Here is a 66,954-nt window from a genome sequence, read left to right on the forward strand (position 1 = left end):
AAATTCAAGAAAACAAACGGACAGAGTCCGGCCATAAAATGGACTTTCCAACGGGGAGTTTTCGACTCACCCGACCTGTAAACACAATATATAGTCAATTGGGGAGCTCAGATCACCCTCCACATACTCATCAACATAAAATAAATGGGAGCTCAGCTCCCTCATCCAATCCATCAAACATGCATAGCACATTTAAGTTTACAGGTCCAAAAATAATAATTTAGTTTACAGACCCAAATCAAATAAACATTTCTAACACATGCGGAAATTCTAAGATTTAACAAGTTTATACAAAGAGTAATCGACTGCGAGGGAGAAAGCGAGTTAACCTCAAAAATATCCTCCTGTGGTAAAAATTTTTGAGCAGAGTGAGCGTTCGACTCGAGTAAAATATCAATTTTAACCATAATCTCTATAACTATCTCAGTAACTAATGCACCTGTAGCGTGAAATGCAACATCAACATCATATTCACATCATAGCATCAAAAGGTAATTTGGAGCACTCACGCACTCGTAGCATCAATCATAATATATTGGGAGCCGATCCCTATACTGACTCTCTTAGATCCAACGTGCGTGAAGAACTCAAGCGGACTTTCGCAATAAACCAAATCGAGGGTCCCGAAGAACTCAAGCCGTGACTACCCCTCGAAGGAACGGGTCCCAGCGAAGAACTCAAGCCGTGACTACCCCGTCCTATCCATAGTCCACACCACATCACACGCACGCCAACGCACGCACACTGCTCCAAATTACCACAACAACACTCATGGCACATTAACAGTTATGAATGCAACATAAATCGTGCCTAGAGTTTAACTACATAAATATATGCATATAAGTGATGCATGGGCATGCTGAACATATAATAATATCGAAATTATAATTAAAATTAATATTTTACTCACGCACTTGACGACAATCACGGAGGAAGAAGGCTCACGACAATTACATTACATTTATTTAACACAAATGACTCAATACAAATAAAGAAAAGACCAAATCGTCCTAAGTCATGCAAAATCCGTCTCCCCTATACCTAGGACCTACCCAACCTGCAAAAGGGCTCAAAACACACTTCTATATCCACAATCCATATATCCACAACTCAATCACATCACACAGCCCATCCTGGGCCCATCAAATCAATCATTCATCACAATATGGAAAAATTTCAATTTAGTCCTTATAATTGATCATTTTTGCAAAAATTGCCCAAACAAGCTCTAAAAATTATAAAACTTTGCCCCGCGGTCCTTAGTAATATTACTAAGCTATTGCAAAAAGAATCGTAATTTTCTAAGCTACCACGAATATTTTATGAATTTTTAATCCTATTTAAGCACTAGAAAATTACGAAAAAGCAAGGTTGGTTTACCTTTGCCGATTCTCGACTTGAACGCGCTGATGCTCGACAATGATGGGGTAGCCAAAACCTCGATCCAATTCGAGACTTTTCCGATAGAAATACACAGTCCGACAAAATTGAGGATACCTACACGAACCCCAATAATAATATATAAAAAATCAGGGGTGTTACAATGGTGGTCCAACAGAACTCGATGGGGTGTGTTTTGGGACAACATGATGATACCGGCCGAAAGGAGAGGGCTATTTATTACTTGAGCAAGAAGTTCAATGATTGTGAGTCAAGATACTCTTTCTTAGAAAAGACTTGCTGCGCATTAGCCTGGACAGCGAATCGCCTCAAGCACTACATGCTGAATCACAAGACACGGCTCATCTCCAGGATGGATCCTATCAAATATGTATTCGAAAGCCCATTCGTGCCAGGTAGGATAGCCAAGTGGCAGGTCATACTCTCCCAATATGACATAGTCTATATGACCCGGAAGGCAGTGAAAGGTAGCGTGATCGCTGACCTCCTACCAGAAAATCCTATCCAGGATTATGAAGCTCTGGATTTTGAATTCCCTGATGAGCATATTAATGAAGTAGACTGCGAAGAAGAGGTACCAGCCGATGTATGGGAAATGTATTTCGACGGAGCTGTCAATTTGTCCGCTAATGGAATTGGAGCTGTATTGATATCCCCAGATGGAAAGCACTTTCCGATAGAAGTTGAGATTTGATTGCACCAACAACGTCGCGGAATACGAAGCTTGTGTGATGGGACTACAGGCTGCCATCGAAATGAAAATCAGGAAGTTGGAAGTATATGGAGACTCAGCCCTGATTATTTATCAAGTCAAAGGAGAATGGCAAACCAAGGATCTCAAGCTAATCCCATATCAGAAGTACTTACTGGAGCTGATTAAGAAATTCGAAGAGATCTCTTTCACTCATCTTAGTAGAGACAAGAATCAATTTGCTGATGCCTTGGCTACTCTAGCTGTTATGGCCCAAATGGAAGAAGGGCAGGCAACTCAAGCATTGAGGATTAAAGCAAGGGATGAGCCAGCTTACTGCTTCATGATTGAAGAAGAGCCCGATGGTAAGCCTTGGTATCATGACATCCTGGCCTACTGCAGAACTAGAGAATTCCCTTTGGGAACAAGCAAAAACGAAAAGAGGATGATTCGGAGGTTAGTGCTGGGATACTTTCCCAGTGGAGAAACCCTATACAAGAGAGGATCCAACGGTGAACTGTTGAGATGTGTGGATGCAGAAGAGACAAAGAAAATCCTTTTCGAGACTCATGAGGGAAACTGTGCAACCCATGCCAATGGGCACATGATGGCTAAGCAAATCATGCGACGGGGATATTTTTGGACTACAATGGAAAAGGATTGCATCGAGTATTTCCGAAAATGCCATAAGTGTCAAATCTATGCAGATCCGATAAATGTGCCGCCTCACAAATTGTTCAACCTCGCCTCACCATGGCCTTTCGCAATGTGGGGCATAGATGTGATTGGTCCCATCAACCCTAAGGCATCCAATGAGCACAGATTTATCCTAGTAGCTATCGACTATTTTTCTAAGTGCGTCGAAGCCACGTCATACGCACATCACACAGAACACGTTTCTCAAATTCCTCAGAAACAATATCATCTGCCGGCATGGCCTCCCTAATGAAATCGTCATTGATAACGCTAAGAATCTGAATGGTCGAAGGATTCAGAAATTGTGTGATCAATACAAAATCTGACACCTCAATTCCTCCCCATACCGTCCCCAGATGAATGGAGCGGTGGAAGCTGCAAACAAAAACCTAAAGAGGATAATCCGGAAAATGACAGTCACGTATAGGGATTGGCATGATATGCTTCCTTACGCTCTCCACGCATACCGGACTTCTGTAAGAACCTCAACCGGGGCAACTCCATACTCACTGGTTTTCGGGATGGAAGCGGTATCACCTATTGAAGTTGAAATCCATTCCCTAAGGATTACAAGGAATCGAGGATTCATGAGTCAGAATGGATCCAGTCAAGGTTGGATCAGTTAAACTTGCTAGACGAGAAAAGGTTAGCAGCAGCATGTCATGGGCAGTTATACCAGATGAGGATGGCTAGAGCATTTGATAAAAGAGTTCGCCCACGCGAATTCCAACCTGGGGACCTAATTCTGAAGAAAGTGCTGCCAAATCAAAACGATCCCCGGGGCAAATGGTCACCAACCTACGAGGGACCCTATGTGGTTAAAAAGGCATTTTCTGGAGGAGCCTTGATCTTGACCCACATGGACGGTGAAGAGTTTAATGCCAGAAATACTATGCCTAAAAAAAAAAAAAAAAAAAAAAAAAGGGGAGCGAAAACCCGAAAGGGCACTTCTAGTAAAATGTGTGAAAGAGGGTGAAAACCCGAGAGGGCGCCTTCTGCAAAATGAGTGAAGGATGAAAACCCGAAAGGGCATCCTGAAAAAGTAAGTTCTCCTAAAAAAAAAAAAAACTAGGGGTGAAAACCCGAAAGGGCATCCCGAGAACAAAAAGGGAGAAATAAGGAATCGGGGGCATGAATTCAGGATGAAGAGGAAACTGTCACGGCATAAGGCTTCAGAGAACTCGAAATAATGGCAGTTAAGGAATTTCAAAATCAGCCACAGGGAATATGTGAGATCTATCCTTGTACCCTTCTTCTTTGAAACTTCTTCTTTGTTTATATTAAACCGTAATAAAATCACACTTCATTCTCCATGTTTCTATCTTTCCCTTATATTTCTGCAATCTTGTTATTTAATGCGCTATTTAGATCAGTTAAAATTATTGCCATAAAATTAAGATTTGACAATTGATAACCTCACGTACTTTACTATGAGATTTGTAGGGAATGACCTAAAAAAAAAAAAAAAAAAAAAAAAACTAGAGGTGAAAACCTGGAAGGGCGCTTCTAGTCATATAGACGAAGGGGAAGTGAAAACCCGCAAGGGTGCTTTTCGGGAGAAAGTCAAAAAACAGAAATGGGGCGTTTGAAGAAATGAGGCCATAGGTCAAGTCTTGCAACTCGTCCTCCATTTATCATTGGCCTTCGGGATTCTGTTAAGTACACTTCATTGGGGAAGAACTTATTGTGTCGAGATTAGGCTTGCTTTGTAAGTGCAATTTAAATTTCCTGTTATCAACCTCTGGTTCCTTGATCTAAGTTGATTTTAATTTCCTGCAATTTACATTTCCTGTTATCAACCTCTGGTTCCTTGATCTAAGTTGATTTTAATTTCCTGCAATTTACATTTCCTGTTATCAACCTCTGGTTCCTTGATCTAAGTTGATTTTAATTTCCTGCAATTTAAATTTCCTGTTATCAACCTCTGGTTCCTTGATCTAAGTTGATTTTAATTTCCTGCAATTTTAAATTTCCAGTTATCAACCTCTGGTTCCTTGATCTAAGTTGATTTTAATTTCCTGCAATTTAAATTTCCTGTCATCAACCTCTGGTTCCTTGATCTAAGTTGATTTTAATTTCCTGCAATTTACATTTCCTGTTATCAACCTCTGGTTCCTTGATCTAAGTTGATTTTAATTTCCTGCAATTTTAATTTCCTGCAATTTTAAATTTCCTGCAATTTAAATTTCCAGTTATCAACCTCTGGTTCCTTGATCTAAGTTGATTTTAATTTCCTGCAATTTAAATTTCCTGTCATCAACCTCTGGTTCCTTGATCTAAGTTGATTTTAATTTCACGCTATCAACCTCTGGTTCCTTGATCTAAGTTGATTTTAATTTCCTGCAATTTAAATTTTCTCTTATCAACCTCTGGTTCCTTGATCTAAGTTGATTTTACTTTCCTGCAATTTAAATTTCCTGTTATCAACCTCTGGTTCCTTGATCTAAGTTGATTTTACTTTCCTGCAATTTAAATTTCCTGTTATCAACCTCTGGTTCCTTGATCTAAGTTGATTTTAATTTCCTGCAATTTAAATTTCCTGTTATCAACCTCTGGTTCCTTGATCTAAGTTGATTTTACTTTCCTGCAATTTAAATTTCCTGTTATCAACCTCTGATTCCTTGATCTAAGTTGATTTTAATTTCCTGCAATTTACATTTCCTGTTATCAACCCTTGATCCAAGTTGATTTTCTAATGTTTTAACTTCTGTTGCCGATCTCTAGGTCACTAACTTAGGTATGCCTTAGTTCCCTAACTTCGAACACCTAATCGTCCAAAATATGGGTCTGAATCTTTACATAATTTCTACACGGGAAATTTTCCCTTTAATAGAAATTATGTAAAGAGGGGTAGCTATCGACACCATATTTTGGCTGATCCCCAGAATTAATAAACTCTGAAACCGATCCCCAGTACTAAATCTCTTTGTGCTAGATAACCACATTTCCGATCTCTCCTCACAAAGAATTGAATCAATGCTAAGTCCTCAAATCAGTCAGAGCCTTACCAGTCTATTAAATCGCTCACCGATCTCTCCGACCCGTTGTAGTATAAACGAAGTGAACTAGATCTTTTCTTAGCAGTTTTATTGCCGATCTCCCTTTCAAAAGTTTAAGAGCTAAGGTTTTGGTCCGGTTTAATGAGGATTCCGATCTTAAGTGTCCAAGTCTAATTTCCAATTTTAATCAAGTCCCGTTCAGCATTTCTTCCTTACCGATCTCATGCTCATTGTGTTTTCCGATATCTCACACTTAGGTTAATAATCATCTTCAGTTATTTCAACATACTCAGACAATCAAGTGTTTAATAAATGAGAAATTTTCCGATCATAACCATTCATCGAACAAAAAGGGCATTCCACTTCATTTCATTTCAAAAAATTTGTACAAGTCATTCGGCTGGGGGATCACCCCCAGTCTGATCTACATTTTGCTCATTTTCTCTCTCACCCTCGGCCTCCTCTTCGCTTTCTTCCTCGCCTTCGGGAGCCAGGTCGACCATCCAAGAGAAGTCCTCCTCTGGGTAACGCTTCTGGAGCTCGGCCAAGAGATCCTTGTGAGCGTTCACATAGGCACCGGCTATTCCTGTCACCATCTCTTCATCTTTTGCCTTAAGCTCCTCAGCAAGATGAGCGACCTGAGCAGCTTCGTTGGCCCGGAGTGCCTAGACTTCTCTAAGGGCATGATCCCTTTCAGCCAGAACATGAGTCTGTTCGGCCATCTTATCCTCATAGTACTTCATCCGCCCCTCAATTCGAGATATGTAATCACGAGCGGATGAGAGTTGGGATCGGAGGATGCCACCTCTTGACTCTTCTTCTCGACCTCCTTACCCAGTGGGTCGCCTTTTCCCGAACTATGTCTTTGGTTCACGGTGCACTCTACATTCAGACTCATGGAGCGGGTTAAGATGTCGTCAAGATTGTCCAGAGACAATCTGTCCCGATCCTCCCGAAGGCAGATGGAAGACCCCAAGACTTTGGCAAAATCAGGGTTCTCCCGAACAGTCCGGTTGTTCTCCAGAGAAGCGATCAACACTTGGGCGCCATGAGAAGGGGGCCTCGTAGGAGGTCGAGAACGACCCCCTTCTGTGCTTGGAACAGCTGAAGGAGGTGGAAGCGGCTCTTCCTGTTGAGGAGGAGATCGGACAGCTTGATGATCGGCAAGGTTGGGCGGGCCTCCTTGCGTCTCCCCAGGTTCATGGCCGGGTGTTTGAAGTAGTGCCGAACGCTTCATCTCCTTTATTTTCCGGGAAATCTCTCTCTCCTTCTTCCACTTCCTGGAACCTTCACCACCTGCCATACCTACACAAAAAAGAGGTCAGTGAGATCGCTAAGGTTCAAAGATCTGAGAAATAGAAAATACCGATGCCAAGATCAGAGAGCTGAAGCCCGCGACTTTCGCCCATGATCAACTCCATCGTCCAATGATGCAGCTCGGCAGTTACCGCATCTAAACAGGAGTACTTTTGAGTGGCAGCTTGATTCTTCAGTTCCATCACTATTAGGTTTTCCTCCTTGTTCAGGGTAATACACTTCGGAATCAAGGGCCCCTGGTGCCACCAGCTACGGGGGAAGTCCTCAAAGCAGGTCGGATTTTTGCTCCTTAGAATGAAGAAGCGGTTCTTCCAATTCTTAAGGGAGGAGGGCAGATCGGTGAAGAGCCCACAATGAGGCTTCGCCTGAAAGAACCAATGCTCGTCGTCCTTTCGGCGAGTTAGCCTGTGCAGTTCAGTGAACACCTTAGTCGTAGGTCTGATTCCCTTAGCTCGGCACAGGCCTCGGAAGGCTACCAAGATCTGCCACGAGTTAGGGTGAATTTGGGCGATGCACACTCGGTGGAATTTTAGGACCTCCTTGAAGAAGTCGTCCAGAGGGAACCGAAGACCGGCCTTTAACTGTTCCTCGTATACCTTCACCATGTCATTTTCTTCAAAGGAGTGATCGGCTCGGTGATCGCCGTGACATCGGATAAGTTCATATGAATCGGGCTCAATGTTGTACTCCTGGCTAAACGACTGCAGATCGGTTTCTTGCAAGATTGATGGCAGCTCGTCCATAGGAAGATTCTCCCTCCCTGAGGAAGGTACAAGCCTTGATGGTGCGGTTCGCCCCAGAGCTGGAGCGGAGACCCTAGAAGGTTCTGGTCGTGAGCTTGGACCAACCACCTCTACTTCATCAGACGACCATGAAACATGGACGGAAGGTGGGCTTGCCGCTCTCTGACCTTCGGCGCTGCTCATTTTTAAGAAAAACAAAGAACTTAAAGCTAAAAGAAGGATTAAAACCCTTACCGGAGCTTGAACGGAGTCGGAAGAACTTGAGAAAACGAGAGAACTTTGAAGTTATGAGCAAGAGACTGGAAATGACATACAGGAGCAAATGGCTAACCCTTTGCCCCTATTTATACTCGTCCAAGCATTTAATGCTCACGATATCCTAGGCAATGCATCGGTTAACGGAATTCGTCAGCTGTTCTGACATGTCTCTCGAACACTCCAAATTCCATAAAGAGAACGGCTAATTAGAGATCGGCATATTAAGATAAATGTTTCGAATTATGGATCAGTTAAGGGTTGTTCAGTTAGGAACCAGATCGGATAAACACATCAGAGATCGAAAAATAATCAATGCAATAATAACAAGATGAGAATTGACTTTTATTTCCAAAAGATCGGATTAAATCATTTGGGCGATCTCTAGGGATCGGAATTATAGAGATCGGAAGATGGGGGATCAGCATGAGAGATCGGAATAGGAGCGTGAGAGGGATCGGAAGGCAAAAAGAATAAGACAAATCCCAAATAACCGCTGCCGTAATCGTGAGCCGAGGTAGTTAAAGCGTGGCAGACGAGATCTCCACCGCACGCCTAAGAATCGCCCGCAATGCTGACAGGTGCCAGGGTATGTCATGACAGTCCTGTACATCCCAATCTCCACCGTTGATTTCACTTGTAAGGACGAACCCGGAGCCCTTGGATCAAGAGAGGAGACGACAAGACCAGCGCCTTTCGCTCTTAGCCCTCAGATCGCTCCGGACGAGAGGATTTGAGACCGTCAGATTGAAAGAAGAAAAGGACAAATATTCTGAAGAATAATCTCAGCCGTTCATTTTAGTTCTCTTTAATTCTCAAGCATCCGATCATGTCCTTCAAAATCTTGACCCTCCATCTCCCTCAAAATAAATCCTGACCCTTCATGGGGAGCACCCGATTCCTATAAATACCTGCATGAAAAACTGTTCAAAGGACGGGCAAAAAAGAGAGGTAGTTATTATAGCGAAAGAACTCTGAAACTTCATTCAGTTTGTTATTCTGCTACTTAGAAGTGTTGATTAGAAAGACTTTTGAAACTAGTTTTCTGAAGTCTTTTTCTTGAAAAGGATTCTGAATACTGGAACTCTACATTTTCAGTTTGTTCATTATCTGGTTACACTCTCACTTTCAGCCCTTTATCATCTCTGTTTTCATTCCCATTGTCCAAGCTCAACTTCATTCCACTCGGTTTTTATCTTAATCTGATTGCATTTTAGCTAAGTACCTTTCAGTTCACGACGAACATCAGCCCTCAGGCTAATCAGTCCGCTGTCTTATCACTATTTGTCACCCCGTAGTTATTTCAATAGATTTGGCTCCTTACAAGTAAGAGCTCATATTGTTGTTTTATTAAGCGTTTACGTTTACTTTTCACGCTTTCTTTGTTCTTCTTACGTATGCGATTTTCTCCAAGTTCATTTTGTGCAAAAGAACCCCAAAGAACGTTACTCTCAAGTTATTTCTTTAGTGATCAGTCCATCATTTTATTAATCTTCGTCATTTCTGAATACAAGTTTTCTAGCTCCTAGTAGCGTGTAAGTGGTTGGGTAAAACATAGGTAACTGCAATTTAAGGGTCTCTTTTAAAAGAAAGAGCCTGAATAACACGTCAGGAAAATAGCCAAACTATTAGGCTGACGTAAACGGCAATTCGGCAAGATGCCATAAAGTGGAATAAAACCAAAGTAAACGAAACAGAATAGATCGAACATTAATAGGTATTGGTAAGATGACTACATGGAAGGTCGGTAAATCAAGTCTAGTATCCCCCGTTTAGTCATAAGGTATCAAGAAGCCTTATCCCCAGCATCTTTGAATGCCAGAATCCTTAGCTTTAGGCTCTTATGACATGTAGCTGAAATTAAAATTCGGGAGATCGGAAAAGTCCCTTTCAGGTTCCTGTTAATCTAAAAGAGATCGGAGGAGAGTTCCTATCCGGTCTCAACTCAAATTTTTAATAAATATCAAATAGAGATCGGAGGAGAGTTCTTATCCGGTCTCAACTCAAATTTTTAATAAATATCAAATAGAGATCGGAGGAGAGTTCTTATCCGGTCTCAACTCAAAATTTTAATAAACATTAAATAGAGATCGGAGGAGAGTTCTTATCCGGTCTCAACTCAAAATTTTTAAATATTAAATAGAGATCGGAGGAGAGATCTTATCCGGTCTCAACTCAGAATTTTAATAAATATTAAAGAGTTCGGAGAAGAGTTCTTATCCGATTCTTAAATTAAAATTTTAATAAAATATTCCTTTCAAATAAAATTAACATACAACAGCAACTCACTAAGGTTGTCTCATTTACTTATGTATCTGGGTGATCCAAATTTAGTGAAAAATCAAATGTTCCTTTAGTCAAAAGGATTAACATGTCCATTCAAGCCCTCCTAACTAATACAAAATTAAATCTACTTACCCTTATTAAGGGACGAGGTGGGGTGCCTAACACCTTCCCCACCCGTTTACGGACCCCGAACCTAGAATCTCTGCCTAGAAGTGGTTTCATTTCAATCTATTTTCACAAATGGTTTTCTTTAGTTTCCCTCAAAACTAAGGTGGCGACTCCTCACTTTTCCCACTTCGGTGAGGGTTTGTTCAGGCGACCGCAAAACCCCTTGCGACAATAATAATAAAATTTAAATTAAATTAACAATTTATACAATGAGATATTAAAGTATTTAAGGTATGCACCTCGAAAATCTCTAAAGGCGCAAGTAGTGACTGATTTCGTCACCAAACTCACACCATTGCTGGAAGAGGAGGCAAAGCAGAAAGCAACATGGAGCGTGTAGGTTGACAGAGTAGTAGGCACTAGTAGATCTAGAATTGGGATCGTTTTGGAGGCCTCCAAGCGCATAAAACTCAAGTACATTGCACAACTAAACTTCCAGGCTACGAACAATGTAGCTAAGTATGAGGCTCTGTTGATTACCCTATGCATAATCAAAGATGTAAGAACTTCTAATGTTACTATATATTCTAACTCTCAGTTAATAGTAAATAAGTGTTAGGGTAATTTCCAAGTGCGGAACCCAAACCTAGGAAAATACGAAGCAAGGATACAGCAGCTAATAGCCCAAATTCGATTGAACTCAGGAGAAGTCATGATCATACAAGTCCCCAAAGGAGAGAAATGTGATGCATATGCCCTAGCCAAGATGGTAGCAACAGGGGAGTAGCACCTATCTCAGCCGATCCACCTTAAGAAGATTAGTCAACCGATAATCAATCAAGAGAAGCTCCTCCCAGTCGACATCATTTCAACAAGGATGTCCCCAATCTTTATTTATCTTTAACATGGGACACTGCCTAATGAACCTTTAGAGGCAAAGAAGATTTTTCAAAAATCATCAAGTTACAGCATCCTCAATTGACAGCTTTACAGGAAGTCCTTCACTTAACCATGGCTAATATGTATATCACCCGAAGAAGGAGTTGTAGTTCTGATCAACATTTATGAAGGGCTATGTGGAAGCCACGAAGGAGCTCGGATAATTGCAAAGAAAGCATTCAGACAAGGGCACTTGTAGCCTACAGTAGTAGATGATGACAAGAAACTAGTCTAGCAATGCAAGAAGTGCCAGGAGCACGATTTCATCCCCTGAACTCCCATAAAAAAAAACTGATAGCCATCGGAAGCCCTTAGCCTTTCTACCAGTGGGGAATTGATGTACTGAGACCATTCCCAAAAGCATCTGGATCTAGACAGTACGTCATCATTGCCATAAACCACTTCATCAAATGGTTAGAGGCAGAAGCAACACAACTCATCACTGCCAATAAAGCTATCTCTTTCATCAAGAAAAATATATTTTATCGTAGTGGTATCACCAAAATCATCATCATAAATGATGGAACTCTATTCGAAGGGCATAAATTCAGAGGATTCTATACAGAATGGGGAATTGATCTTAGATTCACATCAATATATCACCCACAGTCTAACGGCATCACTGAAGTCACCAATCGAACCATCCTATGCGAACAAAAAAGAAAACTAGACAAAGCAAGGAGAAGATGGCCAGAAGAGCTCCCATTTGTATTATGGGCATTTTGAACCACTCCCAGATCAGCAATAAGAGAAACTCCTTTTTCCTTAGCATACGGATCAGAAGCAGTCATCCCTGCAGAGATCAACATCTTAAGTTTGTGAATAGAAAATCCAGAAGCAGTAATGGACAATGAAGACCTCAGATTCAATCTTGATCTAGCAGAGACAACTAGAGACCAAGCTTTCATCAAGATGGCTGAATATCATTAGAAAATGGCTAGCATGTACAACTAGAAGGTAAAACATAGATCCTTTATCATTGGCAATCTAGTTATGAAGAGACTGGATATTTTAGCGAGCACAGCAGGAGCAGAAAAACTAGGTAGTAACTGGGAAGGACTATATGTAATTTTGAAAGTCATCCGCTTGGGAGCTTATAAAGTTGCTTGCCCTGGTGGAAATGAACTACCACGGGCATGGAATATTTTCAAATTCAAAAAATATTATCAATAAATAATTTTAGATTTAGTGTTTTATCAAATAGACGGTCTTAAAAGAGACCCGATCCACATACATAATTATCAATCTCTAAAAAGATTAGAGACACAAAGACCTCTTTTGAGGCACAAAGGCCTCATTTGAGGCACATAGACCCCTTCCGAGGCATAAAGACCTCATCCGAGGCATAAAGAACTCATATGAGGCACAAACACCTCTTTCGAGGCACAAACACCTCTTTCGAGGCACAAACACCTCATTTAAGGAACAAAAGACACTAAGTGAAGTGCAAACCTCAACTGAAGTACAATATCATATCGAAGGTGATCTCTCCCAAAGTCCCACTCAAAATTCTAAACTCTCAAAACATCTACCCTAATCAAAGTTTGGATCCCTATAAGATTTTCAGAGTATAAAAAAAAAATATGATCTCTCAAGATAAAAATAACGAGGTCAGTACACAACTGGCGAATAAAAAGAGAGAGTTCTCATATTTCATTAAATAAAAAATAGTACAGTATAATTATTCAGCAGGTGGATCCCCACTTGCCTGTACATCATTATCTATGCTCGCAAAACCCCTAGCTTCCTCAACCTCACTCTTATCTTCAGCTTCATCACAGAGGGCAAGCTTTTCAAGCTAAGCAAAATCTTTGTTCGGATAACACTTTAGTGGCTTGGCAAGAAGGTCACCATGAGCTTACACATAGGCACTAGCCTCTTTTTCAATTATCTCATTCTCTTTGGCTTTGAGTTCCTCCAAGAATTTAGACAAATCAGCAGCTCGGCTTGTTATGGCATTTTAAAGCTCCTTTTGTAACTAAGCAACGCGTTCCTCAGAAACTCAAACTTGCTCCTTCAAGTCATACACCCGGGCAGCTATTACGGTCAAGTTATTCTTATAAGATATGGCTTCACTGGCTGCCTTAGACACTTCATGCCTAAGGAAGTTCACCTTCTCCTTCACCATGTGTTAAGTGGCAACTGCCTCTAGGCTCAAGCTCATAGACTGATTCAGAACATCGTCAATACTCTTAGAACCCATATGAGCTCGAACTTGGGAAGGAATAGGCTCACTGCAGTTACGCTCGCCAAGTTTATGTTGCCCTTCACAGACTACTTCCTCTCAAGAGACTGTGATAGCACCTGAGCTCCCCTGGAGATCGATTGCCCAGAGGAACCACCCTTTGAAGTTGTGGGGATCGGCACCTGGCTCAAAGATCGGTAGGTTCTTCCTAAGCTTGACCCGGAGAGCTCATCTCCTCAGCTCAGACCCTCTACTACTGTTGGCCACTTACCCTAGTCATAGTAGCCTGCGCAGCAACTTACTTCTTTTGGAGAACTCTTTTGGCAAGCTCTCTCTTTCTCTTCTTAGCAGCTCTTTCAGCATCAGTCCCAGCCATATCTACATACAAAAAGTAGTTACTGAGTTCATACTCAGTAAGAGAACAAGTACAAGGGTTTTTACCCTTTTCAGGACTAAGATCGGGCAACTGAAGTGGAACGTTCTCCCCAGCCATGACATTAGCCAACCACCACTTCAGCTCAACACCTATAACATTGACAGTCAAATACTGAGGAGTGTTTGCTTGGCTCTTTTACTCCATAACAACTGCCTCTTCATCAAAGTTTAGGACGATATCTAACTAAGGTCTCTTGGCCAAGTAGTTCTAGCTCCTTGGAACACCCTCAAAGCCATGCAGATCCCTACTCTGGAGTATAAAGAACTTATCTTTCTAGTTTTTCAAAGAAGAAGAAAACTCAGTGAAGAGTCCACAGTTCGACTTTGTTTAAAAGAACCAGTACTCCTCATTTTTTTGCCTCTCGAGATGACGCAGATCAGTAAAAATCTTTATGGTCAGAGTCAAATTTTTAGCTCAGCACAGACCTCAAAAAGGTACCAAAGTTTGCTGCGAGTTTGGGTGAAGCTGAGCCATATAAATACGATGATAATTCAACACATCCTTGTAAAACTGTTCCAAGGGAAATCATAGATCGGCTCTTAACTGCTCTTCATACACCACGATCTCATCCCCCTCTTTAAAACTATGATCGATGCAAAAGTCCCCATCACACTTTATCAGCGCGAACATATCCCCTGAAAGATTCAATTTCTCACTTATTTTGTTTAGATCGAAAGACAGCATATCAATGGAACCTCATCCACCGAAAGCGACTCTCTCCTCGGCTTTTGAGCTTTTCTCTCGCTTGGACTGAAGATTTATTCGGGATTGGCTTGGCCTGCACTTCACCCACATCATTTCACTCGCCAGTCACCACATCCTCATCGAAACTCCATGAAAATTGAATGGATGGAGTACTCGCTGTCCTTTGGCTATTGGTGTCACCCATCTCCCCCCCCCCCCTCCTAAAAAAAAAAAAAAAACAACAGAAAAGATGAAGGTAGGAAAAGAGAGCACTACCTTACGCTGAGGAAATCAACTTCATCGGAATGACAAAGAGATGCAAAGTCGCCCGTGAGAGAAAATTCAAAGAACAACTAAAGAAGCAGATAAAGCAAAAAAAATCAAGGGTGCACCTATATATATAGCTGAAGTATTAATAATTGGAAATTTTGAAACGCCGCAAAAAACCATCATCTCGAAATGACAAATCATTTATGTCTTTGCAGCTTTTGAGAGACGCCATTAATACCAAAAGTTTTGAAAAGACATTTTCTCCTAAACCTAAGGATTCAAACTTGGTGGGGGATTAATGATATAAAAGGCTAGTAAAATCGACTAAGTTAGAGATCACTCACCTGAGTTTGAACCGGGCGTGCTGCCTATCCAAGCTCGGAGCCAGGCAGAGCTCGGTGCTTCCGATCTCAATGCCTAACACCCTAGGAGACCGAGCTCCAAGGAGAACTCTAAGATCATCCCACTCCATTCTAAAGAGATCAGACAGATTAGAGCTTGGCACTCTCATCGGGCCAAACAAAGATCATGCCATTGATCATGACTAATTTCTAGTATAATTTTAAGATAGTTATCGTTACAATTTAAATATAGAATCAGCGAAGATTTAGCGAAGATTTCATATAGTTACCATCTCAATCACTATATCAGGAAGGTTAAGTTTCAAAAATAGGTACGCAAACAAAAGTTTTCACTGTCATTATATTGATATTCAATCCACAATTAGATTACTAACTTGAGCGTCGAAGTGATTACTAACTTGAGCATCGAAGTGGTTACTAACCGCTATCAGCCCTCACCCTTCCTTTGGTTTTCAAGAGACCATCAATCCGGCTAAATCCAGTATTCAGGAATTCCAAGGCAATATCAATGCCAAATTAGAATCAACAATTTAGAAGACGCTAGATATATTACATCGTTTTTAAACTAAGACTAAAATTATTAAAAATAAAAATTAAAATCTAAATTAGACTAGACCGAAGCTGGTTAGGAATTGAAACTGTTGGAATTGTGGCTAATAGATTATACTCTAATTCACGTTAAGAGACTTTTAAACTCGACTCAAACGGTTAATTGTTTTTTTTTTTATCATTTTATAAGCGCTTCCCTCCACATCTTATATCCGAACCATATTCCCTCCTTCCTCCTCCATCTTCTGCTCACTTTCTCTCTCTCCCGCTTTTTTTTTTTTTAATTAATTTTCCATCTCTCCCCCAAACCAAACTCACATATCTCTCCTCCAATTCTCATCCAATTATTCTTCAATTCCACGAATCCTTTTCTTTCATTTCTTAAGCCCGCTCTTTCTATAGATCCTCCCTTTCTTCATAAAGTCGCCAAAAACCCTTGATAAATTTTCCAATTTTCTTCCTTTGTACTCTTTTTTTTTCCTGCCGATGCTGAATTCCCAACCGCCAAACCCATCGACAAGGCAGCTGCAGCAAAACACCATGCAGAATCCGTTGAAACGGCAACTTCCTTTCTCTTCTATGAAGCCACCCTTCTCGGCTCCCGGTGACTACCACCGGTTCAGCTCTGAACCCCGCCGAGTTGCCGATCATGAAGTTGAGGCCATCGTTGTTAAACCTCCTGTGAGTATATCGTCTCAGCGTTTCTTTTCCTTTTATAAAAATATTTTTACATTTTCTGTCTTTTTTTTTATTATTTTCCTCTCTATTTTGTGGAGATCTATTTGTTTTGTATTTTGATAACTTTTTGGCAGTTTTTTCCCTCGATATTAACGATTGGATTTGTTTTTTGTGTTGAAATTAAGTGGAGTTTAGTTTATTTTTTGTTGATTTTGTGTTATTTAAGATGTTTTCGTAGTGGGTTTCTTAAATTGTGGAGCACTCTATACTAGCGAGGTCTTTTCTAGTTGAATTGGTACATTTCACCTCACTTTAAGATATTCAATTTTAAAACTTTTTAACTTAACCATATGAATTATCTGTATTTTGTGTTTCTCATTGATTCTTAAGGAAATCTGCTGTGGTAATTGCGATTATACGACCCAATTACTGGTTCCGATTTCAGATATTTATGTATTTAAGGGTTAGACAAGATAAAAGCATTTCCTTTCAGGAAACTAGGTTGGCCTTTTGGGAGTTTGTTTGACTATGCTTGGGGTGCTTATTCCTCTGGGTGAATTTTGACCTTACAGTTTTGGCAATAAAGTTTCAGCAACCATTGTCCTGTATGTATGCCAATCATAATAATGAGATACTGAATTTGAGTCTTGTTAAAAATGGAACATCCCACATAATTACACCTACTGGGAAGCATTAAAATTCATGAACTTTTTCCATATATGTGCCTAGGGATGTATAGTTACTTACTTACTTACGTTTGCTTCCTTACCTTAACCATGTAATCCATATAACTGCATCAGGATATTTTGGGTACTTTGCCAAGCCCTCATCCATTTTTATGTTTTTGGTGATGCTATCCATGGTTTCAAATTGCGGTCGCGGTCGCGGGTAACGGAAACAGGTCTACAATGGCCATAACTTAACGGTAACGGCCTGGCGCTACGTAAATTTTTTTGAAAAATTTGCAAAGTTCATAAAATAACTATATATTGATAGATATAAGTAAAACTAAGATGCACAACTATATAGTAAGTATAAATACATCAAATAAAAACATTAAATTTATTATTTTTAAACATCATTAGCTTTAAACAATTTATAGGCTGAAATAATTATGTAGATAGTACAGAACTAGAATATAAAATTTTTATTTTATGTTATTTTGTAATTAATAATGTAAACCTTAAAAATAGTTCAAAATAATTAAAAAAAACACGTAAACCTATAGATCGGACAAACTAACCTTTCAAACTACTAACTTAAAAATAAATCAAACATTAATATTAATTTTCTTCAACAAATATGCAAAAAAACAAAAAAAAATAAAAAAATAACACATAATGAAAATAAATTGTATAAAACAATAAATAACTCACTTCTTTTAGTATTTCTGCAAGAATTAGCTTTGGAAAATAGAGTAATCTACTAATCTTAGCCAAGATTCTTAGAAAACAATAAAGGAGAGATGTTTAAAGAAAGGAGGAAACTTTGAGTGAAAATTTGAGAAAAATTGAAGCCAAACAGCAGCTACTAAAGTGCTGTATGCAGAGACAAGAAAAAAGGCACCAAAATACTGTGCACATGTGAAACAGTGGCAGAAAAATCTTCAAAGTAACGGTTGTTACCGTTATTTAACAGCCGTTACCGTTAACGTTATGTAATGGCGTAACGGCCGTTATAGTTGCAACTCCTTGTTTGCTTGTAAATAACAATCTCACGGGTAACGACACCTTTCAAAACCTGTAAATAATGGCCATTACCTTAAATAACGGCCGTTGTTTGAAACCATGATGCTATCCATGGTGTCTTTACCAACCTTTATTATTATTTTAAGTTTTTAATTTTTGTGCTTAAGATCAACCCTTATCCCACTCAACCTTTTACCTCTAAATGCTTAGGTGCCCATATCTATATTATTTCTTAGATATTGCTTCATTTGTGGCATCTGATGGTTTGGTATGGGTAATAGAAGAAACTATGATGTCCTTGTTTGGATGAGTCGTAGTATCCAAATTGTTGTCAATTTCTTTGGTGCTTTAGTGGTTTAATTCCATTTTTTGCTCAAATGAAATGTCATTTTCCATGTGTGATAGGGTGAAGGGGGGAGAGGGAAAGGGTGAAAATTTTAATTTTGGTTCACTGCTTAGATCATGAGGAGACACTAGTGTAGTGGTATTTGGATGATATTTAGACGATATCTTTTTTTCTTTCCACTTTCTGTCATTTATATATGAATTATGTACCAGTTTGATTTTAGTTGTTACCAACTTGACATCTGATAAACATCTCTACTAGGGGCGTTGTATCTCTTGAAAATTCAAGTTATATTTTTCTTTCTAATGTGACATACTTTATGCATTTGTAAGTTAGAAAGAGGCAAATGAGTTTTTATTCAAGGTTCATTGATTGAAATCACAAATATGTGATTGAAGTTTGTACAAGATTTTTTCATGGTACCTATCAATTCTTGTACTTTATAGCTATGAGGATTCAGCTTCAATTTTTATTTTATATGATATTTTTATATATAGCTAATATCTTGGCAATTTGTAGAAGTAAAATCTCTTGCGGAGGCTCAAGTGAACTTGATTGCAAACTTTTTTATGTCATTGACAAACTGGGAACTGATTTTTTTTGCCAAAAAAAGAAATTGATAGTATAATTCCATATACACGGTCCCCTTCCCCCTCCCCCAACACTTCTCTTTTTATGGCACCATATGTCACGACCCGGCCAGAGTTAGTAACCAGTGCTAGGGAACAGGTTAGTTTAAGGCTATCGGAACTCATAGTAAGCTTAAAACTTAAAACTTTGACCTTCTAAGGCCTACATAACTGTTTCGGAAATTTCCTTAAAGTCTAAAGGTGGTTTTTTCCTTTTTAAGACTTAGATTTAACAGAAAGAGCTTAAAACATTTAGTGTATTATGCGAAAATTTCTTTTTTTGATTTGGGTTTTTTTACCTTACCATACTTTGTTTTTCTTGTGCGGCTAAGCTTTTTCTGTATCCTTTGTAAGATTATTATGAATCACATAACCTTCTTTTGTTAAACAAAGGCTTACTTAGATTTGTTTCCTTAGGAAGAGCATGTACATAAACCTTTACTTACTTTTCTTTGTTATGGCCATTTAGCATTTCTCAAGCATAAACTTTGGGATGGTCCCTTTAAGGAACTCCTTTTACTTGGTCATAACACTTCATTTTTTTTAATTGCATTTATTAATCACACTAGACTCTACCTCTTTGTAAACATTCGTCTACCTTTGGTATTAATTACCAAGGAGGTTCTTTAAATACCCAGTAGACTTTCACTTCATGTTTCAAGTTTAGTGTGACTAATAGAACACTACTTCATTCTTCCATTATTACATAAGTTATGCAACATTCATCAAAGTGCTATGGAGATGACCTAACTAATTGGTCCTGTCCTTTATATTTCATATCCCTAAAACATCTATTTACTTTCTTAGGATTCCACATTGCATTACATCGAAAACTATAAAACGTTAAGCTTTTCCATTTCATTCTATAGGAAGCAATTCTCTGACACATGTATCTATACCAACCTACTGGTAAGCACATTCTCATATAATCACACATTAGTCATACATGCCCACACCACAGACATAAACATGCAATCATAATACATCAAAACAATTTACTTATATGACACTAAGAAATAACATAAGGACATTATTGGAACTAAAACTTATACATATGACATTACATTATTACATAACTTAAACGAATCTATGCTATTACACATTTAATTCTCTTCAATGTTAAAACCTTCCTAAGGTCTTGTGCATTGCTACATGCAACACTTGTTTTGGTTGGGGGGGTGACCTGGGAGGCTCAGTAAGCATAAACTACTTAAATAACCACATTCTTTCTTGTCATTTCATACATATGATTGTCAAACACATGAATGCAACGATCATCAATCATATGCAAATATAGTAGTCATGTCACTAGTGACTCCCCAACAATCCAATGTGCCAACTCATATAGAGGCTATTCAGGACATTCGCTTAATATATCCAATGTGTCTAGCTCATACAGAAATTTCTTAGGATTTTTGCTTAAAACATGACATCTGTCATGTACCAGGGGTCTCGTAGGGACCTCATCTGGATTTATGGATCCATAACATGCATAACATAACATAATAATAACCATGGGAGAGTCAGTGGGTCATCCATAATCTACCCTATATCATAAACAATTATGCAATTTCATCAAGTATGGGTTTAGTGCACGACATCTAATATCAATGCAATTCATGATGCATGATTATGCTAAAAGCATTAAATAAAGTAATTAATAGCAATTAAATTAATTTAAGCAGTTTATACTCACCTCTTGTAAAACTTACTCATTAATCCTTACCCCTAAGTTTGGCAAGTAGACTAGACTCCACGTGTGATTCCTAGGATGTTTTGACATCACTGACTTTGGGCTCGACTTCCTTGAACTTAGATTACCATCTCTGATCAAGTAGTGAAACAAACATCAAAACATAAATTCTATATTCTAGACTTCCTAAAAAAACATCTAAAGGATATATAACCTATCCATTCTAGGTCCTTTTGGATCATTAAGATAGGTTTTAGAGCCTTAGAAACAAAGGGAGAAAAGGCTTGATAGAATTAACTTCGGCTGCCAAAGTAAGGGATTTCGGTTGTTGAAGTCTAGAACATTGGCTGCCCTTTTTGGACCGTAGCTTCGGTTGCCGAAATCTTGGACTTCGACTGCTGAAGTCTTGTGTCTTATTTATTCTTTGTCCAGTAGTGACTACGGCTGCCGAAGTGTTGGACTTCGGTTGTCGAACCGGGAAATTTTTCAGATTTTCTCGAGAAAGTACATGCTTCGGCTGCCAAGCTACTGGTCTTCGGCTGCCAAACCTGGGAATTTCCAGAATTTCCAAATAAAAACCTGCAGAATTTCACTTCCAACAACCTCAAAACCCAAGATAATGCTCCAAAACACAATTTGAACATTCTAACACATAATTAAGGCCTCAAACAACATGAAATTTAACTCAAAGTTCACATGTATCCATCATGAACATGAACTTTAAAGTTCAACCCAATTTTAAACATAGCATTAGCATGAAATTCTTAGATCTATCTAAGGAAGTTAGCCATCTTAGGCCTAAACACACTTCAAACTTAATAAAACTCATAACAAGACTTCAAACACCCAACATGCAATATCCTAAGGAAACAAATTCTAGGGTTTTTCATGAAATTCTCTCATCTCATGCAGCCATTCAAAACTTAAACCTAGGAAAAGTAAAAACTTGAAGGAAAAAGAGATCTACCTCTTAATTGACCATGCCAAAGCAAGGAAGTTGGTGTCAATCTCCTTTCCTTAGCTTGGATCAAAAACCCTTTCAACTTTGTACTCCCCATGCAAAAACATAGGTGCATGCAAGATTTCGACTAAAACTCTCAATAAGCAAGTTGAGACACTTGGGAAAAGAAAAGAAAGACTTAAAACAGAAATGGGGGAAGAGAAATTTACCCGTTTCTCTCCCTTTCTTGGCTAAGAGCATTATTTATACCTGTCTAGTAAAAAGGGACTTTTGGCAGCCGAAACTTAAACTTCCGGCTGTTGAAGTCCATACTGCTCGCAAGGAAATCTTGAATCCTTTCCTTAACAAGAACACCCAACAAACCTTCCTCATGTAACCTAGACTCTTAACACATCATACACATACACACATAAAATATATTTTACTACTATTTCCTTGTCTGTGAAACTTTGAGTTTCTCGAGAAATTCCTATCAATGATAATCGGAAAATTGTGGGTGTTACATCATAGTTCAATGTTACAGTTCCAAGTCAGAAGAATCTGTTAGCCTTCCTCTGACTTGTAAACCATCTTGGATTTGATATTAGTTGTGTTTTCGATATGTTGTCAAGTCATGCAGTTATAGGTAGCTGAGCCTATTATTACTTTGTTTATCAGTATATTAATTCCCATTGTTATCAATGTTTGGGAAATAAAGCAAATTTTCTACCCCTAGCAATTAAGGGAGTTATAGTTCGTTGTATTGATTCTTGGAATTTCAAGAAGAAACAAGAAGATAAAGAAAGGAAGAAGATAGAAAAGAAGAAGAAAAATAGAAGAATAGATTCAAGATGGGAGAAGAAGAAGAATTAGGATTTTGCCAAGAAGAGAGAAGAAATAGAGCTTTGATACAGAGAAGATAAGAAACAGAAGTTGTACTGTGCTCAAACCACTCTGAGAGGAAAAAAGCTTTGGATTGCTCAACAGATTACTTGTACTGTTAATATTTATCACATTCAGAACTGATTGTTGAGCTCTTAGTAATTACTAATTACTATGATTATAACTCTTTTCTGAGCAAGATTGTTGCTTAGGCTAAACCAATCATTGGTACTAGGAAAGAGTACAAGATCTATAGTGAACATACACATTAGATATATGTATAGGCAACGTCTCCAAGTTTTAATTGTATGGAAATGTTTTTATTGGGCCTATTTTTGGGCCTATTTTTCATTCATTTAAAAGACTTGTCCAACTGCAGTTTTTTGTTTGTGCAAAAAAAAAAAAAAAAATTCCAATTTTTGCTGTTGCATCTATAGCTCATCCAATTTGATGTCCAAATATCTTGATCCTTTGTTTTATACATATATCATGTTTTCTAGTGCACATATTATTTCATCAGTCTTTTAGAGGACATATTCAAGAAAGATTTTAAGATGTTATTCTCAAGAAAAATAGCTTAAGACATCAGGATTTCTATACTGCCTTAACAACTGTATGAACTTAACTTTTATTTTATTTTTTTCAAGGATTGCGGCACACACACACACACACAAGAACCACCACCAAAAAATAAAAAAGTGCATAGGCTTGCATCTTTATGTTGGCTGGGTGTATAAGCATGAACACACTTTTGAAGTTGATGACCATGTACATTATTGTTCCAAAGCTTGACTGGTGTCCTAACTTCTAATACTTTCTTTTCCTTGTTCTTGTTCTTTCTTCTTTTTTTAAAATCTTATTTATATAGTGCACATGTTACTAATCGTTGTTTAGAAAAAAAAAAAAAACTAAATGGTCTGTATCAGCCAACTAAGCGGAAGAGTGATGCAGCAGATCATGAAGCTGAGTCCAGTGAGTGGAATACCAGTGCTGGCGTCACAGAAGTATTCAACAGTCCCCTCCAGACGCCTGTATCTGGAAAAGGTGGAAAGGCACCCAAAACATCTAGGCTTTCAAAGAGCAGTAAATCTGGAGCCCAGAGTGCTGCTTCAAATCTTGGTGAGCATTGCATAGTAAATGTTCTTGGAGTTCTATATTTGTGATTCTGGCATATTTGATCTGCTAGTGGTTGGGTCAGTATGGACTAACAATTGAGTAGTATAATTTTGGATTTCTTTCTGATTCTGGAAACATTCCGTCTCCCCTACTGCCACCAAAAATCTTGAAGAAAAGGGAAATGAAAATGAATATGGAATGAGAAGGTTTTTTGAATTGACAGGTTCTCCTGGAAATAATCTTACTCCAACCGGTCCCTGTCGGTATGACAGTTCCCTAGGTAAACTTTATTTCTTAATGCATTTGTGTATTTATATTTGAAACAGAGTTGTTGGCACCATTAGGGGCACTATTTCAAATGGCTTTTGGAATAGAGAGCATATCTTAGAAGCAGTAAAATGTGTGATTGTGATTCAGGTCTCTTGACAAAAAAGTTCATCAATTTGATCAAACACGCTGAAGATGGTATTCTTGATCTTAATAGAGCTGCTGACACTTTGGAGGTGACAGTTAGTTATTCCCATCTTATACATTTTGCAATATAAAGATCATTTGAGAGGTTTTTGTCCCTACAGGTGCAAAAGCGGCGGATATATGACATAACAAATGTCCTAGAAGGAATTGGTCTGATAGAAAAGAAGCTCAAGAACAGAATTCAGTGGAAGTATGTACATATAGCTTCCTCCTTTTCCCTATATTTTCCCCCTCATTTGATGTTACTTAGTGTGTAAAATGGTGTCGGTTAATGATTAGTTATCAACAATTTTGCACTTGATAAGTCGTTGAATATTATTTGATTGATATTAGGGGACTTGATGTCTCAAGGCCAGGGGAAGCAGATGAGAATGTTGCTAGTTTGCAGGTATGCATTATTTGAAAATTTGCTTCTTGATTTGTACTTTTGGATTACCACAGGTTTTCTCTACTTTTTGACATAGCGTGTTTCTTTGTTCTGTTCTGGTATTTCTTTTGTTTCTATTTTTCCATGACTGAAATTTTTCCAGAACAACTTTGCCAGCATTTTTGGTGCCATCTGGAAGAGAAATACTTTCTTAGTAGAAAACCAATGTAAATGATTTGATAGTTAGCTGCAGAAAAGTGCCCTAATTCAGATTTACTGAGGGGTATCTCCCATCACTGGCCATGTTGCCATTACAATGAATCAAGTTTGAATTTAGAAATGTGCAGATCAGCTGAATGGATATTATTCACTATAATAACTAGAGTGAAGCTCTTATAGTTTCATTGAATTAATTAGTATCACTTTTTATAACATATTCGGAAACAATGATTCATGCACACCATTTATATTGTCTATTGACAGAACTTGGAAAAACAAAAGCCTTCCTAGGGTTCAGGATTTAGCTTTATTTCTCAATGGGTTTTTCCCCATGCAGGCAGAAGTTGAAAACCTTAACATTGAGGAACACAGATTAGATGAACAAATAAGGTTATGTAATTTTTCCTTGTGTACGTGCAACTCCCACATGTTTGTTAGCAACTTTTGGTTTGTGCTGATTTTTCAAATTTATTGCAGAGTAGTGCAAGAAAGATTAAGGGACCTCAGTGAAGATGAAAATAATCAAAAGTAAAATCTTCTGCTCTTGTTTGCATTAAATTACTGTTTTTTTACATAATCTTGTTATTTTAACTGATGGAATTTGCCAATTTTGTGTTTTACCATTTCAGGTGGCTTTTTGTCACTGAGGAAGACATCAAGAGCTTACCCTGCTTCCAGGTTGGTTCTTCTCTGTGCTTCATTATTACTTAAGTTTTAGATTTTGGTTCTTGGATTGTCCCTGGATTTATAATAAAATTTCTTCTTGTTAGTAACTGAGTGTATAATTTGTTGTCTTTAACAGAATGAAACCTTGATAGCAATTAAAGCTCCACATGGCACTACTTTGGAAGTCCCAGATCCTGATGAGGTAATCCCATAAGCAGTTGATCAAGGAAAAAGTGCAAATTTTTTTGTGCATGCATACTCAATATGGACCTCCCTTTCTGCAGCAGGCTGTTGACTATCCTCAAAGGAGATACCGGATAGTCCTTAGAAGTACAATGGGTCCCATAGATGTTTATCTTGTCAGGTACTGTTGCTTCTTATGTGTTTGTATGGCTGGTGAGACAACCTTCACATTAGTGAAATGGTTATCCATTGAATTTTTTGAGACTTTTAATTACCTATTCTGATCTCTCTCCCTCTTGCCCCTGTTATTTTAGTCAATTTGAAGAGAAATTCGAGGAGATTCATGGTGTTGAGCCACCTGCAAGTTATCCGTCAACTTCAGGCTTTAATGAAAATCTAGTAAATACAATGGTCCCAGGGGAAAGCAGGGGAAAGGAGATTGAAATTCAGGGACAAGATGCTTATAGAATGTGCTCAGATCTTAACACCTCACAGGACTTTGTGAGTGGGATCATGAAGATTGTTCCCTCAGATGTAGATGTAAGTCTGCCTTCTTGTTTGGTGTCATTGCTTTTGCATATGCAAGAAGTGAACTATTTTCACATTTTGCATATATTTTAAATTTTGTTATTCTCAATTTTGTTTGTTTGCAGAGTGATGCGGATTACTGGCTTTTATCAGATGCTGGTGTTAGCATAACAGACATATGGCGCACTGAACGTATCCTTGCTAAAATATTGCATTCTGTTTACCGAATTGTTATGCTATCACTTCATCGTATATTGAGCATTAAATTCTGAGTTCCCTAACTCCGCGATAGCTGGGGTTGAGTGGAATGAATTTGGTACACTTCATGATGACTATCGCATGGGAAATGTCAGCACAGCTCGACCCCAAACTCCACCATCCAATCCAACAGAAGTGCCTTCTAATGTTAATAATACTGCAGGATGAAATGAAAACATCAAATATGCAGGGGCTTGTTTTTGGTTGCATAGCAGTGATGTCTGTATATCTGCATCTCCCTTCAGCATTGCAGCTGCTGTGGGGGTTGGATTACTGGTTCGCAGATTTGCATCATAAATGTCCTTGAAGCCCTTCTGTGGAGCTAAAGAACAGGAAGTAGCTCTTGCATTGTACAGCGCAAGTAATATAGCAATCCATGTAATCCTGACAGAAATAAGGTTACTAATTTTTTTTGAGTTCATCCTTTTATATTGCTCCAATTTCGGTTTTGTTATATTCAGTAGCTTGGAATGTGGTTAGGCAGTAAAACACATGTAAGATATAATTTGATGGCAAATATTTAATCAGACTAGAACTGGAAATGAATACATTTAAGATCTGAAGCGCCCTTCCTTTACAATATTATCATGGAACATGCAACATAGGAGCACAAATAATCAAAGGATATGACTTGATATTATAAAAATAAGATGGTAAAAGTGAATGAATCTCCCAGATCACCCGTATTGATTCACAATGCTTTTCTGTGTTGTTTGTTTAGCATCAATGCCAGGGATGTTCTGTGATCTTATAAATTGGCTTGTTGGTTAATTTCAATAGCCTCAAGTTCGTGTAGATTGTAGTATGCACAGTTTATGTATGAAGGCTCAACATATTTTCTTGGAAAAGAAAACAAGTCATTGGTTTCACGGGATCTCATGGAAGCTGGGAATGAGAATGAATTACTTTTCTTTATCAACTTTCTTGCCAATCCAACTGGCGACAGTGGGAGTGAGAGCTACAGTAGGGGGGAACCTTCTTGGAGATGCAGCCTTGTGTGCGGCATATGCCAAAGCAAAGGCCCTAACTTTTTCCCCAGTCTCATCAGTAGAAATTCCCACCTCAAAATTTGCAAGCTCAATGCAGGATATAAAATAGTAAGAGCTGAATTTGTTTGAAACTTGAACGCTTGATCTCACCTTTAGCAGCAAAGCTTGGACATCGATACCTGCACTAATGAGTGCGTAACAGAGAGAGGAGATCAAGGACAGTGTAATGGAGGTGGCCAGTTATGCGCCTCCATATTTTGCTAGCAGCTCCTTTGCTTGCTCTCCCTTTGATTTCTTTTACTCGCCATCGTCTTCCCTCTTTCCCTCTTTTGAGCTGAATATCTTCATCATCATACATGTGTACATAATTACATATATGAGATGGCAGTTTTCAAAACAAGTTAAAGCTAATCGAATAAACATCTAATTTCCGGAATAATTATGCTAATAATCACTAAACGTGCCACTTAATTAACCTAAATTCCCAGTAGCAAATCACATTCTAAAAATTCACATTACAAAGATTGCAAGGGGAAAAAAAGGAGGAGAAGAAGAAGAGGAGAAGCAGAGATTTTGATAATTGGGTACCTTCCAAAGACCAGCTTCGAGACCATACTTTTCGGCAATTTCCTCAGGTGAAGAAGATGAAGACGGTGATGGGATATTCGTTTCTCCTGTTTTCTCTTTGATGGCCCTGGGCTTGAAGTGTTTAAAACTGGATTTGGGAGGTTTAACGGAACCAAAATAGTGATTGTTTAAGTTTTTCCTATTGATGAGGGAAGTAGCAGAAAACAGAGGAGAGATTTGCACAGCTATGGCCATTGCTATTAGTAAGCTCCAGCTAGCCGAAAAGGTTCTTTTTCTATCTAACTCCAAACGCACATCCTCTGAAACATGAAATTCTTGGAAAAATCTGCGCAACGAAGTTGAAGGAGAAGGGAGCTTGTATGTAGAGACGAAATTGAATGTCTCCTACGAGGACATTTTGGTCATTGTCGCTTCTTGAGACATTTGTGAAACCTATGGTCCCGTAAGAGGCCAAGTATATCACTGTGAGGAGGATAACCTTTCGCTGCGACAAATAACAATTTGCTTGTCTAGTTAGTTTTTCCACTTTTCTTTATTTTTTTTCCCTTCATCGAAGATCAAACGACACAAACCCCAGTTGCGGAAAAAAGAGGCAGCAAGCTAAACTTCACACAAACTTTAAAGCTCAAAACATCGTCGACCCGCGGGAGAAACAATAGATGGAAAATAGGGAGAGCCCATATGGTTTTTCACTCTTTTATACCCAGAGGGGGCAACAATAGTACATGGTTGGATGACAAGTACTTCTGCCCTCAAGTTCCCCCTTCCCCAAAACTCTATCGCATAAAGCACTACCCCAGGACCCAGAGATCACAACACAAGCCCATAAAAACTTTTAATTGGTACCAAATCAAGCAAAGAACAATAGTGGTAGGTTCTTCAGCGTTCCAATTGCACTTTTGAGGCCGATTCCCTAAATCGCACTCCACGAACCACCATCACCTAGCAATTGTTTCCCATGCCATGCTAGACTAAAGTGTCTCCCATCGACTCAGAAATCTTGGGTATTAACTAGAAACACACATACACAATCAACCAATTAGGTTGACAGTAAACCCTCCTCATTACAATTACATAACCTGCAAAAATCAAAACCATATTGTAACTACCAAAACTGGTATGCTAGGGAACGCTAGGGATCAGTTCAATTTAAGACTGCTAAAACTTATAGTAAGCCTAAATATCTGTTAATCATAAAACATATCATCAAACATACCATGAAATATAGCATACAAGGACTCAATCATATTGGATATGTATTTATATAATTGTGCTGATTAACATTCTTTCCTTTTATATTTATCCTAAAAAAGTTTACTCATCTAATATGCAGCTCTGATACTAACTTGGTAAGGCTTCTAATAAAGGCATATAGAAAAAATGGAAAGAAACTTTTCTAGGATCTTCATATATTAACTTTTGCAGCATACCTTACATGTACATGCTGATTTGAGTGCAAAATAAGCAAGTCAAAATAACCTAACATAATTTGCTTTAGTTAGTAGTACAACATATTAACATTTACTAAGAGTATAACAGAAAAATCTTAACATTTTAACACTCCTCCTTAAGATTTTTCTTCAATACTCCAAGCTGCCTCCTTTGCATCTCAAATTTAGCCTTCTGTAAACTCTTGGTCATAATGTCAGCAATCTGTCCCTCTGACTTGCAATGTTCCAGCTTAATTTCTTGAATTGCTTCAGCTTGCCTTAAAGCATGAAACTTCACTTTTATGTGCTTTGACCTGCCATGTAAAACAGGATTTTTTGCCATGGAGATTGTAGATTTGTTATCCGCCCAAATCACAGTAGCACTATTTTGACTCAAATTCAAATCTTCCATCACTTTTCTTAACCAGATAGCTTGATTTGCAGCACCAGTAGCTGCTATGTACTTTGCTTCTGCAGAGGATTGAGCTACAACTTCCTGCTTCCTTGAACTCCATGAGAACACACCAGACCCTAGGGAGAAAGCATATCCTGATGTGCTTTTGGAATCATCCAAACTCCCAACCCAATCACTATCTGAAAAGCCTTGCAGGATAACTGATCTTCCTGATTTGAACCAAATACCATATCCAGACTACCCTTCACATATCTAAGGACCCTTTTAGCAGCTACCATATGCTTTTCACTAGGTTCTTGCATGAATCTTGACAACAAACTTGTTGTATACATCAAATCAGGCTTGGTTATGTTTAAATACAATAAACTCCCAATTAAACTCCCGTAATTTGTACCATCTACCCTTGCACCTGTATTTTCTTTTGACAACTTCTCATTAGCCACCAATGGAGTTGATACAGCCTTACATCCCTTCATTTTGAATCTTTTAAGTAGATCTGAAGCATACTTCTGCTGAGATATGAAGATTCCCCTTTCTTCCTGTTGAATTTCCATTCCCAGAAAAGTATTTCATTTCCCCCAAATCAGTCATTTCAAAAATCTTTTCCATTTCTGCCTTAAACTTGAAAATTTGCACTTCATGATTCCCTGTGACAAGTAAATCATCAACATATAAGGACACTATGAGCATTCTCCTTCCTTTTTCTTTTCTCGTGTAGAGAATGGCCTCATTTTCACTCCTCCTGAAACTACAATCTAACAAGTAAGAATCCACCTTGCTATACCAGGCTCTTGGAGCCTGCTGTAGTCCATATAAAGCTTTATGGAGCTTATAAACCATCCCTTCCTTGCTTGCAATTTCATATCCTTGAGGTTGTTCAACAAAGATCTCTTCCTGCAGCTCACCATTCAAAAAAGCAGACTTCACATCTAGATGGACTATTTTCCATTTACATTGAGCTACTAGAGCTATTAAGAGTCTGACAGTATCATGCCGAGCAACTGGTGTAAATGTGTCACTGAAATCCAAACCAGGTTGTTGAGCATATCCCTTCACCACAAGTCTGGCCTTTAGCTTGTGCAAAGACCCATCTGGATTCATTTTAGCCTTGCACACCCATTTTAACCCTATAACATTTCTTCCAATTAGCCTTTCAACCAACTCCCATGTCCCATTCTTCTTAATCATCTGCATTTCCTCATTTATTGCCTCAATCCATCCCTTCTCCTTTGCTGCTTCATCATAACTTGTAGGTTCAGCAATAGAAAGATTACAGTTCTCATAAATTTCAGCAATTGACTTAGTTTTTCTTTTCAATGGCTCTTCACCTTCTTCAAATTCATCTTCCAGCTTATTAAAGTCGTGCAAGCTAGCTTCAATTTCAGCTACTGAAACTTCAGATTTCTCCATATCAGTGTGCTGCTCAACTTGCTTTTTATTCCAATTCCAATGGGAATTCTCATCTACGACAACATCCCTACTTACGATAACCTTTTACTCTTTTACATTATAAACCCTATAAGCTTTAGATTGAGAGGCATAACACAAAAAAATGCCTACTTCTGATTTTAAATCCAGCTTGCTCCTTTTTATAGCTGGAATATGAATATAACAACAAGTCCCAAATACCTTCATGTGTTTGATTGATGGTTTTATTCCACTCCAAGCTTCAATAGGAGTTAAACCTTTCACTGCAATAGTAGGCAACCTGTTTTGTGGATAAACCGCAGTATGAGCAGCTTAGCCCAAAACTGATTGGGCAACCCTTTCTCTGCTAACATACACCTCACCATCTCAACAACACTTATGTTTTTTCTTTCAGCTAACCCATTTTGCTTAGGGGTATATGCAATAGTCAACTGATGGTTGATCCCTTCATCTTCACAAAACTGCTTAAATTCTACAGAATTGTATTCCATTCCATTGTCTGACCTCAACGCCTTTAGCTTACACTTAGATTTAGCTTCAGCCATCCTTTTGCAGAGGCCCCCTGCCCTAAGGCAAAGGAGGCCGCATCGACAGAAGAAAGAGAGACTAAACCCTAAAGAAGAAACGAAAACATAATAAGAGAAGGGAAGAGGGACTAAACCTCAACTCCTTTGTTTATATGACTTTCACCATTAATTAATTAGTATATATGATCCAAAAATCGTATTTGTTCCTAATCCTTTACGTTGTATAAATTCCTTTCCCTTAATTTAAAAAAAGACAAAACTAAATTAAGCTTTTTTGCTGTCATGGTATCTTCTTGATTTGTTTTGTAAATTTTTTCACTTAATATCCACATCTAAATTAGATATCAAAAAAAATCTATTATCTCAAGTTTAAATTAATGTATATGCATCAAGTATTTCCTGATTTTTATTTATTTAATAAAATCTATATATATATTTATCCAAACTACGCAACAACTCAGAAAGCAATATAAATCTCAGTTAAATTCTATCCTCAGTAATATAAAATTCAAAATAACTTTTGCTGAGCAACAAAAACATCTTAAATTTAACCATATAAGTCACTTGCATCCTCACTGCAAACATAACAATGACAGAAACTAATGATATTCTTTGTTATAAGAAATATATATATTTTTTTTTCTTTTACTTCTGGGATGGTAAAAATAAATATTCATAAGAAACTAAATGAAAAATATAGATACTAAAATAAAAATATAAAATATAAAGGGATTAAAATTAAATAATTTATACAATGATAAAAATATTGGAGAGATAAAAAATAATTTTTTTCTGAAAAAAATAAAATATACATGTAAAATTTAATTTTAAAAATTTTAGAGGAGCAAACTCCCATAATTTAAAAAAAAAAATACATTAAAATTATAGATAATTTTTTTTTTTAATTCAAAAAACTTATGGGAGCCACGCTCCATATAGTTTCGCCCTTGACTAAAAGGTAAAAAATTTATTTAAATTTGATCAAGATATAAAAATGTTTTTATAAATGAATTTCGTCATGCATACATGCTGTGTTTTGATAAAAATTTTTGATGCTAAAGCGTCCTGTGCCTGACTTCATCGTTTGTCATGAAGATTACCAATGCTTTTGATAGGCTGCTCGCAAAAGGAGATATTCTTGTTATCTGCTTCTTCTTTTTTTTTTTTTTTTTTTTTTTTTAAATTAAATTAAATTCCTTTTAGGTTTCAGCTCATATATTAGAAATGACTTTAATATGATTAGCTCTTTTAATTAGTTAGCCTTTGCTTCTCGTAATTGTGCCTAACCTTGCACACGTGCTATTGACAACTTTCTTGAAATTAAATAAATTAATCAGTGATTTTGATATAAAATCGAATCAGTTCTTTTATTAAATTAGATAAAGAGTTGACCAAAATAAAAATCAAATGATCTAATAGTTGAATTGATAATATGTTGGCTTAATAATTTATCGACTCGAATTATATTAATATTTTAACATTTAAAAATTTAAATTATATTTAGTAAATAATTAAATAAGATATTATTTAACTCTAATTCTTTTATTTATAGTAATAGAAGAAATTTGTTAAAATGATGGGTTCATTTTTTAGTTTTAATATATAATTAATATTTTATAAATATTAAGAAGATAATTATTCAATTATAATTATATTTTATTTTATATATTAACTATAAATGTTTAGAATAAAAAATAGTTAAAATTTATATATTTTTAATATTTACACATAAATTTTAATAATATTATTAAGATATATGTAAATATAATCTAATAAATGTTGAAATAGTAATTTTAAAAATAAAATTTAATCGATTAAAATTATTTAATTATATTAATAAATATAATATTTAATTAATAATTAATGATCCACTAATTAAATTGTTAGACTCATTAACTCAATCCATTAACTGCGTCAATCTCTTTCCAGGGTTTAATAACCTTGAAGTAAACTAATAATTAATAAAGACTATATAATTTTTACTTATTGATTACTTAAAATTTTTTTTTTTGGTGAAGGCTATATATATATAAGATAGATCTATCTTAATTCATAGGACACAATATATTAATGTTGGTACAAATTTAATTAATAATTCGTTTCAATTACATAAATCCATATGGTATTTTCAATTATATAATTGGTATGTTTCTTAATTAGGAAAAGTAGAACCCAAGGATCCAACCCAACCATGGATATCTTACAAAAACTATAGCTACTGGGGCTGCTTTAGTTTTTGATTAATTTGAATGTAATACTTGTAACCGATCATATATAAATAAATTCACCAATAATTAAGTTGTTAATCACAAGCTGAATTAGTTAAAGCATCACATAAAATGTCTGCCTCGTTAGTTATTAGAAACAAAGGTGTCAACAAATCCGCTTGTTGCTGTAATTAAAGTCGCAGAGCCTACTATTATTTACTTCTTTTTGGTAAACTATGAAGCTACAATTATTATTATTATTATTTTAATGTGAACTAAATTAATATTTCCATTTTAGAATGAATATTAAATTTATTTTTATAAATAAGATGGAAATGATATTTTGTTAATGTGTTTTCTGAAGTTCAAGGGTAATTAATTAAACTGTCAGATTAGGTTAAGGGATAAGGATAACTAAAGAAAGGACAAATCTTATCGAGAAAATGATCACTCTCCCGAACTCCCTACGTTAAGTCAAATGCCTTTAAAACCTTTCTTTCTCAGCAAGATTGTAGAAAATGTCTCCTACCCAAGTACACCATCTCTCTCAATCCTAACAACCACCCCTACCAATAACGCCTTCTTTATATCTAACAATTCTATTATTATTATTCCATCTCCTGACTCTCTCTGCGCAATGCCCTCCACCAAGAAAAATCTTCTTATTAAAACAGTGATCACTGCAGCAAATGCAAGCTGCGGTTGCATTTGCTGCAGGTCATCAAAAACTTCAGATGTACATGAGCCTAGTGCAGTGCCCAGATCAACCAAAAAAACCATTTCCCAGAAGGATCCTCACCCTTGTATTTCTTCTTCAAGCTCTTGTGATAAAAGAGGAAGCTTCTCAGGGGACAAAGAAGAAAGCTGCACTTCCACAATAACAAACTCTGTATCTGATCATGAAAACGATCCAAAAAGTTCCAAAATCGTCAACAGCGTTGCTGTGGTTAAGGACTCTAATGATCCATATCAAGATTTCAGGCATTCCATGTTGCAAATGATCTTTGAGAAAGAAATCTACTCCAAAGATGATCTTCAGGAGCTTCTAAATTGCTTCTTAGAGCTCAATTCTCCTTATCACCATGGCCTGATCATTGAAGCATTCACTGAGATCTGGAATGAGGTCATCTCCAAGAAGCTCAAGTCACAGAATTAATTAAGCCACGTGACTCCTAGCTGTGCGTGAACATTCGCACGTGCGGCTGGTACCCGTGTCATTAACAAGTAGGAAACTTCTTGGGCGTTGGTCAAGACGCAAAGCTAAAGCAATGGGTTTTAGGGAGAATAAAATAATTAATTAAATTTGAGTTTTTTTTTTCTTTTTGTTATTCTTGATAAAATAATTGTTAGAGGCAATGCTTTTAAATTTTTGTTTATTAGCTGATATTAAATAATATATATATATATATATATATATATATGTGTCAGTCAAGAAATTATATAACACAGGGATTTCATAATCATACAAGTCAATTAAATATATATACAATTTCAGTTATTAATTTATTTAAAATAAAAATTTATTTGACAATTAGCTGGCAGTTAAAAACTTGTAGATTCGCCACTTTACTAATTTATCATTGTTTGTAAGATATATACGCATGTTATTATATAATTATTGGTGTCAAACATCTCCATTAAAAAATGGCAGTTGCTGGCTACTTTTTAAGAAAGAAATTCAATTCAATAGCTCCTTGTAGTTCCCCTTAGTTATGTTGCAATGCCATTTTATTTCATTTAATTACCTTCTCAAGGCACACATATATACATATACACAGTTAAATATATATGAGAAAACATGTCATTTTAGCGGATTAAAAATCAGGATTACTTTCCTCATTCATATCCCATCATGCATGGTAGGCATAGTCACGGCTGAAAATAATCAATTACAGTTTTCATTTTGATTCTAGATTGATTTTAATAATTTCTATTCATCCACTTTAAAATTAACTTCTATTTCTAGTGGGTTAGGATTAGTTCAAATTTAATTTGATTTCGGTTTTCAGCAGCCAAAACAAAAATTTTTAAAAATATATTTTTTAATATAAAAATTAAATGGAAGGTGAAAACAACAATTGACAAAAAAAATATGTGCCCTTTGTTGCAATAAAAAAAATGAAGAATTTGACAATAAAATCAAAAAATAAAAAATTAAGGAGGCAATAGAAAAAAAAAACTACATGAAAATGAAATATATATATATATATATATATAATACGAAATATAAAAAAAAAAGTTTTTTTAATAGTAAATTAAATTTTGGAAAAAAAAAAATAGGTTTGATCTTATTTGTCTCCATTAAAATACATTCAGCCACCTCTTCACCCTGCATACCAAATTGAAAGATGCCTCCGAGTTGTCTTCACTGATAATTTTACGTATCAGCACAACCATGGCAAAATATATGGGCAATTGAGATGATTATAAGAAGATTTTGTAAAATAAATCTTAATAGATCATAACAATCATAAATATAATGTGAATTATAAATGTAAGATTCAACTATCACCCTAATAATGAATCTTGAACAAATAATTTCTCACAGATGCAGAAAGCGTACCTAATGCGGAGTTTTACTTGAGTCATAGTAGTAATTGAGAGAGATCATTTGATTCAATAAACTGATTTCTCTCTCTTGACCCTTTTTTATTTACACACAAGGCTTTAGCGATGGAAGACTTTCTTGAGATGACCCTTATATTTTTGACTTTATGAAAGAGAATATGTGTAACCTTATGGATAGAGAGAGGACCAGCTCATATATATATATATATATATATATATATATATATATATATATAAGACTTAATCTGATACATTCATTAAGTATTCTTATACAATTAGAATTAGGATTTACTTCAATTAAAATAATCCTTGTATAATTAGGATTTGTATTAATTAAAGTAAATATCAATTAATATTGGACTACATTAAAGGAATTGGTTTTGGCCAATATAGTAATATTAATTATCGAATAAAATATTACATTCTCCTACTTGGCACAATAATTAGGTGATATAAACTTTAATAACATAAACATTAGGCACGCATAAAATAAACAAATCCTTTCCATAATGTACTTCATAATTACCTTCCTATAATAAATTACTAAGTATGGGTTATAGCGGTTGTACATTGTTTAATCACATACTTCCTTCCATATACCACAATACTAGCAACTTACCATAGTAGGTACATAATGGATATATGTTTATTACTTCATGGTCCACAATAATGTCTCCAAAGACTTTTTCTGTTATCATTCACTCAAAATATTATGTGTACACAATCATGAGAAATAGGAAACACCTCAATGTATATCAGAAATACATCAATGAGCTCAGAGTGTCAAAGCCAATACATTATACATTAATACAATCAAGACGCACTATAAAAAAATATTCTTTAAATGTCTTAGATTGTGAACCCTTAATTAACGGATCTGCTATCATGAGATCAATACTATTATGCACAATAGACACTCTTTATTTTTGAACTTTCTTGTCATACCTTACGCCTCTGTAAGGCATAATATGATCCCGTAGTATACCTAATGAATTACCGACTCCGTCTACCGATAACCCATTAAATATACTACAAGGGATTTTTAAAAAATTTTCTTACTTCTTGAAAATGGTGAGCACTTCTAGCAAGTATTAAAAACTTTTAATTGAGGTTTAAAAGCTATGTAAAATTTTTGACAATTTCTATTTTTTCACAAATTTTATAAAAATTTCGGCAAAGTGCCGACTGTATTTGAGAAAACAAAAAAAATTTCACCTGTAGAAAACACTTCCAAATATTTCACTTCATCAAAATCAACCACCATCATAACTCAAATCAATACAATTTTTCCCAAACTCCACAATTCAAAGCAATTCTCAATTCAAATATCTTCAAAAACAATGCTAAATAATTTCATTCACATTCCATTAAATAAAAATTAATTTACATTCATCAGTATAAATTTACAGCAAAAAATCTAAAAAAAATATTATTATAATATCTATACAAACTGCTCAAGACCAATTTACAATGTACATACAGTCATTTACATCAAAATAAATATATACAATAAGGGTATAATGTAATACCCGATAAAAGATCCAAAGGTAATACTATGATCTTGAGCAGCTCACTCGGCTGCTTTACTAGTTTCTCTACCTGCGACAGCAATAAAAGGCCATCGCTGAGTACAATGACTCAGTAGTGCACAACATACTAAAAATACTCCTTTATGCATAATTAAATCACAAATATCCAATGATAATGATGAAGTCAGTAAATAGATACAAAACACAATTTTAAATTTTCATCAAAGCATTTTCGTTTCAGAAATCACAAAACAAACTTTATAAAAACACACAGTCATATCATGCCATCAATATAGTGTTCATCTCAATAGTAAGAGGCTTATGAGGCATACTAAGGCTAGCTAGCTCAAACTATGGGTACCCATTCAAATTTCTTTCTCTACTGGCATATACCTCAACACTTCAGCCAGAGAGGGAATTCGAAACAATTTCCTCCCACTAGTCATGCTAGTAAGGCATTCAGATATATGGTCATGACACCGTGGTTTCAAAACTATCTTAACAATTTTCTAAACATTTATCTGCAATTCATCACATGGCACTAAATTTTCCAACAATTTAGGTCAAAAACATATTGTTTCATTAAATCACAATTTTCAATACAAATAAGTCACAATTTATTCATTCAAAACAATTTACCAAAGAAAATTTACAGAAAAATTCTATGTTGTGCACAGACCTTGTACGAGTCGCCTCTTAGCCTTGACTCGATGTTTCCTTTCTTTTCTCAAAAGCCTTTTCAACTGAACACATAATTTACAGTGTTTCAGTATCATAACTTATAATAAATCCAATAAATAATTCATGTCTACTAAATTCTAGCTCTAATATGCTTAAATTAACGTTATTTGAAATTTGAATTTCGGGGTTCCTATTCATGGCACTATTCAAGTCAAAATATTGACTTTTTCATGTTTAATAGGTATGTGAATTCCAATCACATCCACATACCATATTTTGAGTGTCTAATTTGTTGGTCTTGATTGCCATTTAAATTTTTTAGGTCTCCTAAGAGAAAATTCAATTTTCTAGTTTTGGTGCCATATTTTGCATTGTTCCATTGGTCTAGTTACAATGAGAATTTGGCTAAGTGTTCTCCATAAAAGTTGTTTCTTATTGTCTTATCTTTAATTTCCTTTTTGAATCACTCCATTTAGAGTTTTGTAGCCTAAGACATGGTCATTTTTCTAAGGCTGGTCGGATTAGTTCAAACCCAAAATTCCGGGCACTTTCTTGGTTCTGGCAGTTTTAGTGTGCTACTGCAGCTCACTTTTTGGATAGTTTATGGTCATAATTTGGGTTTATGTTCTTCATCAAAGTTGTAGTGCTATGTCTCAGCATTCAATCAGTATAAAAGTCAGGTAATTTGGACCTTCCTACACCAAGTTATGCCCAAATGAACAAACAATGTTCATTGTTTATTTGATCATTTTTGTACAGTGGCAGTGCACATTACCCGGATTTGACCTAATTGTTCACTATCTTAATGTCATTTTCTGGGCATGGTTTCCACATGAAAATTGTGTCATTGTGTGTCTACTTTCATATCCAATTGGCCTTATATCAATTGGGGTGGCAGAATTATAGTTTTGGTCCCTCAAAGGGACCTAGGTCAAACTACCAGATTGGGACCCTTCACAAATCCGAATTGCATTTCATTTCTTTTCATTCAAACACATCACAATTGGTCCCAATTGACCATTTCTAACCTCAATTAGGGTCAATTGCATCAATTGACCATTTCCTCCAATTTTTTCCCCAATTTCTAAAGCTCAAGAACCCTAATTTTTGTATTTCATTCAATTAGTGAATTTAAAGTGCATATTCTTAATCTGCATACTTAATTCAACTTCTCTACCACTTTAATTTCATCAAATTCAAGCAATTTCAATTCCCCTAAAGGCTGGCCAAAAATCCCTCTTGGCCTCACAGGAGTAATTTATTTGATTTCTCCATAATTTCTAAGTTTATGCAACCATAAACACATGAATTTAATTAGAATTTACAAGTTCAAGTTACTAACCTTTACTTTGAATTTCTCTTTCTCAATTGCTTCACTTTCTTCTTTCTCTTTGTTCTTCAATCTTCTTGTCTATGGTGAATTAGAAGCTTTTGAGGGGTTAGGATTGAAATTTATGGGGTAAAAGCAAGTTATTCAAGCTTGAATAACTTGTTAATGGAGGACAACCATGGAGAGAGAGAGAGAGGGAATTGGGGTGCCGGCCAAGGAAGAAGAATGGTGTTTTAATTTTTTTTTTCTTTTGTTTTTAGGTACTTATTTTGCTTTTTGACTTAGTCAAAAATTAAAATAATGAATTTTCCTTTATTGCATCATGCATGATGTCACTATGGTGAGGTAATAATTCATTTTCTTTTCTTTTTCTTTTTTCTTTATTTTTTTTTTCATTCTTCTTTAATTTAATTCTATATTTTGAAATTTTTATTTCTCCGATTTTATTGGACAGTTAGGTCAGGAGTCACCTCTAGGGGTGAATTGACCAATTTGCTCCTCGCCAGATTGATCTGGTTTGCAAATAATCCAGTATTTCTTCCGGAGTCCTGACCTAATATTTAACCTACTTATCAACTTTTTTTCTCTGATTTTCTCTTTTACACAAGGTTCGCAATAGTTTTTAGGACCGCGGTGTCACAATTTCCCATTCAAAATTAGGGTTAGGACTGACCTCGCAGTCATTTCCTGGTAAGGTCACCCATCGCTGTGATCCTCGGCTCATTTAACTTTTTATGTATTGTTTTTCTTATTTATACTTACCTATCTGGTAATCACCATTAATTTTCATTCTAGGCTTTTCTAGGTGTCTTAAATATAGTTCTAATCCTCTTAATTGTCTGGACCGACACCGGTCACCGGAACAGTGAAATATACCAGGCTATGCATATAGGGGTGTTACAATTCTCCCCTCCTTAAAATAAATTTTGTCTAGAAATTTTATCTGGTATCAATCTCTGAACAGCTGTGGGTGCTGTCTCCTTATGTCCTCCTCTTATTCCCAAGTAGCTTCCTGGCCTAAATGATGGTTCTGTAGCACGTTAACCAACGGTATCTGCTTGTTCCGTAGCTGCTTCACCTCATATGCCAGAATTTCAATAGGTTCTTCCTCATATGTGAGGTTTGGATTCACCTCAATCTCTTCTACTGGTAGTACATGAGATGGGTCTAATTTATACCTCTGATGCGTCCCTACCGCAAGTGCACGGGTCGTTCAAGTAGTATAGAAAAAGATATCGTTCCCACGAGGAGTTGTGTTAATGATTGAATTTTTGATGTAAAAAGTTGAGTAAATTGAAGTATTTTTGAAATTGAAGTAATGAATTGATGGGTAATGGAGTATGAAATCTAAATATGCAAGATTAATATTCTATTCAACAATGTATTAATTAAACTAAAATTGCATCAAATCGAAATAAGCAAGTTCAAATATGGCAATATTCAAAATGGCAAGTGATTAAATTCGATTAGAAATTAACAATGGTAAAAAGGCGATTCCGGAGTTCGGGATTTCATATTCGAGTTATTTTGGGATTTTAAATTGGTTATCCAATCTTATGAAACTTATGGGTTTTAAGGAGATTAATTCTTAAATCCTTTGAATTCCCTTTCGAGTGAGACAAAGAGTGCCTTAATCAAACTAATCCTACTTTCGTGGAGTTAGAATTAATTAAGACCCATTAAGTTCTTTAATTAATCTGTGAATCCTCTTAATCCTTAGCCTATTTCTAGGTCTAAGTTAATTAAGTCCAATTTCTTGATTATCTATCACAAGGCCTTCTCCTTTCGGTGCTTCAACCATGGATTAAGAACATCACTTAATGGGATCCTACACTAAGCATGTCATTAAGCACACAAGAAATGAATAAAACTCATTAAGATCACAAAATATGGATTACCCAATCAAAATCCACAAAATATCTCAAATATTACAACCCTTACCTAATCAAAGGTAAACTACTCACTATCCATAATGCTTACAAGATATATTGAGTTTAAATGGAAATAAAGCTTTAATCTAAGCTAAGGAATAAGAAATTAAACACTAGAAAATGTAGAAAAATGTAAGGAAAGAAAGAAATCTGCAAATCTTGGTTGAAAATGGTGTGGAAGGTGAAAGTGACTCCTCAAATTCTGCCTCTCTTCTCCCCTTTTTTTCTGCTCCTTGTCTCCCCCCTTAAATGGGAAAATGGGACTATTTATAGCATTTTTTCTGACATGGAGCCCTAAAATGGTATGTTCTAGGAGGAATTATTTGAGGGAATCTCCTGCCAGCTCATTAATGAACTCTTTATGGATCAGATAAGTGGATCGCATAAGTTATGCAGTCCCTTATGCGCTACTGGTTCTGAGTCATTTATGCGAAACTGCATGACTTGGTGCATAGGTTATGCACAATTCCGTGAAGGTGCATAAGGGAGGCGAGAATGTGCATAAGCTATGCAGTCTCCTTATGCACATTTCGGCTGGTTCTAGAACAGTGATCTTTCTCCTTATGCAGATCTGCATAGCATATGCGGCAAGTTATGCACAATTTGGTCAATGCATATTTCAGCTTGAAAACTTGTTTTTGACATCTTTGGCTGTAGAAGTCACTCCTCAATGGCAAAATTTCTCTTCAGTCCTTCAAAAACACCATTTTTCCTACAAAACAAAGTAAAAATTACAAATTAATCCAAAATTCATAATTATGAAAAACTAACTAAATAACTAATGAAATTAGCTAAAAGTGACTAATAATCAAATAAAATGGCTATGAAATTAAACCTAAATGATTATGCAAAATGTATGCATCAAATACCCCCAAACTCAAGCTTTTGCTTGTCCTCAAGCAAACTTTAAAATGTAATGCAAAATTTTTAGGGGTGCCTTATCCAAAGAGCTATGAAAATTACCTATTAAAGTAACTAAACACACCTTTAGCCATACCAGCAATCCATATACCTATCCTTCAAAATGCAAAGAATTTAATGCTTATCCAAGCTTTCACCGCTTAGCCATCAAGCCAATTATCATTCAAAATCCCCAAACCAACCAATCAAAAGAGAGGGTCATGCTCGAAAGGAATTCTAGAACAATCAATAGTCAAAGTGTCTCTATATGGAATGATGGAATTGAATGAATGAATGAATAGTTTTCCAATCCCATTGGCAAATTCCCTACTCCTATCTCCACTAATGTAGCAAGTGCTATCAAGAGATCAAAGGTCTTTTTAGGGATGTAATGGGGCCATGGGATTCAAAAAGAGGCTAAGAAGAAATATGGGTAAAAAGTATTCAAAGCATGAGAATATTTTCAATTTTGAAACATAAGGTACATTTCTTATTTTATTATATATTTTTTTCTTTTTTTTTAATATTTATATGGGAGAGAGAAATATACAATGAGGATTGTCAAGTGCTAGCATAATTTACAAAACACATAAAAATGGAGGGACATTTTGATACTTTAAACTTGTATCTTGCATTTTCTTTTGATGATTGTCCCTAAAAATGCCACCCCCAAACTCATTCCTTTTAATACTTTGGGTGGATTTCTTTCAATTTGAATGACAATAATGAAAAACACATATTCTAGCACTTTTACAAGATGACAAGCATTTCTTCTCCCTTTTATTGTATATATTTTTTTTCTCTTTTCTTTTCTTTTTCTCTCTTTTTTATGTACCTAATATTCAATTATCCTCATGAAAAGGGTTGGAGTGTTTGGTTCATTGGCTAGGTAGCAATAAGGGTTTCAAGAAAAATTAGGAATAAAAAGGTTCAAAGGGGTTTGCAAGGGTTAATTTTAATTAGGAAAAAGGCCAAAGGTTTAAAATGAGAAGGTTTTAATCAAAGAATGCCTAATCATCTCTCTTTTCAAGTACAAGCTGGTATTTCCCCTTGAAAGGTTTAGAAAATTTGTTCTAGGATTGGTGAGACATCATTTGACTACCTTATATCCAATAACTCCCTCTAAGCATTCCAATCTCCAAAGGACTAGTTGGGTGACTTTTTGGCTAAGAAGATATAGGCAAGGGATAGACACTTCAAAACCTTGCACTTTTTAGGAAACTTTCAATCCATAAACCAAACTAAAAGGTGAGTCAAATCACTCTCATAGGCACATTTTCAATACTCAAGGGATTTGGCAAAAGATTTTAATGCATGGTGCATGATTCCTAAAATGAGTAATGCATTAACTAAATGGAGGAAGTCTATTTGTATGCAATGTGTACAATTTCTAAGTGATGTATAATGTGTGTGTAAATGTGTTATGTATATGTATGTGTGGAAATATATGTAAAATATTTACAATATATGTAAATGAAATGGGATGAGATGTTCCTATACTCAAAATGTGAAAAATGAAGCAAAAATCAAAATGTTAAAGCCAAAAATCAAAATGTGCACCCCCAAACTCAAAATTGGACATTGTCCTCAATGTCTCAAGTAGTGGATAACCAAAACTCAAAGCAAATAATATGGACCAGGAATTGTAAAAATTAAGAGCAAAAAGAAAGAGTTACCTGGGTGCAGAACATGTGCATAAGTAGGGTGCATAAGCCGTGCGGTTCTGCATAAGAGGCAATATAGGTTGCATAGGCTATGCAGGACATCTGCATAAAGGGGATACAACCTGTGCAGTTCTGCATAAGTAGCAGAAAGGGTTGCACAGGCTATGCAAAATATTTGCATGAGGAAATTCATAGCCTGTGCAGTGTATACAAAAGCTGCTGCATGGGAATTGGCAAAGGGAAATGTACAACCAGCAGTAGAAGCATTAAAATATATGCAGAGTATGGGCAAATATATACAAAAGGGGAATAAGTGCAATGAAAATCAAAGAAGACTAATGTAATAGCTATCCAATAAAACTTCAAGAAACACAGAATTTAAAACAAACTAATTCAAAAGAAACATAATTCAAAGCAAACTATAAATGTATGAACATATTTACAAAGAAAAGGTCCTACAAGATTGAACAAAAGTAAAACAGAAGCTAATCTATTTCTATTGTTTTGCCCTTGTCCAAAGATGTTGCTAAGGGGTGGCTTCGCCATTTGTCGAAATGATGGTGCTGGAGGAGGTGATGGAGGTGGGGGTGTCGTGCCCAGAAAGATCATGAGTTGCTTCACCATTTCCTTCAATTCTTTTTGCTTGTCCCTGGTTTCCATGACAAGGTCAAATAGGTGATCATGACGATCCTTGAGTGTATCAAGACCAGTGTCAAGCTTCCTATCCACAAAGTATATATCATCACTAAGCCTGTCAAGATAGGTGAATAAGGCTTTAGTGTTGAATGCAGGAGGGGTGTGGATGAGGAAGGTTCAGTAGGAGGTATGGGCCGAGAGGCTTTGGGATGTCCTGTCATGTGTGAGGGTGGGGTAGGTGTAGTAGGGTCTTTGTGGGGTGATGGGAAAGGTTGGGTTTCGGTTGTGCAATGGGCTCGATGTCTGCTGCAGTTGGGCGATATCAAAATAGGACAAATTGAACCTGTTTTGGTTAAGTGTGCGATATCAAAATATAAAGTATCCACAAGTCTTTGGTATTGAGTGCTCTGCAGATTGAACCCAAAATGCTTGGCTATGATGATGATGAGCCCACCCAAAACAATGTCACCTATGGATTTGGTGGCAATATGCAGCACATGCTCACAAAAGAAATAACCAGGAGAAACCTTAACTTTGTGAAATGCACACCATAACATAAATAGTTCAGATTTTCCCACAGCACCAGAACTAGTCCCTCTGCCCAATATGGTGCTAGCAATCAGCCTATGAATAAATCTAAGTGCAGGGTCAAGTATTTGGGATGTTTTTGATCTTCCAGCAGAGAAAGTTTGAGGTTGGTTTGTGATGATTCTCCAAAATTGGGCAGCATTCCAAATGCCCTTGTTGGCTACCTCTACTCCAGTATGTGGTACTCTAAATAACCCATCAATTGCAAAACCAAAAATGCTATGAAATTGGTCCAATGACAGCTCTCTATTTTGCCCCAAGCATCTAAATTTCATAATTGGTTTATGGTCTCTGACATGCAATTTAAGGGTAGCAGAGAATGAAGAAATAAACTCCAAAACTAGAGTTGGATAAACTATCTCCTTAAGAACAAATTCCATCCAACCCATACCGTCAAGATATGCAACTACATTGTCAAATAAACCAAGAGATTGTAGAGAATCAGCAGATATATACCTAGTGGGTTGTACCCTTCTATCCTTGAGTCGCTTAAAAGCTGCTTTTTGAATTGTATCAGGAAGAGGCCAGGGTAGCTTTGATACATGTGAGGCTGCCGAAATTGTCTTTCTTTGGAAGAGGTGTAGAGGCTGGAGCTTTTGGCTTTTGGGTGGCGGTTCGACAATGGGGTGGGTGGGTCTTTGCGTTTGGACAGAGGAGGAGGCAGAGGACATGGGTCGCCTGATTTTGACCGGATTTTACGTTTGTACGTGGTTGGGGGAGGTGGTGGGGGTGTCGCTTGTGGAGGAGAATTGGGAGTGGGGGGTATCGTTGACAATGGCGAGACTTCGAGAGGAGAAGCTGGACGGGAATGGGGAGGCGACTCCATTGCCGAGAGAGAGAATGGAGAGATAATGGCGAAAATGAAAATGTAGGGGGGGGGGGGTTTAGGATTTACGTGGTGAAAGTGCTAGTGGAGAAGAAGGGAGAGAGACGGTGAAAATGCCGGAAGAAATGGAGGTTGAAGGACGGTCGTGGGTGGAAGAGTCGGAAAGTGGAGGTGGGAGGTTTGTTTGCCGAAAAGGAATTTGATTTGAATCGGGTTTGTAGAAGATTGCATAAGTGAAAAATGAGTTATGCATAACCTGTGCACTCTTTTATACATGTTTCAGAATGATTTGAACTTCAGGGAAATAGCTTATGCACAAGTGCATAGGTCATGCACTGTCCTTATGCACTGTTCGGCAGGTATTAAAATCTTAGGTTGGTGGTCATGCAGTTGTGCATAAGTTATGCACCTTCCTTATGCATGTTTCGGTGACCCTTGAAATTTTGAGGAGTGAAGTCATGCGGGAGTGCATAAGTTATGCACTCCCCTTATGCACCTCTCGGCAGAATTTGTTTTTCAGAAAATCGGGTCATGCAGAAGTGCATAGGTCATGCACTCTGCTCATGCACTCTTCGGCAATTTTTGGAATTTGGGTTGGTGGTCATGCAGATGTGCATAAGTCATGCACCTTCCTTATGCACTCTTCGGCAGCTTTTGGAATTCAGAGTCTTTGGTTATGCAGAAGTGCATAAGTCATGCACTCTGCTTATGCACCCCTCGGCAAGTTTGGTTTTTCTGGGTTTCTGGTCATGCAGAAGTGCATAAGCTATGCACTCTGCTTATGCACCCCTCGGCAGGTTTGGAGATTCTAAGTCTTTGGTTATGCAGAAGTGCATAAGTTATGCACTCTGCTTATGCAGACTTCGGCAGAGAGAGAAAATGAGGAATTTGAAGTTATGCAAATGTGCATAGGTCATGCACTCTGCTTATGCAGGTTTCGAAAGATGTGAAATTTGACAAAATTAGGCTATGCAGAGTTGCATAAGCTATGCACTCTCCTTATGCACTTGCAATAAAGGTGAAAAATGGCAAGAATTGTGGTTATGCAGGATTGCATAAGCTATGCAGTTGCTTATGCACATTTCAACAAGATTAAGATTGCAATGGAACATGATTTGCAAGTGTGAAAAATACCCTAGAATGAAGAAATATAATTCCATGAAGCATAAACCATGAGAAATTTTCAACAAAAACACATCAATATATACAAAGTTCATAAAAAATGCATCACACAAGCATGTAAAAATGGATCCTACATAAAAGACTTTTGAGAACTATGCCATTTTGACTCAAATTCTGCAAATCAACATTTAGCACATAAAACTCCATAAAATTTGCATAAAGTTGCATCTAACCACAAATGAGAAATGAATCTCCAAGTTTTGCCAAGAGAATGCAATATTTCTACCTTGAATCCTACAACCCAAATAATCTCAAAACTATAAAGATGACCAACTTACCACCATATTAACATTAAAGGCACATATACTTAAAAGTTACACACCCAACCTCACCAAGAACATAAGCCATCTGCTGCAAACACCCTTTTTGCTGCAGATTCATTTTTTTTCTCCCTGCATAAACCAGATTGCAACTCAAGGACAGAATCTATCTGCTGCAGATTGCACTTTGCCTCTGCATAAACCAGATTGCAGCTCCTGCACAGGTTATGCAGCAAAAACCAATCAGTTCTTTTGAAGGACAAAATTTTCAAGTTAAGAATCACTTCCCCAATAGTTCACCAGCCTTTCTTTATTGAAATACATCTACAAGGGACAAGATTTAACAATGTCAAAAATTGAATTTGGGGAGATTTAAGATAAAAACAAAATCAATGAAAATGAAAGTAAATTAGCAAAAGCAAAATAAAAGGACTTGGGATGCCTCCCAAGAGGGCTAATTTATAGTCCTTGGCTGGACTCTTCATGAATTTCACTGAAAAGAGGTGAGGGATTGGAGAGCTTGTAACAGCTTGCTCCTATTATTGGGTCTCCAGTTATGTAATGTTTCAATCTATGCCCATTAACTTTAAAATTCCCAGACTTTTCACTCCAAATTTCAATTGCTCCATAAGGGAAAACCTTAGAAACTCTATATGGACCAGTCCACCTTGACTTGAGTTTTCCAGGGAACAATTTCAATCTTGAGTTGAACAACAAAACTAAATCACCTTCTTTGAATTCCTTTTTCCTCAGATGCTTATCATGCCAAACTTTAGTTCTTTCTTTGTAAATACGGGCACTTTCATAAGCATCCATCCTCAATTCCTCAAGCTCATTAAGTTGTAACAACCTTTTCTCACCAGCTTGCTTAAGATCAAAATTCAAGGTTTGAATGGCCCAATATGCTCTATGTTCTAGTTCCACAGGTAAATGATAAGACTTACCATACACCAACCTAAAGGGAGTAGTTCCTATAGGGGTTTTGTAGGCAGTCCTATATGCCCATAAAGCATCATCTAGTTTGATAGACCAATCTTTCCGAGAATTGTTCACTGTTTTCTCCAAAATATGCTTGAGCTCTCTGTTAGAAATTTCAACTTGTCCTGAAGTTTGAGGGTGATATGGGGTAGCTATCTTGTGCACTACACCATACTTCCTCATTAAGCTCTCAAATTGCTTATTACAAAAATGGGAACCCCCATCACTAATTATAGCCCTAGGAGCTCCAAATCTGCTCAAGACAAATTTCTTCAAGAATTTCACTACCACTCTAGCATCATTAGTTGGAGTTGCAATAGCTTCCACCCACTTTGACACATAGTCAACCCCAACTAAGATGTATCTATTACCATATGAAGGAGGGAATGGCCCCATAAAATCTATTCCCCAAACATCAAAGAATTCCACTTCAAGAATATTATTTAGGGGCATTTGATCTCTTTTTGACAAATTTCCACTCCTTTGACATTTATCACAATCCGACACAAATTTCCTCACATCCTTAAAAAGATTTGGCCAAAAGAAACCAGCTTGCAAAATTTTACTAGCTGTTTTAGAGATTCCAAAATGTCCTCCATAATCAGAAGCATGGCAATGATGCATAATACTCTGTACCTCCTCTTCAGGAATACATCTTCTAATTAGACCATCACAACATCTCCTAAAGAGTAAAGGATCATCCCATCTATAAAATTTCACCTCATGCAAAAACTTTTTCTTTTGTTGCCATGTCATACCTAGAGGTAAAACTCCACAAGATAGATAATTCACAATGTCTGCATACCAAGATAGTTTAGCAACAAGAGAGAAAAGTTGTTCATCCAAGAAAAACTCATCAATAGGGATTTCATCCAATTCTTCATCATCCAATTTCAGTCTACTAAGGTTATCAGCAACTATATTTTCAGCTCCCTTCTTATCTCTAATCTCTAAGTCAAACTCTTGTAGCATCAGAATCCACCTAATGAGCCTAGGCTTAGCCTCCTTTTTACGGAGCAAATACCTGATGGCTGCATGATCTGAAAATATAACCACCTTTGAGTCAATAATGTAAGGTCTGAACTTTTCCAATGCAAAGACAATTGTTAAAAATTCCTTTTCAGTTGTTGCATAATTTGTTTGAGCCTCATCCAGTGTTCTACTAGCATAATAAATAGCATAAGACTCTTTGTCCTTTCTTTGACCAAGAACAGCCCTAATTGCATAGTTGCTAGCATCACACATAATTTCAAAAGGTAGGCTCCAATCAGGTGGTTGCATGATTGGTACAGTGATAAGAGCTTGCTTCAACCTGCAAAAGGCATCCAAACACTCTTGGTCAAATACAAATGGTGTGTCATTACTTAACAAATTAGACAAAGGTTTGGCTATTTTAGAAAAATCCTTGATAAAGCGTCTGTAGAACCCGGCATGTCCTAGGAAACTTCAAATTCCCTTGACATTGGTAGGAGGAGCCATCTTCTCTATCACTTCAACTTTGGCTTTATCAACCTCTATTCCTTTGTTAGACACCAAATGTCCAAGCACTATCCCTTCCTGGACCATGAAATGACACTTTTCCCAATTTAACACAAGGTCAGTATCTGCACATCGCTGCAAAACTTTAGAAAGGTTAGCCAAGCATATGTCAAATGAAGATCCATAAACAGAAAAATCGTCCATAAAAACCTCCATTATGTCTTCAATGAAATCTGAGAAGATTGCCATCATGCACCTTTGAAAAGTGGCTGGTGCATTACACAACCCAAATGGCATCCTCCTATAAGCAAAGGTTCCATATGGACAAGTAAAAGTGGTTTTCTCTTGATCATTTGGATGGATAGGGATTTGGAAAAAACCTGAATATCCATCTAAATAGCAAAAGTAAGAATGCCTAGCTAGTCTTTCCAACATTTGATCAATGAAGGGAAGTGGAAAATGATCTTTTCTAGTGGCAACATTTAATTTTCTGTAATCTATGCACATCCGCCAACTAGTCACCGTTCTAGTGGGAATTAATTCATTATTTTCATTTTTGACCACTGTCATTCCACCCTTTTTTGGGACAACATGTCTTGGGCTCACCCAAATCTTATGCGAGATGGGATATATGATCCCTGCATCAAGCAACTTCAAAATTTTCTTTTTAACAACTTCTTTCATATTTGGGTTCAACCTCCTCTGATGTTCAATAGATGGCTTACAATTTTCTTCCAAAATGATTCTATGCATGCAAAAGTGTGGGCTTATTCCCTTAATGTCATCTATGGTGTATCCCAAAACTTTTCTAAATTGTCTCAACACTCTTAACAACTTATCAGCCTCTAAAGTACTCAAATTTGCATTTACAATTACTGGATAAGTGTTATTGGTGCTAAGAAATTCATACCTGAGCTGAGAAGGAAGTTGCTTAAGTTCTACCTTAGGTGCATCTTCTTCCTTGAATGATGGTTGTTTAGATTCTACTTTTTCCTTTTGTGTGAGTTGAAAAACTGGAGCAGAAATGAATGGTGGACTTCCCTCTAAGTGTTGAGCATATGCAGCTACATGAGGGTTGTCATAGTCTATGCCTCCTCCATGAACCAAGCAATTTTCAAGTGGATCTTCTGGATATTTCTTTCTGAAATGTTCTTCAACCAGCTCATCAATAATATCAATTCTCAAGCAAGTATCAGCTTCAGAATGATGCTTCTTCATAGTGTTATTAATATTGAAAACCAATTGCTCTTCACCAACCCTAAGAGTCAGCTTTTCTCCCTTAACATCAATCAATGCTCCTGCTGTAGCTAGAAAGGGTCTTCCCAAGATAATTGGGATATTAAAATCTTCCTCCATGTCCAAGATGACAAAGTCAACAGGTATGTAAAACTTCCCAACCTTCAGAGGCACATTCTCCAAAATCTCTTCAGGATACTTAATTGACCTGTCAGCTAACTGAAGAGAAATGTGGGTTGGTTTAAGATCTCCCATATTGAGCTTTTCATAAATGGAGAGGGGCATAAGGCTAACACTAGCCCCTAAATCACATAAAGCTTTTGTAGAACATGATTCCCCTATGTGGCATGGAATTGAAAAACTCCCTGGATCCTTGAGCTTTGGGGGAAGTTTCCTTTGAAGGATAGCACTACATTCTTCTGTCAAAGCTACAGTTTCATCATCTTCAAGTTTCCTTTTGTTTGAGAGAATTTCTTTCAAGAATTTTGCATAAGAGGGCATTTGTGAAAGAGCATCAACAAATGGCACATTTATGTAAAGCTTCTTCAAAACCTCTAAGAACTTCCCAAATTGCTTATCAAGCTTGGCTTTGTGAAATCTTTGTGGAAAGGGAAGTTGTGGCTTGTAGGGTTCAGGAGGTATATATTTCTCTTCCTTCTCTTCAAATTCCTCTTTACATTTTTCTGCACTCTCTTGTTTTTCACTCTCATCAGTTCCTTTCTCATTTTCTCTCTTCTCACTTTTTTCACTCTTCTCATCATTTATAACTTTCCCACTTCTTAAAGTAATAGCTTGACATTGCTCTCTTGGGTTTTCTGGTTGACTTGGAAGTTTTCCAAAAGATTTAGCACCTGAGGAAGATGCTTGTTGTGCAATCTGGTTTTCCAGCATTCTGTTGTGTGTTTGCATCTGTTCCAGCCTTACTTTCATCTCTCTCATCTCCTCATCATGCTTATTTTGGTTAGTAAGAATCTGTTGCAATAAAGCTTGATGGTGGAATTTCGTTCTTCTTTGTTTTGGTGGAGGGTTCATATTTTTCTGCTGAAAATTAGGCAGTGGTTGCCTATTTTGCTGATATGGAACTCCTTGTTGCTGATGTGGTTGAAAATTCTGATTTTGAACTTGATTTTGCTGATTTCCCCATGAAAAGTTGGGATGATTCCTCCAATTTGGATTGTAAGTTTGAGAATAAGAATTCCCCATTTGTTTGTTTCCATAATTACCAACATATGCTGCTTGTTCTCCATAATCTACTCCACAGCTGGTAGTTTCCTCTGCATAAGCCACTTGTTGTGAACTTCCAGCTGATGATGATGAACTAACCAACATACTCAAATCTTCCATCTTCTTAGCAAGGACATTTGTAAGTGCATCAAACTTTGCATTAATCATGTTGAATGGATCAAGATCATACATTCTAGCAGCTTGCCTCTTTTGAGTTGGAGCTGGTCCTCTTGGACTACTCCAAAGATGAGTATTCTTTGCAATTTTCTCCAATAGCTCATAAGCTTCATCTTCATGCTTCATAATAAATTCCCCTCCTGTTTGAGCATCAATAATCCCTCGATTGCGGGAGTGACATTTGTGTAAAATTCAGTTTATCATCCATTTCGAATGGCATGATGTGGGCATAATCTCTCTAATTCCTTCCATCTCATCCATGACTCATATAAAGTTTCATCTTCTCTTGGTCCGAAAAGTTGTCATTTGATTCCTCAACTCTTGAGTTTTTCCCGGTGGAAAATATTGTGCAAGAAATGCATCAGTGAGTTGCTCCCAATTTATAATGGAGTTGTGAGGTAAAGAATCAAGCCAATCCAATGCTCTATCTTTCAAAGAGAATGGGAATAGCTTCAATCTTGCTGCATCATCAGACACTCCAGGTTGTTTTTGCATGTCACAGATCATAGCAAATTTCTTCAGATGTGTGTGTGGATTTTCAGAAGGATGTCCTCCAAATTGAGAATTTTGAATCATTTGAAGAACTCCAAAATCCATCTTGTAGCTATTTGCATCAATCCTTGGTCTTGCTATGCTCTCTCTCAAATCATCAAAACGAGGAAAAGCATGATCCATCATACTTCCCCTAGGCACGTTTGCATTAACAACTTCTTCCCCTTGGGCTGCATCTTCATTGTTTTGACCATTTCCAGCATTACCAACACCAATTCTAATTCTTTCATCAGCCATGTCTGCTTCAATTTCGGTTTCTCTCAAAGCTTCTTTCCTTTTTCTAGTTTCTTTCTTGTTGGCTTTACAAAATTTCTCAATTTCAGGATTGAACAATAAGGATGTGTCACTTGTGCTTCTAGCTCTTCTCATAAAAGATTAAAAGTACCTGAAAAATAACAAACAAACACAAAATGAAAAGATAACAAAGATAAAACTAAAAACACTAAAATAATCAAGAATTCAATCTCAAACAAACAATTCCCCGGCGACGGCGCCAAAAACTTGATGCGTCCCTACCGCAAGTGCACGGGTCATTCAAGTAGTATAGAAAAAGATATCGTTCCCACGAGGAGTTGTGTTAATGATTGAATTTTTGATGTAAAAAGTTGAGTAAATTGAAGTATTTTTGAAATTGAAGTAATGAATTGATGGGTAATGGAGTATAAAATCTAAATATGCAAGATTAATATTCTATTCAACAATGTATTAATTAAACTAAAATTGCATCAAATCGAAATAAGCAAGTTCAAATATGGAAATATTCAAAATGGCAAGTGATTAAATTCGATTAGAAATTAACAATGGTAAAAAGGCGATTCCGGAGTTCGAGATTTCATATTCGAGCTATTTTGGGATTTTAAATTGGTTATCCAATCTTATGAAACTTATGGGTTTTAAGGAGATTAATTCTTAAATCCTTTGAATTCCCTTTCGAGTGAGACAAAGAGTGCCTTAATCAAACTAATCCTACTTTCGTGGAGTTAGAATTAATTAAGACCCATTAAGTTCTTTAATTAATCTGTGAATCCTCTTAATCCTTAGCCTATTTCTAGGTCTAAGTTAATTAAGTCCAATTTCTTGATTATCTATCACAAGGCCTTCTCCTTTCGGTGCTTCAACCATGTATTAAGAACATCACTTAATGGGATCCTACACTAAGCATGTCATTAAGCACACAAGAAATGAATAAAACTCATTAAGATCACAAAATATGGATTACCCAATCAAAATCCACAAAATATCTCAAATATTACAACCCTTACTCCAGAATCAAAGGTAAACTACTCACTATCCATAATGCTTACAAGATATATTGAGTTTAAATGGAAATAAAGCTTTAATCTAAGCTAAGGAATAAGAAATTAAACACTAGAAAATGTAGAAAAATGTAAGGAAAGAAAGAAATCTGCAAATCTTGGTTGAAAATGGTGTGGAAGGTGAAAGTGACTCCTCAAATTCTGCCTCTCTTCTCCCCTTTTTTTCTGCTCCTTGTCTCCCCCCTTAAATGGGAAAATGGGACTATTTATAGCATTTTTTCTGACATGGAGCCCTAAAATGGTATGTTCTAGGAGGAATTATTTGAGGGAATCTCCTGCCAGCTCATTAATGAACTCTTTATGGGACTGCATAAGTGGACTGCATAAGTTATGCGCTTATCTGATTCTCGAGTCATTTATGCGAAACTGCATGACTTGGTGCATAGGTTATGCACAATTCCGTGAATGTGCATAAGGGAGGCGAGAATGTGCATAAGCTATGCAGTCTCCTTATGCACATTTCGGGTTCTGAATGTTGATCTTTCTCCTTATGCAGATCTGCATAGCTTATGCGGCAAGTTATGCACAATTTGGTCAATGCATATTTCAGCTTGAAAACTTGTTTTTGACATCTTTGGCTGTAGAAGTCACTCCTCAATGGCAAAATTTCTCTTCAGTCCTTCAAAAACACCATTTTTCCTACAAAACAAAGTAAAAATTACAAATTAATCCAAAATTCATAATTATGAAAAACTAACTAAATAACTAATGAAATTAGCTAAAAGTGACTAATAATCAAATAAAATGGCTATGAAATTAAACCTAAATGATTATGCAAAATGTATGCATCAACCTCCTCAACATGGACATATGGAAGACATTATGTATCTTCTCTAACTCTGGAGGTAGTGCTAGTCGGTATGCCAAGGGACCCACTCTGTCCAAAACCTCATATGGTCCAATAAAACGTGGACTCAGTTTCCCCTTTCTGCCAAATCTCATAATTTTCTTCCAAGGAAAAACCTTGCGGAATACTTTCTCACTCACTGTATATTCAATATCTCTCCTCTTCAGATCGATGTAGGACTTCTGATGGTCTGATGTAGCCTTGAGTCGATCTCTGAACAGTCTGATTTTCTCCTTTATTTGCTGAACAATCTCTGGCCCAATCATCTTTCTTTCACCTACTTCATCCCAACACAGGGGAGTTCTGCACTGTCTGCCATACAAAGCTTCATATGGAGGCATCCCAATGCTTGATTGGTAGCTATTGTTGTAAGCAAACTCAATCAGAGGCAAGTGTGTGTCCCAACTACCCTCAAACTCAATCATACAAGCCCTTAGCATATCCTCCAATATCTGTATTACCCTATCAGACTGGCCATCTATCTGTCAGTGGAATGCCGTGCTGAAGTTCAATCTAGTTCCTAGGGCTCTCTGAAAACTACCCCATAATCTAGAAGTGAACCTAAGATCTCTATTAGATATAATCGATACTGGCACTCCATGTAGTCTCACAATCTCATTTATGTACAATTTGGCCAATCTTTATAAACTATAGTCCATCTGGACTGGCAAAAAATAAGCAGACTTGGTCAATCTATCAGCTATGACCCATACTGCATCATGGCTTTTCTGTGTCCTTGGAAGTCCCATCACAAAATCCATAGCTATTCATTCCCATTTTCACTCAGGTACTGGTAGTGGATGTAGTAAATCAGCTGGGACTTGATGTTCTGCCTTCACTTGCTGACAAGTTAGGCATTTGGAGACAAAATCAGCTACATTCCTTTTCATATCCATCCACCAGTAATGCTCCTTTAATCCTATGTACATTTTAGTGCCACTAGGGTGCATAGCAAAAGGAGACTCATGTGCTTCCTTCATAATGATCTGTCTCAAGTCAACGTCATTAGGAACGCACATTATGCCCTAGTGTAGTAGTAAACCATCATCTCTCACAGAAAATTCAGGTTTCTTGCCCTGCTGAACTTCTTTCAGTAGCTTCAGATATTTTTCATCATTCTGAGCAACCATTCTGATCTGACCAATCAACACTGGCTGTACATGCCATGCAACTATTGTCTGCCCCTAATCATTAACCTCTAAGCTAGCATGCAATGCTCTCAACTTATGTAACATAGATAAAGGAGAAACTCGTAAACTTGCCATAGTCTTCCGACTTAAGGCGTCAGCCACCACATTAGCTTTCCCTGGCTGATAGTCTATTAGACAATCATAGTCTTTTATTAGTTCTAACCATCTACTCTGTCTCAAATTTAACTCTTTTTGAGTGCCCAGATACTTCAAACTCTTATGATCTGTGTAGATGTAACACTTCTCCCCATATAAGTAGTGTCTCCAGAGCTTAAGAGCAAATACAATAGCTGCAAGTTCTAAGTCATGTGTCGGATAATTCCTCTCATGCGGTTTCAGCTGGTGTGATGCAGATGCAATGACATTCCGATCTTGCATCAGTACACAGCCTAACCCATTGTGAGAAGCATCGCTATATACTGTATATTCCTTACCCGATGTAGGTAAAGTCAAGACTGGAGCTTCAGTCAAATATCTCTTCAACTCATCAAAACTCTGCTGGTATTTATCCGTCCACTGAAATTTCACATCTTTCCAAAGCAGCTTGGTCAGTGGAGAAGCCAACATGGAAAATTCCTTCACAAACCGGCGGTAGTATCCAGCTAAATCCAGAAAATTGTGAATTTTTGTGACATTCTTGGGTGGATTCTAATTAAGGATAGCTTCAATCTTGCTGGGATCTATCTTAATACCTTCTACCGATACTATGTGCCCCAAGAAGGATATTTCCTTCAGCCAAAATTCACACTTCGACAATTTTGCATACAGCTGTTTCTCCCTTAAATTCTATAGTACAATCCGCAGATGTCTATCATGCTCCTCTGCACTCCTCGAATACACCAAGATGTCATCAATAAACACCACCGCAAACTGATCTAAATATGGTCTAAAGATAGTGTTCATTAGATTCATAAATGCAGCTGGAGCGTTAGTCAACCCAAATGGCATGACCAGGAACTCATAATGGCTATATCGAGTTCTAAAGGCAGTTTTTGGGATACTCTGCTCTTCTACTTTCAACTGATAATAACCCGATCTCAGGTCAATTTTGGAGAATACAGCTGCACCCCTTAACTGATCAAATAGGTCATCAATGCAGGGCAATGGCTATTTATTCTTTATTGTCACCTTATTTAACTACCGGTAGTCAATACATAAGTGGAGGGTGCCATCTTTCTTCTTAATAAACAACACTAGCGCTCCCCAAGGCGACACACTAGGGCGAATAAAGCCCTTGTCAAGCAATTCTTGCAACTGCACCTTCAACTCTTTCAATTCTGCTGGTGTCATTCTATATGGTGTTATGGAGATTGGGTCCACACTAGGCATAACATCAATCTCAAAATGCACCTCTCTTTCTGGAGGTAATCCTGGCAACTCATCAGGGAATACATCCAGAAAGTCACATACTATAGGGATGTCTCTCAATGCTGGACTCCCCACTTGGGTGTCTATCATATGTACCAAGTATGCTTTACACGCTTTTCTGATTATCTTCCTAGTTAGTGTAGCCGAAATAATGTTTGATAGCAATAACTGCCTCTCCCCATGTATTACCACATCACCGTACAGAGGAAGACCCAAAGTGACTATTTTTAGTCTACAGTCAATCATGGCATGATGCTTGGCTAACTAATCCATGCCCAAGATGATATCATAATCTCTTAAGGGCATTTCAATCAAATCTGAAAGAAAAACATATCCTTGGATCACCAAAGGACAATCTCTGTACATTCTGTTGACTCTGACCTCTTGTCCTAACGGACTTGTTACTAGCACCTCAAAATCCATTTTGGCACACGGAACAGTAAGGAAACTAATGATGCTAGCACTAACATATGAGTGGGTAGAACCCGGGTCAAACAACACAAATACTTCTTGATCAGAGATAGAGAAGGTACTGGCCACAATGTCAGAAGTCTCAGCCTCTTCTCTCTGTCTCATCGTGTAGACTCGCCGAGCACCGCCTTGTTCTCGACCGATGATCAGACTCGATCGTCAAGTCGCATCGACCTCTGCCTCTACCTCTGCTAAGTGGTTATAAACCTCTGGTAGTAGAACTCTGAATAGATCATTCTGCAGTAGTAGGAAATGGCCCAAATCTACGAGCACTGGTACAGTCTTTAGCGAGATGCCTCGTACCCTTACAGTTACAACAGGCTCCTGTAGCCCAGTAACATATCCCACCATGGGTCTTGCCACATGTCTCGCAAGGGCGAGGAGAGTGAGAACTCCTGGTCATCTTCTGACCAGACCAAAGGGGTCTCTGCCCAGAAAATCTACCCCTACCAGACCTTCTACCCCTTCTTGATCCCCAAATTTCTTTCTTTTTCAAGTATTGCCACTGAAACTTTGATCTGCTGACTTTTCACTTTTCTCTTTTTCTAATTTATCTGTCTTCTCTATTTTCTCTTTCACTGGTGCCCCTTCTGACTCAATTCTTTCTAACTCAAGTGTTTGAGAGATGAGCTTAAAGAAGTTATTATGTCTGAATCCAACCACTTGCATCCTCATACTGGACTTCAAACCGGTCTCAAACCTCTTACATCTTTCTCTGCTAGTAGAAAGTAAACTCCCTGCATAGTGGCTCAGGCGAGAGAACTCCCTTTCATATTCTATCACTGTATTGCTTCCTTGTTTCAGGCTTAAAAATTCCTGTAGCTTCTGATCCACATAAGCATCTGGGATGTATTTTTGTCTGAACTCTCTGAGGGAGTCATCCCAGGTTAGCACTAGAGGTTCCAACAAGCTATGGGGGATGGTTTTCCACTAATCATACGCATCCTCTTGCAGCAGTGACACTGAGTACTCGAATTTCAATTCATCTGTGCAGTGCAGCTTCTTGAACACTCTGTCCATTCTCTCCAAAAACTGCTCTGCCTCTAAAGGTTCACTGTACCTTTAAACTCTGTAGCCCCATACTTAAGCAGCTTGTTATACTGTTTGGCTGGAGGCGGAGGTTGCACCGTAGGTGTCTGAAATGGAGCTTGAGTAGGCAGGCTTCCAACCATCTGTTGGAACATCACAGCCATCTACTGAGTAAATTGTGCAGGAAACTGCGGCATTGGTGGGGCTGGTGCCACTAAACCACTAACATTTTGAAGAGCTGGGGCTTCCTCTTGTGCGTCAGTCTCTACTGATTGCTCAACTGAGCGATCCCCTTCTTTCACTTCAATTCGAGGGTATTATATCTCTTGAACAAATAACACAATGAGATTTCCCTTCGTTAGTTCATATTTATAATGTAATGCACTGTATATAGCAATTAAGGACATTGAACAATTGTACTTATCAAAGAAAATAGACAAATTCACAAGTCAAAATATACATTAAAAATTTTCTCTGATACCACTAAAATATGTCACACCTTACCCCCTCTATAAGACATAACATGATCCCGTAGTATACCTAATTAATTACCGACTCCGTCTATCGATAACCCATTAAATATACTACAAGGGATTTTTAAACAATTTTCTTACTTTTTGAAAGTGGTGAGCACTTCTAGCAAGTATTAAAAACATTTAATTGAAGTTTAAAAGCTATGTAAAATTTTTGACAATTTCTATTTTTTCGCAAATTTTATAAAAATTTCGGCAGAGTGTCAACTGTACTTGAGAAAACAAAAAAAATTTCACATGTAGAAAAAACTTCCAAATATTTCACTTCATCAAAATCAACCATCATCATAACTCAAATCAACACAATTTTTTCCAAACTCCACAATTCAAAGCAATTCTCAATCCAAATATCTTCAAAAATAATGCTAAATAATTTCATTCACATTCCATTAAACAAAAATTAATTTACATTCATCAGTATAAATTTACAGCAGAAAATTCAAAAATAATACTATTACAATTCTGTACAAACTGCTCAAGACCAATTTACAATGTACATACAGTCATTTACATCAAAATAAATATATACAATAATAGTATAATGTAATACCCGACAAAAGATCCAAAAGTAGTACTATGATCCTCAGCAGCTTACTCGGCTGCTTTACTAGTCTCTCTACCTGCAACAGCAATAAAAGGCCATCGCTGAGTACAATGACTCAGTGGTGCACAACATACTAAAAATACTCCTTTATGAATAATTAAATCACAAATATCCAATGATAATGATTAAGTCAGTAAATAGATACAAAACACAATTTTAAATTTTTATCAAAGCATTTCCGTTTCAGAAGTCACAAAACAAACTTTATAAAAATACACAATCATATAATGCCATCAATATAGTGTTCATTTCAATAGCCAGAGGCTTATGAGACATACCAAGGCTAGCTAGCTCAAACTATGGGTACCCATTCAAATTTCTTCCTCTACTGGCACACACCTTAATACTTCAGCCATAGAGAGAATTCAAAACTATTTCCTCCCACTAGTCATGCTAGTGAGGCATTCAAATATATGGTCATGACACTGTGGTTTCAAAACTATCTTAACAATTTTTTAAATATTTATTTGCAATTCATCACATAGCACTAAATTTTTCAATAATTTAGGTCAAAAGCATATTGTTCCATTAAATCACAATTTCCAATACAAATAAGTCACAATTTATTCATTCAAAACAATTTGCCAAAGAAAATTTACAGAAAAATTCTATGTTGTGCACAAACCTTGTACGAGTCGCCTCTTGGCCTTGACTCGATGTTTCCTTTCCTTCCTCAGTAGCCTTTTCAACTGAACACATAATTTACAGTGTTTCAGTATCACAACTTATAATAAATCCAATAAATAATTCATGTCCACTTAATTTTAGTCTTAATATGCTTAAATTAACATTATTTGAAATTTGCATTTCGAGGTTTCTATTTATGGCACTATTCAAGTCAAAATATTGACTTTCTCATGTTTAACAGGTATGTGAATTCTAATTACACCCACATACCACATTTTGAGTGTCTAATTTATTGGTCTTGGTTGCCATTTAAAATTTCTAGGTCTCCTAAGAGAAAATTCAATTTTCTAATTTTGGTGCCCTATTTTGCATTGTTCCATTGGTCTAGTTACTGTGAGAATTTGGCTAAGTGTTCTCCATAAATGTTATTCCTTATTGTCTTATCTTTAATTCCCCTTTTGAATCACTCCATTTGGAGTTTTGTAGCCCAAGACATGGTCATTTTTCTAAGGCTGGCCGGATTAGTTCAAACCCAGAATTCTGGGCACTTTCTTGGTTTTGACAGTTTTAGTGTGCTGAATGCAGCTCACTTTTTGGATGGTTTATGGTCAAAATTAGGGTTTATGTTCTTCATCAAAGTTGTAGTTCTATGTCTTAGCTTTCCATCAGTATAAAATTCAGGTCATTTGGACCTTCCTACACCAAGTTATGGCACACTGTTTATTTGGTCATTTCTGTACAGTGGCAGTGCACATTACTCGGATTTGACCTAATTGTTCACTATCTTAATGTCATTTTCTGAGCATGGTTTCTACATGAAAATTGTGTCATTATGTGTCTACTTTCATATCCAATTAGCCTTATACCAATTGGGGTGGTAGAATTACAGTTTTGGTCCCTCAAAGGGACCTAGGTCAAACTGCCAGATTGGGACCCTTCAAAAATCCGAATTGCACTTTATTTCTATTCATTCAAACACATCACAACTGGTCCCAATTGACCATTTCTAACCTCAATTAGTGTTAATTGCATCAATTGATCATTTTCTCTAATTTTTCCCCCAATTTCTAAAGCTCAAGACCCTAATTTTTTTATTTCATTCAATTAGTGAATTTAAAGTGCATATTCTTAATCTACATACTTAATTTAACTTCTCTACCACTTTAATTTCATCAAATTCAAGCAATTTCAATTCCCCTAAAGGCTGGCAGAAAATCCCTCTTGGCCTCACAGGAGTAATTTATTTGATTTCTCCACAATTTCTAAGTTTATGCAACCATAAACACATGAATTTAATTAAAATTTACAAGTTCAAGTTACTAACCTTTACTTTGAATTTCTCTTTCTCAATTGCTTCACTTTCTACTTTCTCTTTGTTCTTCAATCTTCTTGTCTATGGTGAATTAGAAGCTTTTGAGGGGTTAGGATTGAAATTTATGGGGTAAAAGCAAGTTATTCAAGCTTGAATAACTTGTTAATGGAGGACAACCATAGAGAGAGAGAGAGAGGGAATTGGGATGCCGGCCAAGGAAGAAGAATGGTGTTTTAATTTTTTTTTCTTTTGTTTTTAGGTATTTATTTTGCTTTTTGACTTAGTCAAAAATTAGAATAATGAATTTTCCTTTATTGCATCATGCATGATGTCACCATGGTGAGGTAATAATTCATTTTCTTTTCTTTTTCTTTTTCCTTTATTTTTTTTTATTCTTCTTTAATTTAATTCTATATTCCGAAATTTTTATTTCTCCGATTTTATTGGACAGTTAGGTCAGGAGTCACCTTTAGGGGTGAATTGATCAATTTGCCCCTCGTCAGATTGATCCGGTTTGCAAATAATCTGGTATTTCTTCTGGAGTCCTGACCTAATTATTTAACTTACTTATCAACTTTTTTTTGTGATTTTCTCTTTTCCACTAGGTTCGCAATAGTTCTTAGGACCACAGTGCCACAATTTCTCGTTCAAAATTAGGGTTATGACTGACCTCGCAGTTACTTCCCGGTAAGGTCACTAATCGCTGTGATCCTCGTCTTATTTAACTTTTTTATGTATTGTTTTTCTTATTTATACTTACCTATCTGGTAATCACCATTAATTTTCATTCAAGGCTTTTCTAGGTGTCTTAAACATGGTTTTAATACTTTTAATTGTCCGGACCAACATCGATCACCAGAACGGTGAAATATACCAAGCTATGCATATAGGGGTGTTATATTTCTCCTTAACAACAAAATACTTTAATTCCATGTGCTTGGTACCTTCGGCAAAGTTGTCGTTTATGGAGAAAATACTATTACAGAATTATTAGAATGAATTCTTAGCGGCTTGCTAATGGTGTCGACTATCTCAAGTCCTGAGATAAATTCCTCATCCATATGCATGAATTATAACTTAAAAAGATGCCATAAATTTTGCTTTCATAATGGATGAAATAATGACAGACTATTTTTTAGTATTTTTTCATAATATTGTTCCTTCAGCTAATAAGAACAAGTAGCCGAAATAAACTTTTATTGTTAACACATCCAGCTAAATCTGAATTTGAATATTTAATCACTTCTAAATGATTAGATGTCCTGTAAGTAAGCATGAAATATTTAGTTCATTGCAGGTACCATAAAACTTTCTTTGCAACTTTCTAGTTATCAATTCCAAGATAAAGAATTGTACAGGTTTAAACATATATCAAATTGTCCACAATTAAAGCATAAGGAATTAATTCCATTTCTTTACGTTCAACATCATTCTTTGGATATTGATTGAGTCTGAATTTGTTCCCTTTTTGTATGGGAACAATTTCTGCTAAATATTTATGCATATTAAATCTCTTTAGAATTCTATCAATATAGGCTTTCTGAGACAATCCCAACAGTCCTTGTGATCTATTACCAAATATTTCTATTCTAATCACAAATGATGCCTCTCCCATATCTTTAATTTCAAAATTCATTGAGAGAAAATCTTTAGTCTCACATAATATGCCAAAATTATTTGCAGCAAACAAAATATCATCAACATATAGAATTAAGAAAATAAACATACTCCCACTGATCTTAAGATATATATACATCGATTAATGACTTTTTCTTTAAATCAAAAGATTTTATGGTATCATTGAACTTAATATACGACTGGTGGGAAGCTTACTTAAGTATGTATATTGATTTCTTAAGTTTACACAACACATGGCATTTTTCTTCAACTGAGAAACCTTTAGTTGGTCCATGTAAACTTCCTTTTCAAGTTCTTCATTTAGAAAGGCTGTTTTCACATCTAATTGATGCAACTCTAAGTCATAATGAGCCATCAATGCTATAATAATTCTTAATGAGTCTTTCTTTGAGACTGGTGAAATATTTCTTTATAGTCAACACATCTTTCTAACTATAACGCTTGGCAACAAGTCTTGCTTTATATCGTTTGATTTTGTCATTCGAGTCGCACTTGATCTTAAAGACCCATTTACACCTAACTCGTTTAGATCTTTTAGGCAATTCGATAAGATCCCATACTTTATTTTCTTCCATAGATTTTAACTCATCTTTCATGGCATCTAACCACTTATCAGACTCATTACTTTCAATAGCTTGTGAAAAGGAAACTGGATCTTTATTAATTCCTATGTCAAAATCTAACTTTTGCAAGTAAACCACCTAATCATTAGCAATTGCCGATCTCCTTTCTCTTTGAGATCTTCTTAATGGCATTTCTTGTAGTTCACCTTCATTAGCTCTTTATGGGTTAGCTTCTTCAGGATGTGTTTTATCATTATGTTGTGTAGCATTGTTTGGTCATTCAACAACTGCTAGAACAACATGTGGAGCAGAAGTGGATATTGGAACTTTAATAAGCATATGAAAATCAATTTTATTTTCTTGTATATCCACATTCTGTCTCTCAACACTCCCACTAACTTCACCATTCTCAAGGAGTCTTGCATTACCAGTTTCCACAATTCTTGGACTATGGTTTGGAACATAAAACCTATATCCTTTAGATTTCTCTGGATAATCAATAAAGTATCCACTTATCGTTCGAGAATCTAAATTCTTTTCATGTGGATTATAAATTCTTGCTTCTGCTCGACAACATCAAACATGCAGATGCCTTAAACTAGGTTTCCTTTCAGTCCACAATTTATAAGGTATTTTTGAGACTGTCTTACTAGGAATCCTATTTAACAAATATATAGCGGTTTTAAGTGTATATATCTACAAAGATATAGATAAAGAAGAGTTACTCATCAAACTCCTAACCATATTCATTAAGTCCGATTTTGTCTTTCTGCCACCTCATTTTATTAAGGAGTACTTGGCATAGTATATTGTGCACATATGCCATAACTTTCTAAGAACTTTACAAATAGACCATGACATTGTCCCATTTCTATGTATTTTCCATAGTATTCACTACCTCTATCTGACCTTACTAATTTCACTTTTCTATCTAATTGCCTCTCAACCTCATTTATGTACACTTCAAGTGTATTTATTGATTGAGATTTTTCATTAAATAAATAAATATGTTCATAACATAAAAAATCATCAATAAAGATAATAAAATATTTTTCTCCACCAAAAAATGGAGTATCAAAAGGCCTACATATCTCAGTGTGTATAATTTCAAAAAGCTTCCTGCTTTTTATGGCTTCTTTCTTATTGTGTTTGATTTGCTTTCTCTTAATGCAATCCACACACATTAAGATCAATAATATCTAAACTCGATAGAATCCCATTCTTTATTGTCCTTTCTAATCTTTCTTTGAATATGTGACCCAAATGCTTATGCCACAAGAAAACAGAATTCTCATTCAGTCTACTAGGCTTAATTCCAATATTGCTAAAAGTGACAAGCAAGGATTCAGCAAAATTATCACCAAGTTTCAGTATATATAGATCATCAGTAAGAATTTCAAAAACAATAATGAAATTATCATTATTATTAAATAAACTGAAACATCCATGCCCAAACTTAACATTGAACCCAAATTCATCAAGTTTTAAAATAAAAATGATATTCCTAAAAATTGAAAGCACATAAAAAGTTTTTAATAGGTCT

General features: G+C 36.5%; 2 protein-coding genes and 1 pseudogene across 3 annotated transcripts; 2 read left to right on the forward strand and 1 right to left on the reverse strand.

Annotated features, from left to right (window-relative positions):
• Positions 1 to 16,147: 16,147 nt before the first annotated feature.
• On the forward strand, positions 16,148 to 27,151 carry LOC110663101 (transcription factor E2FB). Of its 2 annotated transcripts, none has more exons than XM_021822332.2 (14): positions 16,148 to 16,602; positions 23,704 to 23,896; positions 24,117 to 24,173; positions 24,311 to 24,396; positions 24,469 to 24,557; positions 24,701 to 24,755; positions 25,291 to 25,343; positions 25,431 to 25,481; positions 25,583 to 25,631; positions 25,756 to 25,821; positions 25,904 to 25,983; positions 26,117 to 26,342; positions 26,456 to 26,522; positions 26,623 to 27,151. In XM_021822332.2, the coding sequence occupies exons 1-14, from the start codon at positions 16,408 to 16,410 to the stop codon at positions 26,754 to 26,756; spliced, it is 1,401 nt and encodes a 466-aa protein (XP_021678024.2). In that variant the 5' UTR covers positions 16,148 to 16,407; the 3' UTR covers positions 26,757 to 27,151. The 2 variants fall into 2 exon arrangements, with proteins under 2 accessions (XP_021678024.2, XP_021678025.2); XM_021822333.2 differs by having other exon boundaries at positions 25,907 to 25,983.
• LOC110663102 (uncharacterized) lies at positions 27,108 to 30,486 on the reverse strand (annotated as a pseudogene).
• Positions 30,487 to 34,694: 4,208 nt separating this feature from the next.
• Positions 34,695 to 35,479, forward strand: LOC110663087 (transcription repressor OFP4). Its single transcript, XM_021822299.2, has one exon. It carries the CDS (start codon positions 34,810 to 34,812, stop codon positions 35,326 to 35,328), a length of 519 nt encoding a protein of 172 aa, XP_021677991.2. The 5' UTR covers positions 34,695 to 34,809; the 3' UTR covers positions 35,329 to 35,479.
• The last annotated feature ends 31,475 nt before the right edge of the window (positions 35,480 to 66,954 follow it).

This window comes from Hevea brasiliensis, chromosome 6 (assembly GCF_030052815.1).
Source record: "Hevea brasiliensis isolate MT/VB/25A 57/8 chromosome 6, ASM3005281v1, whole genome shotgun sequence".
In the NCBI taxonomy this organism is placed as follows: Eukaryota; Viridiplantae; Streptophyta; class Magnoliopsida; order Malpighiales; family Euphorbiaceae; genus Hevea; species Hevea brasiliensis.

Bases quoted from the DNA above. Each gene is read 5' to 3' on its own strand.
- LOC110663101 (XM_021822332.2), top strand. From the start codon at position 16,408: ATGCTGAATTCCCAACCGCCAAACCCATCGACAAGGCAGCTGCAGCAA. The intron at 24,558-24,700 runs GTATGTACATAT...GATTGATATTAG, and splicing joins AAGAACAGAATTCAGTGGAA to GGGACTTGATGTCTCAAGGC. The intron at 26,523-26,622 runs GTATCCTTGCTA...ACTCCGCGATAG, and splicing joins AGACATATGGCGCACTGAAC to CTGGGGTTGAGTGGAATGAA.
- LOC110663087 (XM_021822299.2), top strand. From the start codon at position 34,810: ATGCCCTCCACCAAGAAAAATCTTCTTATTAAAACAGTGATCACTGCA.